Source organism: Numenius arquata, chromosome 32 (genome assembly GCF_964106895.1).
Source record: "Numenius arquata chromosome 32, bNumArq3.hap1.1, whole genome shotgun sequence".
Lineage (NCBI taxonomy): Eukaryota > Metazoa > Chordata > Aves > Charadriiformes > Scolopacidae > Numenius > Numenius arquata.
The window spans coordinates 13,357-83,450 of NC_133607.1; the positions used below are offsets into that span (position 1 = coordinate 13,357).

The 70,094-nt window shown below is 55.4% G+C and overlaps 1 protein-coding gene across 1 annotated transcript; it reads left to right on the forward strand.

Moving 5' to 3' along the window:
• The first annotated feature begins 19,886 nt into the window (after positions 1-19,886).
• LOC141476416 (uncharacterized) lies at positions 19,887-41,817 on the forward strand. Its single transcript, XM_074165094.1, is given in 10 exon segments — positions 19,887-20,321; positions 20,847-21,076; positions 21,078-21,198; positions 22,026-22,073; positions 37,346-37,370; positions 38,263-38,556; positions 39,193-39,231; positions 39,465-39,536; positions 41,318-41,349; positions 41,746-41,817. Coding segments are annotated over 10 exon segments (1,368 nt in total).
• The last annotated feature ends 28,277 nt before the right edge of the window (positions 41,818-70,094 follow it).

The window sequence follows — 70,094 nt, forward strand, 5'->3', positions numbered from 1 at the left end:
GGAGGTTGGGTTCAGAACATGGAACCTGGCCCTACATCTGTCAGACCATCCCTGCGTTTCCCTTCCTGATGTTCCTGCAGAGATTGTGCCTGTCTGTGGGTCATCTCTCTCCTGACCCAACCCACCTCTGTGCTCTCCATCCATCTGCCCGCCCATCCCTCCATCCAGAGGGGACGCATTTTGCTGATAAAACCTGGTGTAGCTGGAACACCTCCAGCCGAGCACTGGGAGCACTGGGACAGATCTCTTCCTTTTGCTCTGCTTTCCTTCCCATGTGGCGAAGGAGAAAACAGCTCTGGTGGCCTTCACGTGCCACGTTATCTGATGAGAGGTTGGTGGTCACCATGAGCTGTGTCACGCCGGTGTCTGGGCTTGATGTTTCCTGCCAGTGAACAGATTTTGGGGGGGAACTTTATTTTTTTTAATAATTTTATTTTTGGTTTGCAGTTGGAAGTGTCGGCAGCAGCCAAAGCTGGAGGCAAGAAGGAATGTGGTGGGGCAGCAGAGGTGGATGGGGCCTCCCTGGGGCTGTGGTTTGGTGGTGAGGGCAGGATGAGGTCTGCTGGGCTTTGTGGGGAAGAAGGGTGTGAGGGAGCTCTGAAATGCAAATCAAAGCCTTTTTGGTGACTGGCTGAGGAGTTAGAGGCAGCTGAGAGGTGGGAACGGGCAAAGCCATGCAGAGATGTCTCCATCAGCGCTCTCCAACACCTCCCATCCCCTCGGCCTCCCTCCCTGCAGACAGGGAGTGGGTGACACCAGCCCCAAACCCACCTTTCCCTTTTCCCTTCACCCCTTAGTCCATCTCAAAGGTCTGGTGGATCAGATGGGACCTTTGGTGGACCTTCCTGATGAGAAGGCCCTCCAGATGTATCCTCTCCCATGCTTGGGTGCTGCTGGCAACAGGTCCCGGTGCTGGACGTGCCTTTGGGCAAGGTCTTGTTGGGCTCCAACCGTATGAGGCGAGGTCTCCAGCCAAGACTTGGGAGGGACTCCGGCTCCTACCTCCATGTGGTGGAGGATTAAGCACCTACGAGGCCCTCAGAGACCCACGCAAAGGGCTGACAATCAGAGGCAAAACAGATTTTCAACTAATGGACCTTTTTAATTTCATTTATGCCCAAGAAATGCCGCTATGATGTTGACAGCTGGAGCCAACTCTTCTCCTGCAAGTGGCTCGGGCAGCGGGTTTTGGCCAAGGGCTGTGTCTCTGAGGCTGCAGATGAAGCAATTGGGTGCCCAGGGCGCTGGAGAGGTGCTTGTGGAGGTTGGAGATGCAGTGCAGGTGGCTTTGAGCCAAGGGATGCCATCTTGGGCCAAGTTCCCCCAGCCAGGGCCTGCGGGAACTGGCAGTTCAGCGTGGTCCTTGCCAGGGATTGCCCAGAGAATTTCTCTGGCCTCACCACAGGGAGGGAGCAACAAGCTTGTGGGGGAAGCCCAGGGGATCTCCAGAGTTCTAAGGAGCCTTTGTCTGCTCCAAACCAGCCTGGGAGCTCCACTGCATTTGCTCGATTAAACCAAGCGTGGAGCTCCACTGGCAGGAGCTCAGAGAGGTGGCGAGCGTGGAGCTGAGGCTTGTAGAACCCCCATCTGCCCCAGGAGCAGTGGGAGACGGCTCTTCAGTCCAGTCTCCTCTGAGCTTCCATGGATGGAGAGGGGTCTCCGTGGTCCCGTGCGCATCCTCCCCTGCTCCAGACCCTCCCAGACCCGTGTATCCTCCCCGGTTGCTGCACAATCACTGGGCTCAGTCCCTGCGCTCCGTCCCCAGGGGGGCTGGATTCACCTGGTTGGGATCCCTCATTCCCTGGTGGGTCTTTAAACCCCCTCTGTGGGGCAGGCGTGGAGATGATGTCCTCCAGGGAGAAGCACCTTTGCCTCTGAAGGCAAAGGAGTGCGCCCGCCAGAAGATCCTCAGAGAGAGACCTCTGTCTGCCCTTTCTCTCCCCTCCTGCACGTTTCTATTGTGGGCCGCTCGCTTTTGGTTTCCTTTTCAAATCTCCAGTTGTATTTCCTGCTCTGGGATGTTTCTCTTCTCTGGTACCCCAAGGGTAGAACGTGACTTGGGGGGGGCTGAGGCTTGATGTTGGGGAGAACGTGGAGGGACCAGAGCTTCTCCAGCGCTCTGCATCTTCTCTAGCCATGAGGAAGCTTTGGAAAATTGGGGAGAACATGAAGCTGACAAGCTTTGAAGAGCAGAAAACAGCTCCAGTTAATCCCAGAGCCCAGACAGCCTGGGAAATTCCCAGTGTTGAAGGGAAAATGCAACCACCAGTGAGGCAGAGGCCTTTTGCAGATGCTTTTCCCCAGCTGCACCCAAGCTGGTTCAAGAGAGGGTGTTTGAGGGGAGCAGAGCTGCCCCCTCAAACGCTGCATTATGAAGGGAGGGCTTGTTTCCTACCACAAGGCTTTTTTTTTCTAAGCCCGTCAAAGCCCTGAAGAAAGGCCAGGGCTTGTGTGTCTTCTCGAAATAGCCTCAGGGTGGGGTTTGCTGGTGAGTCCCGCACCTCCAGCATGTCAGGGCTTGGGGGGGTTTAGCAATGCGACTTGCAAGCCCCTGTGCTCTGGTGGTGCTTGGAGGGGGGTGTCCCTCCTTCAGGGTTTGGGGGATGGCTGCAGCCTGGGGCTGAGCTGGGAAGGTGGCACCTGGTGGGGTGCAGGCACCCGAACTGCGCTTTGTTCTCCTCTGGCTCCATCCCTCTCTCCAGAGGATGCTGTTGACGCCATCAACCCTTGCCCTGCCTGGCAGGGGGGTGCGTGGTTTGGCTGGAGTGCCCTCCCCGTCAGGGATGCGGCATTTGTGAATGGGGATGAAGCTCCTTTGGGACAATTTGGGAGGAGGTCGGATCTCCCATCCCGACCTAATGTGGGTGCTGGCACTCCAGAGCCTCCCAGGCTGTGCTGAAAAGGCCTTCCTAAGGAGGGGGGAAAGCTGCAGCCTGTCTCCTTCCTCAGGCAGTGGGGAACACAGCCAGCTGGGCTCATGGCCATGGGAAGAGCTGGTCCAGTTGCCAGCCCTCCAGCCCCCTGCCCTCCCCCACCAATTTTTGGCCCCGCGCTTGGAGATTTGCAGCCGCTGCTGCTGCTGGTTTCAGTTCTGCTCCAAGGCCAGCTCAAGCCCAGCAAAGCCTGGGGGGGACACGGGTCTTTGTGAAGGAGGGATTGGGTTGATGTTGGGGAGCGGGAGGGAAATGTCCTTTCTCAAGAGAAGAGCCCCTGCTGCGCGCACAGAGGAGTGCTCTGGCCAAGCGGTCGCAGGGTCGACTTGTGAGGCTGCAGAGCGAGCAGGAGGCGAATACCTCGCTGCTGAGAGAGCTGAGGGGGGAAAGGGAGGGCTTTTTTTAGAGCCAGGTCAGCCGAGGCCCAGCAGCTGCAGCGAGGAGCAGTGGCTGGGCTGAGCTGAGATGGTGCAGAGCTCGGCTGAGACCATGCTGCATGGTGGAGGCCACTGTTGTCTAGCAGTAAGTCCCGAGAGCCTGGGATGCTGAAGATCCCTAGAGAAGTCATGAGCATCCTCCTGCCCTCATGTTTCTGCCTGGCATTTCCTTCCGGACCCATCACAATTGGAAGAGGGCTCCTAAATTTCCACCTCTTCTCCAGGGCAGACACACACGACCGTGTCCAAGGCACAGCTGAGAGCCTGGTTCCTCACAATCCCTTGTGACTTCTCAGATGCTGCTGTTCCTCTCCCTGGGCCAAGAGAGTCACTCCTGGTGGCAAAATCCCCCCCTCCTCCATGCAGAGAGACGGGCTGCCACCAGAGTCCTGCTCCACCACCTTGACCCGGTCATTACAGCTGCTCTCCAATGGCTCCACCTGCAAAAACCCTCTTGGAGATGCTGTTGCTCTGCTGCCCTCCCAATTCCCAGGCTCTCAGCACTGAAACGTGGGTCTTCCCAGACCCAGGAGTCTGCTCTGTTTGCAGGGTCAGATGTACGGGGCTGGGAGGGAGAGGACCCATGAGGAAATTTGACTTGGTAAGACCCACATCTGGGACCAAAGAGCAGGAGAGGTTGCTTGTTGAGAGCCCCTGACATCCCATGGCCAAAGACGAGCTCAGGAGACTCAGCCAGCCCACAGGCACGAGAAGGAGGCAGGAGAGGCAGGAAGAAAAGCCCCAGAGGATGCGCAGGGGTCAGCAGAGGACCGCCAAGAGACTTTGCGGCTCCTCTTTGTGGGGAAGCGCCTGCGGCCACACGTGGGTTGTTCCCAGGCGCAGCAACGCCCAGAGCGGACACCTCTTGTGCCGCTGCCTCAGCTGCTCAGAAAGCAGAGCCTGCCAGCTCCGGCCAGCCAGGGATGAGGAAGGGGCCATCGGGTAGGGCCAGTTGGGCGCCCATGGCCCATCTCCCCACCGTCGCCTTGCTGCTGTTGGGTGAGTGGGAGCTGGGCACGTGTTGGGGACGGGGCTGGGGCTGCCAGGCTTTGGGAGCGGGGCCTGGGGACTTGGCTTTGTGGAGAGCTGCCTTAAATCAGGAGAGAGGTTTCAAGACCATGGGTTGCACAGCGTTGGGCAAAGATCTGTGCACAGGCCTGTCTGACCTGGGATTTTATACCCAGGAGCTGGGCATGAAAGCCCTCTCGGGTACTTCACCAGCTTGAAGAGGCCACTGGCTCCATGGTCCCTTTTCGCAGACCCCAATCCCGTATTCCCGTCCCCGATGTTGCACCAGGAGAAGGGGGATGGACGGCTCTCTTCTTTCTCTTTTCTTTTTACGAATTACTGCTCGTGTTCTGTATTGAGCACCCAGAGAAAGGGTCTTGTGGGACGCGTGTGTGGGGAGGGGGAAGAGGCAGAGCTTTGTCATTTTTCTTGTGCTGAACTGAAATGAAAATCCCTTTCCTGGTGGTGATGGCAACTGTCATATTAGAAGCTTTGTGCCTGCAGTGATCCGTGAGTTGTGCCGAGAGCGAGGTGGCACTTGGGCTATTGGGTGGCTCTTCACTGGGAACCCTTCACTGTTGGCTTGTGGAGCTCTGAAGTGGATATGGTGGGTCACAGCATAAAGACAAATGAGCAAAGACCCTTCCTTCCAGTATTCATTGGGAAAAAGCAGAAGAGCTGCTCGTCCTGACACCGTGAGTCTGTGGGGCCATGGGTGAGACAGGGTCACCCACCTGGAAACATGAAACCCACCCAAAATTGGTTTGGGGAGACAACACGCAAAGAGGCAGAGGAGATGTGTCACAGACACTCAAGGGTGGGTTGGTTCTCACCCAGTAAGGGCTCAGCAGTGGGGACCAGGGTACGGTCACCTGGATGGGCCACGTCTTACCAACGCTGTCTTTCCCCCATGGTGCAGGTGCCAGTGTGACCACCCAGGACATCTGCAGCTCCCCAGGGGATGGTGAGCACAGGGATGGGCCAGACAAGGGAGGTGTGCGGGGGTGGATGTAGGACGAGAGAGGGGGATGATTCCCCTTGTGATCGCCTGGAGAAGACACTGCGGTAACGCTGGCACGTACCATCCCTGTGCCATCTCTCCAGGTGACCTCCCGGCTCCTGAGCTCTTCCTGAACACCTCCAACGCTCTGGAGGGGGAACAGGTTTTGTTTCGCTGCTCCATTGAATGCCAGGCTCCAGCCACAAGAATTGTCTTCTGCCAGGATGGGGTGGAGGAGCGCAGCCTGAAAGCCCAGCAGGGGCAGCTGACGTACAGCGTCAGCCCAGCAGGGGCAGCGCAGGGACGTACAGGTGTGGGTACCAGCACAGGAACGAGAGCAACTGGGTGAGGAGCTCAGCCCTCAGCACACCACGGCTCCTGGCTGTCACAGGTGAGACACAGCCCAGTGGTGGGAGCAGAAGGGACAGGGAATTGCCACCACGCGGCTCTGCTGAGGACGGAGCTGTGTTCTGGGACAAGCAGGGCATGGTGCTGGTGTCCTTCCCCATGTGAGTGTGTTGCTGCCACTGATGGATGCTCTAGAGAAAGATCTCCTCCCAAAGGGTCCCCTTCTCCCTCCATCCCACACCTCTGCTGCAGAACTGGGGCTCGGCAGTGCCCAGGATCACAAAGCCAGGGCTGGGGCTGCTGAAGGAGCCTGGGCTGTGCCAGGGATGCTCCAAGGTGTCCCCTCTACCTCTATGAGCTTGTGTCAGGGAAACAGGGGACATTTGCATGTGCTGGCTGGTTCCCCAGGAGTCTGGTGAAGCCAGAACATGAGCTTGGGGTCAGCTTGGTGTCTGGGATGGTCCCAGTGCAGGAGAATGAGACTCAAAAGGACTTCATTTCTCTGACAGTCTTCAGCCTCTCACCAAAACCAGTGATCCCACCCACAGGTGAGCCATTCTTTTTAACCTTTCCCACCGTCTCCTTCCACCTGGACACTCCTTGTCCACATTGTGATTCCTCTCTTCCAGCACCAGCCATACCCCTCTGGATCTGGATCCTGCGCTCTGCCCTCACCTTACTCCTCCTGACGTCTGCCCCCATCATCACCCTCGTCCTGGAGAGATGCAGCCCCTCTGCCTCTCCTGCTGGCCAGCCTGCAGACACCCCTGTCCCCATTGTCATCTGATGTCCTCACTGCCCTTGGCTCCCACTATCCCCACTGCAGCCTCAGACAGCCATGCCCTCCAGGTCCTGCATCCCTCCAGCACTTCCCAACACCGGTGTGATGCCAGCAGCCAAGAGCTGTTCCTTGGGAAGCGGCCGGCTGGTTGAAGGGCCCCTTTTGGGGTTCCTTTATCTGCAGAGGGTCTGTGGGAGGTGAGATATAAAAGATTTGTTCAGAATGGGCAGCTGATGTGTCTCCTCTGTCTGTGAGTGAAGCCTCTGAACGGAGCTGGGAGAGCTGCTTTCCTCCTGACTGGGATGGCGACGTGTCCTGGGGAGGGAGCTGCCGTCCCCTGCCCCTGGGATCGGAGGGTTTCCCTCCCGGATGCCATCGTGCTGGCAGATGTGTCCTGGCAAAGTGCTGATCTGAGGATGGCTGAGCCCATCATCCCAAAGTGCTGTCCAATGGGCGGTCGATCCTGGCCCTCTGCACCCCACATCCATCCATCCATCCATCCATCCATCCATCCATCCATCCATCCGTGGGGCAGGGGGACTGGGCTGAAATCCTCACCCGCAACAAAGGAATGGGGGTGTTCAGCTGTGGGAGAAATGGGGATGGGGTGTCAGCATCCCCTGATTTCCTCCCCAGGCACAACCTTCCCTCCCTCCAGGAGGGTCTCAAGCCTCCCACACCAGTGCTTCAGCTCACTGGCCCGGGACCCGAAAGGATTGGAGTCAGGCTGATGCTGTTTGCTGGTCCGGTGCGGAGCTGGGGATGTCCAGCCACGGGGCAGAGCCCAGAGCGTGAGCAGCTGGGGCAGCTCTGGCCCCGAGGATGCAAAGCCGGGTGGGGGAGAAGGGGCAGGAGGGCTTTGCCGGGAGGATGCTGCCCCCGAGGGACAGGCAAACACGGCTCGTGCTCCTGTCTCTGAGGGGAGGGAAATGAAGGCGGGGGCTCTGCAGGCGCAGCGTCCGCAGCGGGGGCTGAGCTCAGCAGGGCCCCCGCTCCTCAGAGCCTCTCGCTGTGGGAAAGGCACTGCTGGCCACAGACGTGCAGCAGCGGCCACCCCAGGCGCGCTGCAAGCCACGGGCCAGGCAGCTCTTGACCCGCTGTCCCCAGCCCAGAGGAAAGCAGAGGCTTCAAGGAGAGGCTGTTGCCGCAGCACCCCAAGAAATGCTGGGGCGGGTGGGATGTGCCAGGCTGTCTCCTTCTGGCCCTGCCTTCCTCCTGCTGCTGCTGGGTGAGTTGGGGGATTCCTTTGCCTTGGGGCTGAGGGCGGGAGGGGTGCTGAGCGGGGCAGGAGAGGGCCCGTCCTGGGCAGAGGGGAGGATGGGGACAGGCTGTGGGGAGCAGCCGTGCAGCACTGAGGGGCAGAGCTGCTGGGCTGAGGGGAGGGAGACCATTGCTTCCTCCAGCTACGGGGCAGCTCTTGGCAAAGGGCACCTTTCTCCAACACCTCTGAGGGTGTCTGGGTCACAACGTGAGACTGGGAACAGGCTGGAGTGTTTCAGGGACTCTGGGGCATCCACCTGCAACAGCAAACCACCCAAATTGGGCTTTCGGTTGTGTCAATTGAGGAGACTGAGGAGATCCAGGATGGAGGTTCATGGGTGGGAAGCTGCTTGAGCAGGAAGGATTCTGCAGTGGAGACCTGGGCAGGTGGGTGAGCCGGGTCACAGCCCCTCTAACCAACACCCTCTCTGCCCCTCGCTGTAGGATCCAGTGTGACCACCCAGGACATCTGCAGCTCCCCAGGGGATGGTGAGCACGTTATGGGTACAGAAAAAGGAGTGGTGCAGGGGATGGAGCTGGGAAAAAAAGAGGAGTTTTGTTCCCTGGGTACAAGTCCCTGAGGAGAGATTCTTCCCTCCCTGATCTACAGCATTTTACAGCCCCACCATCACAGACACTTCCCTGTAGCATCCCTGAATCACTGCTTTCCTTCCAGGTGACCTCCCGGCTCCTCATCTCACCCTCGACTTACTTTCGGCTCATCCTGGTGACACCGTTCTGGCTGGATGCTCCATGCTGATGGTGTCCCCTGCCACCCGAATTGTCTTCTGCAAGGATGGGGTGGAGGAGCACAGCCTGAAAGCCCAGCAGGGGCAGATGAGCTACTTCGTGGAACTAAAAATCACCCTGAGGAGCGCAGGGATGTACAGGTGTGGGTACCAGCACAGGAACGAGAGCAACTGGGTGAGGAGCTCTGCCCTCAGCAAACCACGGCTCCTGGCTGTCACAGGTGAGACGTGGCACTGGGAAACGGGGAGGTGCAACTCTGGGGTCCCACAAACCCCAGCTGAGGGTGGGGATTCTAATCAAATCTCCCATTTTTCAGTTTAAAACCATTCTCACTCATCCTATCACTACACTCTCTGATGAATAGTTGCATTCAGCCCTGTGACTTACCACCAGGGCAACTCCTCCCAGTCCCGGGGGAGCATCCTGCTCCTCTCCTGCCCCAGCATCACGCAAAGGGCACAGTGGTGGTGCCAGATCGAACCCAGAGCCAGAGCTGTGCAATGCAGGGATGGGTTGATCCCCAGGGTTGAGAGATGGTGGGTGAGGGGGTCCCCACAGGTGCTTGGTCTGTGCAGTACCTGGGAGAGCTGGAGACTCTCACCCTGGCCCTTTCTCCTCCCAGGCAGCGGGTCCAGCTCCCAGGCAGAGCCGTCCACCACAGGTGAGTGATTCCCTCCCCGCACACCCAGTGTCCCCCAGCATCGCGACCAGGGATGCTGGGCTGCTGGCACCAGGGTGTGGGGAAGATCATCAACTGGGATTTGGTCTGTCTCTAAGGGAAACTCATGCTCTGCTTCTCTAACAGCTGTCACCTCCCCAACGCCTAGTACCCTGAAAGTCTATCCCTTCCCCACAGCCATCGTTCTGGGAGTGGTGGCCGTCTCCCTCCTCCTCCTGGCTGCAGCCACCTACTGTGCCGTGAAGAGAGGTGAGTGATTTGGGGACACTGAGGGGAAACAACGAGGTGAAACCCAGAGGGGAGGTTAAATCACCCATCCTGGTTGAGCATTGCCGGTTCGTTACCCCATATCACGGGAAGGGGAAGGAACCTTTCCTTTATCACCTGTGGGGAGGAAAGTTTGCTGTGATGGGGAAGACCAAGTTTCTCCATACAGGTGGGAAATATTTTCTCCCAGCCCTCTGGGCACAAGAAGGGAGTCTCCGAGCTGGCCTGAGAGGGGCAAACACGGCTCCTCGACACTTGGGCTGTCCACAGCTGTTGAGAGCTTGGCAGAAGCCCGTCTGGAGTCATGGTTGCCCAGGCTGGGCTGGAAAATTCTCTCCCTGAGTGAGGTGTGGAGGTTCAGCCCATCATGTTCATGGGGCAGCCCAGAGCATGGAGAGCCAGGGCTGGGCAGTAACTCTGGCTCCCTGCCTCTCCCTTCCTTTTCCTTGCAGGGCCCTGCAGAGAGAGATGCCAAAGGTGAGCAGCAATCCCTCCTGGCTGTGGGACTGGAGGGGGGATGGACCCTGGGGTGGTCTTTGGCCAAGGTCAGCATGGTCTGTGTCCGTGGGTGGCTTCCCCTAGGTAGAGGCCGGGAGCAGTGGGTCTTCCCTGGGCTTGACTCCAGCCGTGGGCCCGATGTAAGAAAGCACCATCCACGGGAATGTCCCCAGTGACCCCATCGCAGCCAGGGCACGGACCACAAAACCCTTTCTCCACTTTTCTCCAGGCAGCAGCATCAGCTTCCCAGCCACGAGACTGAAGTGACCGTCGACAATGAAATACAATGTGAGTACCACCTCCTCCCCGCGGGTGAGCCATGGACCCCTCTCTCCTTGGGGACCCCCTTTGTGTGGTTGGACTGCCCTCCAGCACCGCCAGCAGCCCCGAGCCCATCAACCAGCCGTGTGCTGGTCTCAGAATCTGCACACAATTCCAGGGATGTGACCCGCTTTCCACCATCTCTGTGTCCACCCCTCCTTGTGCGGCTACATAGGACCTTTCCCAATGCCACCTACAGTCCCTGCAATTAATTTCCCAGCGGGATATGCAAAAAACAACTGCCCGGTGAACAAGGGCAGATTTCTCCCGGCTGCGTTGCACCTCGCATCTTCCCCGCAGGCACAGCCCAGCTTCTGCCTGCAGGAGAAAGGTGACAGCAGCCCAGCCATCAAGGTGACCAACACCTTTTGAGGGCAGGGACTTCCCCCCACACTCGGGCCCCAGGCTGCAACCCAGCCCCTTGGGGCTTGGTGTTTTCCCCCTCTGCATTTTGACTTCACCCTGATTTGTGCTTCAAAGCAGAGCGCAGCAGCTGAGGATGTGGGTCCATTGATGGGCGCCGGTGGGGAAAACATCTCCTTGCAAACTCTGACACCCCCGGCTGCAGCAAAGGGGGTGCTGTGGGTGGGGGAAGGAAGGGGGAGATCTCCCCACCCTCCCTCTGCTTCCGTCTGTTTTCAGGGTGACTTTGGTTTCAGAGGCGGGCGCAGAGCGGCAGAGAAAGGTCTGCTGGTTGGGCAAAGAGAGAAAATGCCGCGGGTTGGGGGAAACGCAGGCAAAGCCCCACATCCCTGCTCCACCTCCCCAGCTGGAAGGGCAGCTCGCTCTGCTGCCCAGAGCGGGGTGAAATGAGGGGGAAACAGGGCAGGGGATTCAGTCCTGACCCCAGGGGAGCTGCTGTTCCAAGGCAGCTGGGTCTCACCCAACCCACAACAGGAAGCAAGAGCTGACAATGTGGTTTTCGTCCCCAACAGACGCCACCATCGCCCACGTTGGACATAACAGGGTGAGTGGTGACAGAGCTTTGGTGCCAAAGCAGGGAGCGGGGCCCCCAGGGACGGGATGTGCTGGTCGGGGTCTGCGACGGTGGCTTGGGCTGGGGAGTCCCACTGGGTTGTTCCCACCATGAACCCGACTGATGCCCTTGGAGAAGATGATATATTTCTGTGTCCAGCTGCCCATATCTTGCCTCACCTGATTCCTCTCCATGGGTGACACTTCTCCAACAACAAAATATTTTTCCACCAAGAAAATGTTTTTTTTTTCTTCATATCTTCAAAAATCATTTTCCTGCTTACCTGAAGTTCACAGCTCCCTCCACCGCTCCAATAGCCCAGGGAAGATGCTTGTGCAGGGCTCGGAGCCAGCAGGGGAACTAACAGGGTTTCATGTTCCCTCCACAGCCTGGCGTGCAGGAGATGAAGCCCACCACAACGTATGCCACGGTGAGCCGCTCCCACAGCCAGCCCTGATAGCGCTCCAGCACGGCGAGGGCACAGGGAGCCTTGCCCACCTTGGCCTTTTCTCTCGGGCAGAGAGCTCCCGCGCTGGGAAAATGGGGCTGCTGTGCCCAGGTTGGCCTTTCTTGGGCTTTGCTGTCCCAAGGAAAGCGCTGTGTGTTGGGAGCCTTGGGGATGCTCCTCACCTCATATTCTGGAGGTCTTTCTCCAAATGTAGATCTATGATGTGCACAGATATTTACCATGTGTGTAATGTGTGTGAACATAAACTGCGTGACACAGCTACGGGTGTGCTCTGATATCTCCCCGCACCCACGCACGTCTGTAGATACGGGGACACAGGGACACGGGCACTGATGTGCTCACACCTCTCTCTCAAGAGCTCTGTGCAAGGATGAGGGGGTTTGGCTCAAATGAACAAGAAACCTCCAGGGATTTCTCTCAGCGCTGTCACCTCTCTCTGATCCCGTCCCTTAAGGAATGGGCTTGAGCTGCCCAGAGACAGCCGTAGAGATACAAAGGGGGGGCTGTCGAGATATGAAGGGACACACGGGGATGGAAAGGGGAGCTCTCTCTTGTCGGAGCTCACCTGAGACATCTACCACACCCTAAGCCCTTCATCTTCACACTCTGCTGCCGCCTCTCCTTTCCCATCCTGGCCATGCTCTCCTTCCCAAGCCCAAAGCCCAGCCACAAGGCATTTCCTGCCCTCACCGTACCCAAAACAGCCCATACAATTGGCGTGCTGAGAGGCCAGGAGAGGTCCTGGGGACACCTGGGCTCTCTCAGACCATGGTCTTGCATCAAAATTATCATCAGGTGGTGACTACGGGTTTGCATTCATGCTGAGGCTGCAGCTGGAAAGAGCTTTGCAGATTCCCACGCTGGCTGGGTTTTGATGTCCCCATGTCAGCCCCGTGCACCAGGTTTTGGTCACAGCCCCTGGAGACAGACAGACACCGCTCTTGGGGGGCATTTCCCCTGAGACCTCTCCTGGGATAAGGCAAACAAGAGAAGCTCTTTGTGTTTTGGGGTGAAACTTCATGATTTTATTTACAGCTTGCAGATCTTCCATGTTTTCCACGTTTGTCTCTGCCTTTCCCAGAGAACTTGTGGGGACACCTCCCTTCGGGCTCATCATCATCTTCACACAGCTGGGCGTGGGGTGTTTTAGCTGAGGGGCTCCTGGGGTCTTCTGAGATCTCTCAAATCAAATGTTTCCTCCAGAAGGTCTAAAGCCCTGACTTGTCGGGGAACAGGAGAATTACAGCTCATGAAGTTACATTGCTGATCCCCTCCAGAAATGTCCAGCAAATGTCCAGAGGTCCTCATGGAGGGGAGAGAGAGTCAGCAAGGATCCACGTGATCCGTGTCTTGGGTGGGATAACTCAGAAACTGGCTGCATCACCTCTCGCTGTCTCATAAGTTGGCGTACAGTGAAGCATCAGAGCAATTTGGTCTGGAGACCTTTAATATAGAAGAGACAGCAGCCTCACTCTCCTGGTGCCCATCATGGTTACAGACCCCCTGGCGAGCCTGGCACAGGGGATGGAGGACAAAGAGTGCCACAGTAGAGGTATAAGAAAATCCCTGCCTCAAGGGGGTTGTCCTCCCGTGAAAAAAGGGGACATCTTGGAGCCAAGGAAGAGCTTGCCCAGCCTGAAAGCCTCTGCAGGAGCTGAACTCACCTCAACTGTGACAAGTTCATCAATGTAGACATCTGCAGGGAGAACGTGAGTTAGTGTCCCATCATCAGCAGGACATTGGAGACATAAAAAAGAAACAGGTTTGGAAAAAAAGGAGCCCCGGGTTTAAGGAGTCGGTATTGGGACGGAATGGGGACTTTTATTATAAAGATGATCTATTGAGATTGAATTTATTTGGTATACAAACATATTTATGAAGAACATTGAATACGGGATGAGCTCTTTATTGCAAGTGAGCGCCCTGAAGCAGAAGAACATTGTGCCCAGTGCCAGGAGGAGGAGGAGGGTGCAGGGGGAATTGTCACTTACAGTAATTCCTGTTGTCGGCATAAGAGTCTTCAGCACTGCCGTCATCATGAGCGGTGTGGAGAGAGCGAGGAGAAAAGCTGTTGAGGGTCTGTGGCCCCACTGCCATCCCACAGCAATGGGGCCATAGGGTCATTCCCAGGGATGGTGCTTTCTTGCATCAGGTCCACGGCTGGAGTCAAGCCCAGGGCAAGCCCCGCTCCTCCCTGCCTCCACCGTGGGAGAAGCCACCCACGGACACAGACCATGCTGCCCCTGGCCAAGGACCACCCCAGGGCATCCGGGAGGGACTCCCCCGTCCCCATCCCCCCCAGCCCCGCAGCCAGGAGGGATTGCTGCTCACCTTTGGCATCTCTCTCTGCAGGGCCCTGCAAGGAAAAGGAAGGGAGAGGCAGGGAGGCAGAGTTACTGCCCAGCCCTGGCTCTCCATGCTCTGGGCTGCCCCATGAACACGATGGGCTGAACCTCCACACCTCACTCAGGGAGGGATTTTTCCAGCCCAGCCTGGGCAACCACACATCCCATTTCCCAGAGTGGTTTCTCCAAAGCACTCAGCAGCTGTGGACAGCCCAAATGTTGAGGAGCTGTGTTTGCTCTGCACAGGCCAGCTCGGAGACTCCCTTCTGTTTTTAGAGGGCTGGGAGCAAATGTCTGCCCAGCGTAGGGAAGTGTTAACTCTCGTGCTCTCCACATTGGTATTCAAGCTCAATCATCCTGGAGGAGAAGTCTTCCCATCTCAGAACCTTTGCTTTCCCCAGGTGATAAAGGAAAGGCCTGAGTGGTTGAGCTTTCTGAGAATTGGGGTTTGGAGATGGCTATCCTAAACCAGCATGGGTCAGACAGTAGCAGTTCAGAATCAGGGTGTAATTTCAGCATCATGGTTTATCCTCGGTTTCCCCCATTCACTCACCTCTCTTCACGCCACAGTAGGTGGCTGCAGCCAGGAGGAGGAGGAGGGAGACGGCCGCTGCTCCCAGAACGATGGCTGTGGGGAAGGGGTGGACGAGCCGGTGATGGGGAACTGGGAGAGACAGAAGGTTTTGGGGAAGAGTGAGCATCATGGGGAGAATCAGAGAGCAGGAGGTGCCCTTAGAGCCAGACCAGATCCCACCTAAAGAATCTCTCTATGTCCTGGTAATGGCAGCCCAACATCCCTCAGCCCCACACTGCCACGGCCCTGCCTGGGAGCTGGACCCGCTGCCTGGGAGGAGAAAGGGACAGGGTGAGAGTCTCCAGCTCTCCCAGGTACTGCACAGACCAAGCACCTGTGGGGACCCCCTCACCCACCATCTCTCAACCCTGGGGATCAATCCATCCCTGCATTGCACAGCTCTGGCTCTGGGTTCGATCTGGCACCACCACTGTGCCCTTTGCGTGATGCTGGGGCAGGAGAGGAGCAGGATGCTCCCCCGGGACTGGGAGGAGTTGCCCCGGTGGCAAAGGCTGGGCTGAACTGCATCCTGACCCCCAGCATCCCAACTGCCCAGGGACACGCCATGGGGCACAGTAGGGTCTTCATAGTCATGTTGATTCTGTGGAGCCCTGGGGTAGAGCCTGTCTGTACCCCAGCTCCACGTCCCACCTGTGACAGTCAGGTTCCAGGGAGTACTGAGGGCAGAGCTCCCCACCAAGTTGCTCTCCTTCCTGCTCAGGTACCCACACGTGTATCTTCCCACGGTCCCTACTGTCATGGTCAGGACCAGAGAGTAGATCAGCTCTCCCTGTTGGGCTTCCAGGCTGAACCTCTCATCCCCATCCTGGCAGAAGACAATTCGTGTAGCAAAAGATTGCCCGTCAACGGAGCAGCGAAAGAAAACCCGTTCTCCCTCCTGAGCGTTGGAGGTGTTCAGGAAGAGTTCAGGAGCTGGGAGGTCACCTGGAGAGATGGCACAGGGATGCTCAGAACCAGAGTTACTTTGAGGGGGCTGAAAAGTACTTTGGACGGGGAGAGGAAGTGTCTCCTCTCCAGCGGTTCACAGGTGGGGAACAAAACCCCTCTCCCCTCCCATCTCCACCCCCCACACACCTCCCTTGTCTGGCCCATCCCTGTGCTCACCATCCCCTGGGGAGCTGCAGATGTCCTGGGTGGTCACACTGGCACCTGCAGCGTGGGGCAGAGAGGGCTTTGGTTGGAGGCACAGCGACCCAGCTCACCCATGTGCCCCTGCCCAGGTTCCCACCGCTGAGTCCTTGCTGGGGGAGCCCCTTCCCACCCAGGTATCTCCATCCTGCACCTCCTCCATCTCCTCCCTTGACACAACCCGGAGCCTGTCCTGTGTGGTTTTGCTGTTCCAGGTGGATGCCCCTGGCTCTCTAAAGCACTCCAGCATCCGCTCAGTCTCACCCTGCGATCCAAACACTCCCTAGACGTGTTGGAGAAAGGTGCCCTTTGCCGAGAGCTGCCCCGTAGCTGGAGGAAGCAATGGTCTCCCTCCCCTCAGCCCAGCAGCTCTGCCCCTCAGTGCTGCACGGCTGCTCCCCACAGCCTGTCCCCATCCTCCCCTCTGCCCAGGACGGGCCCTCTCCTGCCCCGCTCAGCACCCCTCCCGCCCTCAGCCCCAAGGCAAAGGAATCCCCCAACTCACCCAGCAGCAGCAGGAGGAAGGCAGGGCCAGAAGGAGACAGCCCGGCACATCCCACCCGCCCCAGCATTTCTTGGGGTGCTGCGGCAACAGCCTCTCCTTGAAGCCTCTGCTTTCCTCTGGGCTGGGGACAGCGGGTCAAGAGCTGCCTGGCCCGTGGCTTGCAGCGCGCCTGGGGTGGCCACTGCTGCACGTCTGTGGCCAGCAGTGCCTTTCCCACAGCGAGAGGCTCTGAGGAGCGGGGGCCCTGCTGAGCTCAGCCCCCGCTGCGGACGCTGCGCCTGCAGAGCCCCCGCCTTCATTTCCCTCCCCTCAGAGACAGGAGCACGAGCCATGTTTGCCTGTCCCTCGGGGGCAGCATCCTCCCGGCAAAGCCCTCCTGCCCCTTCTCCCCGACTCTCCTTCACCCTTTGCTGACTGCTCCTCCCGGCTCTTCTTCAATGGGGATGGAAGTGATTCTGCCGGGGGAAACCGGGCAGGGTCAGACCTTGCTACAGGACTCTGGGGGTGGTCGTCAAGGGCATGGGGTCCCAGGTGGGCAGAGGTCTCCTAGAGAGGACACGAAGTTTGCAGAGATGTTCGGAGATGTCCACAAGTCTGAAAATCCTGGATGAGCCCTATTTTTTCCAGATGAGCCCCGACTCAGCATTGCGAGCATTGAAAGGTGACATCACCAGCAGCGCGTCCTTGTGGCCAAGAAGGTCAATGGTCTCCTGGGGCGCATTCAAAAGAGTGTGACCAGCAGGTTGAGGGAGGTCATCCTCCCCCTCTGCTCTGCCCTGGTGAGGCCGCATCTGGAGCGCTGTGTCCAGTTCTGGGCCCCCCGGTTCAAGAAGGACAGGGAACTGTTGGAGAGAGTCCAGCGGAAGCTACAAAGATGATCAGGGACTGGAGCATCTCTTTGATGAGGAAAGGCTGAGAGCCCTGGGGATCCCCTGAGAGGGGATCTTATCAATGCTTATAAATATCTGAAGGATGGGAGTAAAGAGGACGGGGCCAGGCTCTTCTCAGCGATGCCCAGTGATAGGACAAGGGGCAACGGGCACAAGCTGGAACACAGGAAGGTCCACCTCAACACAAAGAAAAAGATTCTTTCCTGTGAGGGTGGGAGAGCCCTGGAACAGGCTGCCCAGAGAGGGTGTGGAGTCTCCTTCTCTGGAGTTATTCCAAACCCGCTTGGATGTGTTCCATTTAACCTGCTCTGGGTGACCCTGCTTTGGCAGGGGTGGTTGGACTGGGCGATCTCCAGAGGCCCCTTCCAATCTCTGCCCTTCTGTGGTTCTGGGGAAACCTTCAGCCCCTCTGGAGACCCTTCAGGTTGGGGTTGGAGTGCAGGTCTGGAGACTGCCAATGCTGAGACCCCATCCCCATCTGCCCCTCAGATGGACAGCCCTGAGGGGTGGCTGTGGGGTGCAGAGGGCCAGGCACAGCCACCCCTTAGGCCTGACTATGGGCAGGTGGGCTCAGCCATCCTCAGGTCGGCACTTTTCCAGGACATATCTGCTGGTGTGATGGCAACAGAGAAGGAAACCCTCAGATCAGCAGGCACTGGGGCTGAAAGCTCCCTCCCAGGACACGTGGCCCCACCAGTCAGGAGTAAAGCAGCTCTCCCGGCTCTGCTCAGAGGGTTCACTCAAAGACAGAGGAGCAACATCAGCCTCCCTCTTCTGAGGAAAGCCTTTATAACTCGCCTCCCAGGGACCCTCAGCTGACCCAGGTACCTCTACAAGGGGACTGTGATCAGCCCTCTGGTGCCCAGGGACCTACCCTTGGCTGCCGGCATATCAAGCTGACAATATTTTATGACTAACAACTTTCTCTTCCAAGTCCCCCAGCTGCCCACCTGGACCTCCAAGATGAAGGCAGGAGGCTGGTTATTGAGGAGAGGAGGCTCTGTAGTGTCACCCTGGTGAGTGGTTTAGTGCACGTAAGCGGAGACATGGCTTTGCTGCAGATCTCGCACAGCCTGGAGCTGCAGATCATGCACACACGTGTCACAGAGGGGCCACGAGAGTCCAGGTCTGCAGGGGCACCCTGTGGCTGTTGCACTGGGAGAAGAAAGCCAGACTTGGTGCAGTCTGTGTCCATCCTTGGAGCACGAAACGGAGAGGGGTCAGGGCCCAGTTGCAAATGAGTTATTGCCCGGCAGAGATGAACAGAGAGCAAAAGCGGTGGTGTAAACCAGAGCGCAGACAGTGTTCAAAACAACTACCGTCAAAACTTGAAAACAATTCCGGGAGCTTTCACCAGAAACAGCCTTGACTTTGTGTGTCTTCAGCAAGTGCAGAGATCTCCCATCTGATAACTAATGTTACGCGGCCGGTTTAGAGCACTTCCTCATGTGTTGTGATATCGTACATCCTTTGTCTCAAGGTAAAATTGCTGCTTATTAATTGTCTGAGTTGGGAGGTCAAGATTATTCACAATTAGTAATTGTTACTGTGATGTTTAACAACTAAATTAACATTAGAGCAGGCTTCCCTAATCTGTCTACAAGGCATCTCAAGCTGGAAGAGCAAACCCTTTTTACATCCTGGGTATATGAGCACACCATGACTTTATTTTCCTTTCTCTTCGGCATCTCTCATTGCATCCCACTCAGTTTCCCATTTTATTGAAAAGCTTAGATTTCACAATTGAGCTCTATCTGCACCCCTCTTCTAATTTGTTTAATTGTATACCTCTCTATTTTGGGGTCTCTGTACAAGTACAGCTGGCACTCGGCTTCAGCTCTCATCATCTTGAGAAACTTTATGACTTGACACTGATTTTGGCAATAATGCAATGGCAAGAGTCAATGGCTTCTCATTTTTATTTGCCTTCTTTTACCTTGTATCAGTAAGGAAAAAAAAAAAACAAACCAACCCAAGGAAACACAAAATAATTTAGGTTGGAAGGGACCTCTGGAGGTCATCTACTCCAATGCTCTGATCAAAGCAGGTCTAGTAAGATGAGGATGCTTGAGCCTTGAACTCCTCCAAGGGTGGAATTCCCTCAGCTTGTTTTAATATATGATCATCTTCATGGTAAAAAGCAACCAAAACAAATTTCCTTAAGTTTTATTGGAATTTCTCATGTTGCAGCTTGTATCTCTTGCCTCTTACCCAACCAAGGTGAATCTCCAAGAAGATGTCATATGCACAGAAAAATACAGGAAGGACATTGAGCTCCAAACTGAATTTGAGCTCCCTGAGTCTTACAGACTGTTACCCAGGGAGGTGGTGGAGTCTCCATCCCTGAAAATATTCAAAAGCCAAGGTCCGGGGAATGGGCTCCAGGTGGCCCTGCTTGAGCAGGAGGGGTGGATCAGATGACATCTGGAGATCCTTTCCAGCCTCCGTTAGTCTCTGCTTTTATGACTCTGTACAGAGTACGTGACATCTGAAACCACAGGTTTCAAAATCTAGAAAGTCAGATTGTAGCTGTGTATGCAGCCAATTACCCCGTGTGTTTTAATTTCCAGTTCCTCTCTGCTGTTTAATCACTTGCAAACATAGCAATAGTGTTTAAGAAGACGAGCTGTGTGATATAGAGGAGCAGAAGACTTTCTTAGTCCTCTGAGTTGGTGAAGTATTGACCACCGAACAAGATGTTTGTCAGAAATCAATTCTTGGGTTTTTGGAAAAGTCATTATAATGTCTTGTCTGTATCACTTTATTCCATAATTCTGATTGTAGTTGAAGAAATAATGGAGATTGAATTTAAATGTCCTCAGAAGGTGTCATTAAAGCATTGGTACGTTGTTTCCTACTTTTTCTTTCGAGCGTTCATTGTATTTTTCCTGACCTTGACCTCCAATCCTTCATTCATGACCTGCATTTGCTGCGCTGGGAAATGCTCGTGCTGCCGGACGATTAAGATAATGTTTAGGATACTTCTGCCTCCTCTGATCTGGTGTGTGATCCTGCTGTGCGATGGCAGATACATAGACTGTGTGGCTTCAAGAAGCCAAGGAAACAGAGATCAAAGTGCAAACCAAAGCAGTGCAGCAGAATTACCCAGTGAAACCTCCACAATATCTCAGGTAAGAGCCCTGGGAATCTAGGACTTTAGGTATTTTAATATCGCTTATTTTGTGTGTGTGAATAACCTGGAATGTGTAGCAATATGGAAACCATTTCATCTGGAGAATGAAGTGTAAAGTTGCAATTCTGATTTTTATTTGATATGTTTCCTACATTTGCATTACCTTTTTTTATCAGTCCAAGTTTATAATACACATGTTCTTCTGAGGCTAAAACCTGAGCTTTGAACATCTGACTCCATGGTTATTCTGGAAGTTTACACATGTGCTTTGCATCTGGTTCTTAAAGCAAGTTCTATGAAAATCCGAAATAAGATTATTTACTATTTGAGAGAGAGACCCCAACATTCCTTGTTTCAGTGAGTTTCTCTCTTACCATCAGTCGTCATTTAGCAATGGCAGGAGCAAGGAATGTCTTTTACAAGAAGAACTGTGTGGCTTAATAATAGTGCAAGGCTTTAATATGGTAAAGTTCTCCTCTCAGGTGCAAAACATTTTTAGGAACATAAAGTCCTTTGACACAAGTGGATTTACTGTTTTCTCCTCCAAATTGCAGGGATTGCTGTTTTTACTGTTGTCAGCTTGCTTTATGGCCTGTACCACATGTTCCTCTTCTGGTTCTGCTGTAACGATGAGGAAGAACATTGGAAAGACAAGCTGGAGAGTTTATTAGAGGAAGAAGTAAGGAAACACATTGAAGAAATGAAGAAAGAGCGTGCAGAGCAGATAATGGAACGGAAAGTGAAACCTTCTCTCTCAAGTTAATACTAATTTCTGGGAAAATGTAGATTTCAGAAACACAGTGAAAAAAATAAAGGAAGCTGTAGAGTGTGTTGTTACAGAGACATGGGGGAGACAACAAGCAGTTAAACAAAGTGTGCTTCTCATCTCTGCAATTATGAAATAAGAAATTATACCCTCTCAACAAGGTCACCTATGGCCACACTTATGCTGATGACCCCCAGTTTTCCGTAGATCTCATCCCTCTTACACCTTTTGGACTCCTAGGTCTACTGCCAGTTTGATATCTTCTCTTTCGTACTCTACTCTCAGGTGATATTAAAAAGCTTTATTAAAGGTTGTCTGGTAGTCTTTGTTTATATGTATTTCTTATCTCACCTTTATTGCTCACTAGATTGCTCACACCAGAACAGACTTCAGAAACCAGCACTTAGTTCTGAAGAGGTGGGCAGCTACTCCTGACGAAGGGGCCAGAGCAGGTGCTGATGCACCAACACCAGGAGGCTCGATCTGTCTGTCCTGGGCTTGCTGGGGAAAGCACCCGCCTTGTTCCCATCTCAGTCCTCCTTCTACACCGGAGCAGGTCTTGTCGGCACTGGTCACCTTATTATCCCTCTTCCTATCTCTTTGCCCTCATTTTGTTGCTCTTTCACCTGTCTTTTTCCACTCCAGTATCAGTTTCTGATCCTAGTTTTGCTATATCTGTACAAACTGGTACTTCTAATCCTGTTGCCTGGACAATCTCGGCCACTCAGGCTTTGTCTTTGCATAAAGCAGGGAAGAAATAAGCAAAGAAGGAGGAAACATCTTCAGGTCTTAAAGGGCAGGCGAAATGTGAGCTGGTCCTTCCTGAACATTGTGCTGGTTTTCACTGTTCCTGCTTGCAAGGAATCAATTAGTCCTTAATTGCAATAAAACTTTCTAAGCACAAGTCAAGTGTCGGTGTCTGTATCACCATCAAAGGGGGACCACGTGCTCCGTTCATCCTCAAGTGAACCGGCCTCCTGGGAGGTAGGGCAGCCAGCTTTCTTGAAGGAACAAAGCAGGTCTGACCTGTTGCTCAAAAGAGGGGAAATAGGGGATGAGCGTTGACCAGCAGCGTGCACACCTGGCCTCTGGGTTCAGAATCTGAAACTCAGTGCCACTGTGTTTTTTCTGCCTCAGCGGAGCTCTGCTCCCTCCATTGCACACCAAGAATTTGGAGGCTGCTGCTGTTCTTTCAAAATGTATTCATGTTTATGAAGTTCTACAGGACGGTGGGGGGACGATGAGCTTCCCCACCTGTTTTCACAAAGAAGGTCCATGGGTAAGGATCAATGAAATCCATGGCCATGGCTATAACGGAGCTTAAGACAAAACCACCTATAATGTACCTCAGACAGGGACCCAAGGCCCAAGCCTGAGCTTAAATGGAACTCCTGGAACCTAAATGGAGCTCCTGAAGCTTAAATGGAGTTCCAAGGTATGTGGATTGAAGCCCCACCCTGGGAAAGTTGCCCACTGCTCAGCTGTCAATCACCCCTCAATCCTGTGGGATCAGAGACCCCAGACTGTCCAGTGAAAACATTTTCGAGAGAGCCAGCAGAGCCCAAGCTCAAGCTTTACTTTCATTTGCCCAAGCACTTCTAGTTCCATCACATTTACCAGAATGACCAAAATCTGGAACCTGGCACAGAAACGAGGAACACTGATTGAACAGCAAAGATCAGGGCACACTTTTTACCTAAATCCCAAATGGAGAGAGAGGCTCCTGTAGGACACAGATATTTCCCTTGAGGGAAGAGCTGATGCTTGCACGTCTCTGGCTGGGGCCCATCCCCACTTCTGTAGTCTGGCTTTCTTGAACATGCAAAGCTACTTAGGCCCTTTTTGGGGGCAGAAATTTGCCAACAAGACAAAAGCAGAGCAGACAGGGTTTGTTACCTGCTGTTGGAGAACAAGGTGGACCGGGGAGTGTTACTACTTCTCTTGCACTTTGCGCTGCTGAGGATGCTGAGGCCAGAACTGCCCAACTGAGACCTGCTTCTCAGGGTGAGCCCCCAGAAGACCTGGGATCATTTGTTCTTACCCTTTTAGAGAATGTCCTAACTCTGCCATCAGACCTTCTCCGGGACAGAAAAGGGCCGAACGGTGTATAACTCACAGAAACTATGAGAAGAAAACGGGGAGCCAAGAGAGGAAAAGAGAAGGTGTGAAGATTGAGATCTCAGGCATGGATCAAGAGTACACTGGAGAGAGAAGAAGATCAGAGGATGCCCAGCAGCACTCACAGATGTCCGGGAGACCAGAACTGCTCTCCTTGGAGTTGTCTGAGATGTAACTTTGTCCTCTTGGTGATGTGGGTGGACAACTTGACCAGGGCTGAAGACTTCCTGCAACCGGTTGTGTCATGGACGGGGACACACAGAAGGAAGCAGGAGCTGGAAGTGAGGAGAGGGTACTCAGAGAGTATTGAGAGGGCACAGGAAGGTTCAGAGGTAAGATCCACACCAGAGCTCGTGGAAGCTGAGGGAGTCACAGGGCACTTGCTTAGGTATGTTTTGCGTGGAGATATTTTGGCTTTACCTGATCTAGCTGATGCACCATTTCTAATAATAAAGAGACTTTCCAGGCTGTCTCTCGGACAGCCAGCTCACCCACTGTGCCTGCTTGTCGCAGGAAGAGAAGTCCCAAGGACTCCTGATCCTGGTGCCACGTCCTGGTTCTCACCCAGCACCACATCCCTGTTCTCATCAACTGTTCTCATTCCTCTCTTCCTCCACAGCCTGCGAGGTGCCTGCAGAGCTACCACTTGCTCTGTTAGTAAGACTAATGGTGGATGGCCAAGAGCACTGTCCACTGGGTGCAAAAGGAGACAGCAGAGAAGGAGGGACAATTGCCCCCGCTCATTTTTTCACCCCAGGGAAATATTTCAAAATAGCAGCCTTTGGGCAATACCTAAACACTGCTCCTTGTCATCTTCTTCATCAGAGCAGAGTCTCCTGGACATGGTGAGCAGCAAAGGTTTCTTTTCTCCCCTGCTCTGCTCCCGCCATCTGAACCCACAGACTCAGAAACCGGTCTCGCACCAGAACGAACCCAGTAAGGGCACTTTGGCTTTCTCTGAAAGCAGTCTGCCGGCTGTTGGCTACAGGCATTTGCTGCGGTTTCATTCTTTCTCTCACTGGCAGGAACTACTGGGGCATGACCCTCAGGACGGTGAGCTACGCCACAGAGAGACTGCCAGGGTCAGAGGAAGACCCTGCAGAAATACTCTGTCACTTCATGCAGCCTGTGATACCTTGCTCGGCCTCCAAAGGCCAACCTGGAGATGCCCAGGTCAGCATTAGGATGCGTGTTGTATCTGCTTGACCTGCACTGGTGTCTAAATTCAGATGCCAGGAGTCCTGGTTTGAGGTCAAACCAATTTTCTTTTCAGTAATTTTACTTTTCAGCTAAGTCTCTTCTAACTCTCTGAAATTAACGGCACGGTTTTCAGTGCCTGCTTCTCGCAGAGGAGGTCTGACGTTTACAGCGAATGCCCAGGGATGGTGTGCAGAGAGGCTCCTGCTTACACTTACTGCTGTAACAGCCGAGGTCCACTCACTTTGATATGTACCAAGGTGGAGGGTTGGAAGCAGAAGAGCGGAGAAGGGTGGCACCTGCAGGGAGGAGGGGACGGGAGAGGTGACCCAAAGCTGCCCAAGGGGGTGTTCCATCCCACCTGCCTCGTGCTCAGTATAAAAGCCGAGGGATCAAAAGGCTCAGCTTCTTTCTGCAGCCGCCAGCGTCCAGGGAGGACTCTGTCTGTTCATCTGCCTTTGATCCAACCTGTGTGTTCCTGAACCCAGTTCTTGAATCCAGTTCCCGTCTGTCACCGAGCCCAGTCTGGGACTTTCCCAGTACCTGCCAGTGTCGTGATTGTCATCCTGGGAGTGCAATATGGCTTTATATATATTGTACAAATTTTCGTTATTTTCTTATTAATGGTATTATATTTTCTTTTTATTATTCTATTCTTAATATTTCATTAGTTTAGTTTCTTTTCAGCTCATAAGTCTCTCTCCCTCTCATTTTCTCTCTTCTCCTCTGAAGGGAGATGCTCTCCCTTCTCTGAAGGGGACACAGGTTAAAGGCAGCATCTGCTGTTCATGGTAGTGGCCAGCCCAGCCCAAACCATGACATCACCACGAGGCAACACGCAGGCAACTTTATCACGTACTGTACCCCTGACTAAACTGGAGCTGAAAAACCTGGCTTCAAGGTAGGCAGCCTCCCCTAAACCACCCAGTCCTGTGCAAGGAGGTTTCTAGTGGCACTTGGGTTGTCCGTGGGCATCCACGAGACCTGCCTGGATCTGACAGGCACGACACAAAGCTTACAGAAGACATGCGGTTTTCTGCAGCAGCTGAACATTGTCCTTGAAGCAGGAAAAGCTCTAAAGCAAGGACGGGGGGTGAAAAGATCTCGGCCAAGCCAAACACCAGGGGATTTTTCAGCTTCGTATTAACAAAGGAAAGGGAGTGGATGTCCACTGCCGGCAGTAAGGAGTGCCTCTGCTGTATCGACCTGGGGAGCCCTCTGCTCTGCAAAGCACCGGTGACGTTGGTCTTGGGGAACTGGAAGGAATCACTGTTCCAGTTGCCCCTCTTCTTCTGGCTTTTTAGGGGAGGTGTGAGATGTGAGGCTTTGAGAAAGGAGGGGCAGTTTTACGTGGGTCACCTGTAACACTAGAGGATCTGGTGCTTTCTTAGCCGAGGACATCGTGTTGGGGGGCATCAAGGACCAAGGACATCTCTGGGGGCAGAGAAGAGGAGGAGAGCAGCCTTTGTTGCTCACCATGGCCAGGAAGCTCTGCTCCGAGACAGGAGATGGCAAGGAAGAGTGTTTACCACCTGAAGGCTGATGTCTTGGAGGATTTCCCTTTCACGTACTCATGCCCCTGGTTCAGTAAATTCCAGCAAGCCCTTCCGCTGTTTTCCTTTGATAAGCATGAGGACTGACAAGGAGAGCAAGGCTGAGCAGAGTTCTTACCAAATGGAGCTGCGTTCCTTGAGGATCCTTGCCATAGGGACCTGAGACTGCCTGTCCCTCTGTCCTGACACCACTGAGAACAAAATGGGGCCAGCAGCTGGAGTTTCAGGTACACACAATTGAACAGGGAGATTTCTAGAGGAGAGAAAGGCAGAAGACAAGCTGATAACTGATGCAGGGTCGAGATGTGAGGGTGGTGCCCAAAGAAGGAACCACCCAGAGCGATGGTGCAAGTACTTGGGGTGGCCGTGGCAGAGCTCCAGGAGTGCCTGTGTGCACAATGCTCTGCACTTCTTTAGTCATGTCTTCATCTTCCATAATATTTTGGAAAAAATTTTGGAGTTGAGAAGCCAGTTCTCCCTGCAGCTTCTCCTGCACTATCTCATCCTTCTCCCTTTTAATAAAGTTCCCATGAGAATACGACTATAAGTCAATGATCTCACTCTATAAATAGTGGACAGTCCCAGAGCCCTTGGAGCTCTCCTGCAGGGCAGCGGCTGCACGCCAGGATCTCCCCTTTGGTGAGGACGCTCGCTTAAGGTTCTACTCCTCGAGGCTGAGAGATTCCTTGCCGCAACAGATTCTCGGTAAGTGACTAATAGCATGCTAAACTTTGAAATCTTAGCTAAGTAATAGGAAGGGTTGATTGCGCAGATATAATCCTTTGGACATAATCCATTGACCAAGTCTGGGACTAGGACTGGATCCAGCCGCACTCAGAGTCCTCCCTGAGACGGAGTTTGGAAAGCAAGGGGGTCCTTTCTGAACCTCGTGACTCAACGGAAGGGTCTCCCTGACAGCTTGTCTGACCATGTCCTCTATGCAATAAATAATAGAGTGTACCTTGACATCGAATCTCGTAAAACACTATCGCATTTACTACTGGTTTTATCGCATTTATTACTGATTTTGTTAAATCACTGTTTCCCCTTAATAAATATTTCACTACTTCTCTCTTACGAGTGAAGGTAATCACTCCGCCCGCGACAGACTGAGATCTATTTCCAAACTTAGATGTACTCAGTAATCTTTGTTATGATGGGATTTTGTAATGATAATGTAAGTCCATCTTTAACATATGAGCCACTCGGCCATTTTCTCTGATATTGACCTACAAATACTTTTTGGCAACTCTTTTTTCAGAGTAAATCTCAAGATTTCACAGCTGAAGCAGGAGAGGTTCTGGCTGCATTGAAGGAAGAATTTTATGAGGACAATCAAGCCGGACCAGAACTCTGGGAACTGTTTCGCCAGTGAAACTGTGCAGTCGCTGCCAGGGACAGAGGCAGAAGAAAAGTCACATCTTGGCCACTTGACCATGTCTTTCCATTCTGTGGGTTTGTTGTTTGTGACCACAAGACTAAAAAAACTTGCCATTGACAAAACTTTGCCAAAACTTGCCCTTGACAGGGCTCTGTGAGGTATGTTTTGCTCAAAGCCAAACCAGAGACAAGGTCGTTCCCTTCCAGGAAGCCCTGCTTGCGAGCTGCTGAGCAGAGCACACTGTGGCTTCTGTGGTTTTCCTCCCCCTCGCACACCGTCTGCACAAACACAGCAAAGAGGACAGGAAACATCTGCAAGGTGCTCCCCCACCAGCCTCCCTCTGCCCCAAGGCAGTTACTGCCATGGGAGACTGTTTCACAGACTGGTTCAGGTTGGAGGCCATCTGCTCCAACCCCACGGCCCAGGTAGGGCCAATTGGAGCCGGTTGCCCGGGATCATGGAAACCCAATAGAGCTACCTACACGAAAACTAGTTTTGGGTACGCATCTGTCAATGCGAGATGCTGGAAGAGATCAGCAAATCCCCATCATCCCTAGGAGCTTGGTCTGCTCTCACCTCAGAAAGGTGAGGGTGAAAGTGATGAACTGACTGGACGTGGGTCTGCTTGGACCTGAGGAGCTTTGGCTCGTACATTTCACAAAGTCATCATAGCAAGAAATTCCTGTGACCATAAAGCCCCTATGCCTCAATTTGCTGCTGAACCTCTCACCTTCCTGGAAATCTACCCAGTAAGGCCTGGAGCGTGGTCTTAGAGGGGCCAGAGCACAGTTTGGAAGAGAAATGTAATTTCATTGGAATGTGCTTATCCCCAGGGAAGTTTCCAAAGGCTTGATGTGTCTGATTGCTCTAAATGGGCCTTGGGCCACTCACCTGGACCACAGTTTCTGCTCCAAAATGCCTGCAGGGCAATTAAGCACCTGAAAGACATGTCCTGGCTAATTAACATGAAAATGGCCTCATGTGGAGGAGACCTGGACCCTTCTGAGGGTGCATGGAGTGACAGCCCAGGACATCTCTACCGTCACTAGAGGTCTGCATGTGAGCAGCTGAGTCAAGCGCCCCATGTCCAACAGAAAGAGTTATATAGGGTTGTATATATAAGAGTTATATAGGGCTATATAAAAAGAGTTATAACAGGGTTGTGATTAAAACATCTTAACTTTTTCACTTTTAGGGTAAACCACAGTTACTCAGATATCTTTTTTGGTCGTTCTCCTCTCCCATGGTGTCCCCCGTACCAGCTGTGACTGGGACAGAGGAAAGACTCTGGTTATTGCTAATTGCAGCAGAATGACTTTTCCCTTGAAACAGAAAATTGATTCCAGCTGGGCTATGGTCAGAGCTGTTTGGCACCCTGTGATGTTCAGTCCTCTCCGTTGAGAGAGGGATCTGATCTCACAGTCTGGAGAAGTTACACCAATGACAAAATAAGCCACGCAAACCACAACTCTTCCAACGATACAAGCTCATAAAGCTGTGCTTAATTGTCACAGCCCTATAACCCCCCCCTCTGAGACACTGGCTGTAAAACCTGTGAGAACAGAGCAGGATGTTCATTGACGGCCAGAGCAGCCAGAAAGGTCCACCAGCCCTCTCAAACCTCCCACAGAGCGGGACCCTGGTTTGACCTAATGCCTGCACGTCCCCCAGGAGTGTACAGCCAGAACGACCCAAGGGGTCTGTCCATCTTCCCACGTGTCCCCAGATGTGCCATGTTGCACAGCAGGGTGGGAAGGACAGTTCAGAGACGTGGGACAGGGAAAAATCCAAATAATCTCCCTAGGAGACTGCTCTGCGGTGGCTTTATTTTTGTCAGCATTTGCTCTTGTGTCTGCATCGTGCTGGGCAGAACTGGGGTTGGCTCCTGCTATGGGGACCTGCACTTGCATTTGTGCTGCAGAGAAATAGAAACTTCTTTTTCTTTTTTTTCTGCTCCTCCAGGCACCTCATGGGAGGAACTGCCATGGGAGGCTGCCCAGGGAGGGTGTGGAGTCCCCTTCTCTGGAGATTTTCAAGACCCGCCTGGATGCAGCCCTGAGTAACGTGCTCTGACATGCTCTGGGCAATCCTGCTTCAGTAGGGGAGTGGGACTAGATGATCTCAATGGTCCCTTCCAACTCTAAAACTTCAGTGAAATTCAGTGAACAGGAACCCTCAGAGGGAGAACCTCAGGGGGAAAAAGCAAGCACCCTATTTTTGGGGACCAGGGATCTCTAGTAAGACTGGCTGATACATCAAACAGCAACAAATAAATGCAGCCAAAGGCCATGGGGAGCCCCAAACACCTGCATTTCCCTTTCAGGGAAACTTTGGAATATGGGGTCTAAGACAGTCAGAGCAGGAAAGATTTGGGTCACCCTTCATCAGCACTTTAAATGTCACCCACAGGTCCCAGAGGTCAAAGTCAGCACAACATCCCAGCACTCGGCACCACAAGAAAACCATTGTTTCCAATTTTATTGTCAATTTAGTGAAGGGAAACATGGAGTAGAAACTTGTGGGAATGGTGAAACCAAGGAAATGGTCGCTGCAGAAGCTGTGGGTGCATCCCCTTGTCCCAGGTTGATCGCTCCTGATGGGTCCGCTGGGGAGGGGACGGAGAACATGGCACTGCAAACGTCATGCCCAGGTGGGGTTCTCGGTCTTGGTGGATTTCCCAGTCCAGACTCGTCTGACTCTCATGGTCAGGGTTTGCATGGAGCAAAGCAGGGCTTTTCCCTGACCAGCCCTGCTGCTCTGCTACCCTCTCCCTTCTCCCTCTTCATGGAATCCATGAGGTTTACTGCACCTCAGGTCAGTTTTTCCTGTATTATTTTGGAGCCAGACTGCTTGGGAAGTCCCAGTCTGTGTTGTGGTTGATGGTGAGGGGTTTCCCCTCCTCTCCTGCCTCACCAAGGCCTGGCCTGAGGAAGGGGCACAGCTTTGTTGAGCCTTCGATGCCTTTGATGGGGATTTCCCGGATGCAGTCTGAAGTCCAAACAACGTAGAAGGAGAGTGTGCTCAGCTCCGAGTCCAAGTTGTTGCCTTAAGAGGCAAAATAGTTCTGGCAGAAAACAAACCCCCTTGCGTTCTAACGCTCCTCACCGAGGCGGGAGGCTGGGTGCAGCTGGGTTTAAATTCTGAGCGATGCCCCATTCACCACTATCAGCCCAGTCGAGTTTAATATATTAAACTGCCACGATTCCGGATACACTGACAGTGGACTGCACCTTCAGTCTAGTCGTGCTCACGAACCAGCACGGCCGCGCTCCAGCATCTGGTCGCGTTCAGCGAGAAACCCAAACGGCTAGCTACTTAAGCGTGCGGTTTATTTAAGCAACAGAGAGAAAAGTTCTTATGGTTTGCCGGTGATAAATACACTGTCTGCAAAGCGCGTGCGAGTAAAAATATTGTTAATGGTACAAAGCGCGCGACAAAGTTCCAAACAATACAGCCTGGCTCTAAATGTCACAGGTAACCCTCTGGAGAGATTTCTAAGTTCCCCGAGGAAGCACTCGGCACAGTCTAAGCCTTACCCACAGGCGTCCCTATGGGGGGAAGAAAGGCTCAGCCCCTCGACTGGTCCCGGGAGTCAGAGGCAGTCCCTGATGGGGTCCTCCCTGACTTGTTCATGATAGTGGCTTCCCCAGCATCCCCCCTTTCTCGGGCTATTTTTATCCTGTTTTTACCTTCCAGGTGGAGTTTGAGCGACTCTAGTCATACATACCTTTATTATGATTGGTGTAAAATTCTCTCGCCTTGCATTTAAAGGTAGAGTTTACGAAAAATTCAGGGCGCAGGCTCGAGGAGGAGTGGTCGCACCTTGGAGGCGGGTAGCCTTCGGGCTGGAGGTGTGTTTTGGTGTTAGAATGACATTGTAATGAGCAAAGTTTGCACAAAGGGCAGCATTTCACCAAAATTTGACAGACGGCTGGCTCAGGGTAGCAAAGATGCCGCTTGTCAGTTCCACAGGACCATCTCGTTCCCACATCTGCTGTGTGATCACAGAGCTTGGCCGTGGGATCTTCACTCCACTCCATCCTCCGTGGTGCTTGGACAGCAATAGTGTTCAGGGAATCGTAGCTGTAGCGGATTCCTCGCACACCAGCTGCTGCCGTGTTCCACCCTGGAAACGTTTCGATCTTATACCTTTCCTTAATGTGTGAACAATGCCATATATTTCTAATAAAAATGATATTTTAGGAATTATTCGACACCCCTGCCCGGATGCAGAGGAAAAAGTGGTTTCTTTTCACCAACGGTGAAAAACGGCCCTGCGGTTGGGACGCCAGGGACATGTTTGGGGGAGGGGGACAAAACTGGTTTGAGGGCTTCTGGGGTGGGAGGTCCGGGTTGGGGGACTCGGGGGGAGGGTGGGGAAAGGCCAGTTTAGGGGGAATCGGGGGGGTCTGGGCCAGGGAGAGGTGGCCTGTTCCTCCCCAGGAACCAGGCACTGGTTGACCTTCAGGAGGTTCCTGCTGGCCCCTTTCTCCAGCCCAGCCAGCTCCCCAGGCCCCAGCACACCCACTGGGCTACCAGCCACCACCACCCCCCAGTTTGCTGGGGGCCGGCGGTGCCAGCCCGTCCCGCTGGGGTCGGGCACTGAGGGGGTGGCAGCCCCGGCCGGGGGACGGGAGGATGAACCACAGCAGCAGGGACGGGTTCCAAAACCCTTTATTTTTGGCAGGTGTGCGAGGAGGGTGCAGGAGCTCGTCTCCATCTCCCAGTCGCTCTCCTTTGTCTCTCTTCTTGCCCTCCCTCCAGCAAAAGCATCTGTGTCCCCGGCCCAAAGCAGGCCATGTCCCTCCGCAGCCTTGTCCCTGTCCCTGCCGGCTCCTCTCCCTCCCATCCAGCCTGGCACCTCTGCTCTGTCTTCCTTGGGAGAGCACGCCTGGCCCTGGCCATGGCTCAGGGGTGGCAGGGGGGGCCAGGAGTCCAGGGGCTCCCGAAGGGACAGGAGAGACAGGCTGTCATCACGGGACAGTTGGTGGCTCTGGGGCTGGGGGGGCTGGCTTTCTGGGGGGTGCAGGGACGACAGGGAGCTGCCAGTGCTGAGGGGTGGCAACGATGGGAGGGAGGGCCGGGGGCCTTGGAGGTCTGGGGGGGACAAGGGGCACATGAAGCTCTCCCTGCTGGGATGGGCTGTTGTTGGCAGGGAGGGCAGGGAGCTCTCCCAGTCACCAGCACAGGCCCGCCATGCAGGGAAAAATGGCCCCGCCGGTGGGTCGGTGTCGGTGCCCGGGGCCTTTCAAACATCCCGGGGGGGATGGAGCCTCATCGGGGTGTTTCCCGTCGGGATCTTCTCAAATACTCTGGAAATGAGAGAAAAAAAGGGATTTTTAAGTCCTTTCTCCAGAAATCCATTAGACTCAGATTCGTTATTTCCTACTTGTGTGAATTCCTGGTCTTTTTGGCCCGAAATGATACCGTTCTGGACGTCGGTGGTTAAACAAGATGGATCGTTGGGGGTTATAATGTGACAATTAATTGGGCAATCACTTCAAATGAGGTCAAATTAAAACTGGAGGCATTTTGCTGGCTGTGAGGGACTGGAGTGTGCAAGCCTCGGGCCACAAAACTCAATGGAACTTGAGTTTGTCCTGGGCAAAAAGGGGAAACCTGAGGCTTTTGCACAAGGAGGGGCCGCTCTGAACCTCACGGCTCCGGGGAAGGTCTCCCCGACTCCAAAAAGACAGAATTTTTGGGTTGAAAGTCAAATGAAACCACCAAGAGGCACCTGGGCAAGGGCAATCCTCCAGCTGCCCTTCCCTTCTGCGCCCACCGGACCCCCCCCCCGCCCAGGGTGCTTTTCTGAACCCAAAGGAGGCATTTGGGGAAGAAAAAGGGAGGGCTGACCTTCCGCACTCACCTCAGGGCAAGTCCCAGCACAGGGAGGTCCCGGGATCCCCGGAGGAGCCGCAGGCGCTGTGGGGCTGCGGGTGGTGACACCCCGGCGTGGGCTTGTCTTTGGGTGTCACACGTGGCCTCTTCTTCTGGTGGCAAAGGGCCTGCAAACCAGGGACAAAATAACTTGAAATGTCTCAAAAAGGCAGAAAAATAAGATTTTTTTTGCCATGGATTTCACGCGTTTTATCAGCCCAGGTAAAGTCTAAGCACTAAACAGCCAAAAAACCAATGGGAAAATGAGGTGCAAAGCCACAACGGGGTGCAAGAAAAAAAGTATTATTTCTACTGTCCCAAGTGGAAAAGCACTTTCCTGTGACTGGCTGAGGAGTTAGAGGTAGCTGAGAGGTGGGAACGGGCAAAGCCATGCAGAGATGTCTCCATCAGCCCTCTCCAACACCTCCCATCCCCTCGGCCTCCCTCCCTGCAGACAGGGAGTGGGTGACACCAGCCCAAAACCCACCTTTCCCTTTTCCCTTCACCCCTTAGTCCTTCTCAAATGTCTGGCGGATCAGATGGGGCCTTTGGTGGACTTTTCTGATGAGAAGACCCTCCAGATATATCCTCTCCCATGCTTGGGTGCTGCTGGAAACAGGTCCCGGTGCTGGACGTGCCTTTGGGCAAGGTCTTGTTGGGCTCCAACCGTATGAGGCGAGGTCCCCAGCCAAGACTTGGGAGGGACTCCGGCTCCTACCTCCATGTGGTGGAGGATTAAGCACCTACGAGGCCCTCAGAGACCCACGCAAAGGGCTGACAATCAGAGGCAAAACAGATTTTCAATTAATGGACCTTTTTAATTTCATTTATGCCCAAGAAATGCCGCTATGATGTTGACAGCTGGAGCCAACTCTTCTCCTGCAAGTGGCTCGGGCAGCGGGTTTTGGCCAAGGGCTGTGTCTCTGAGGCTGCAGATGAAGCAATTGGGTGCCCAGGGCTCTGGAGAGGTGCTTGTGGAGGTTGGAGATGCAGTGCAGGTGGCTTTGAGCCAAGGGATGCCATCTTGGGCCAAGTTCCCCCAGCCAGGGCCTGCGGGAACTGGCAGTTCAGCGTGGTCCTTGCCAGGGATTGCCCAGAGCATTTCTCTGGTCTCACCACAGGGAGGGAGCAACAAGCTTGTGGGGGAAGCCCAGGGGATCTCCGGAGTTCTAAGGAGCCTTTGCCTGCTCCAAACCAGCCTGGGAGCTCCACTGCATTTGCTCGATTAAACCAAGCGTGGAGCTCCACTGGCAGGAGCTCAGAGAGGTGACGAGCGTGGAGCTGAGGCTTGTAGAACCCCCGTCTGTCCCAGGAGCAGTGGGAGACGGCTCTTCAGTCCAGTCTCCTCTGAGCTTCCATGGGTGGAGAGGGGTCTCCGTGGTCCCGTGCGCATCCTCCCCTGCTCCAGACCCTCCCAGACCCGTGTATCCTCCCCGGTTGCTGCACAATCACTGGGCTCAGTCCCTGCGCTCCGTCCCCAGGGGGGCTGGATTCACCTGGTTGGGATCCCTCATTCCCTGGTGGGTCTTTAAACCCCCTCTGTGGGGCAGGCGTGGAGATGATGTCCTCCAGGGAGAAGCACCTTTGCCTCTGAAGCCAAAGGAGTGCGCCTGCCAGAAGATCCTCAGAGAGAGACCTCTGTCTGCCCTTTCTCTCCCCTCCTGCACCTTTCTATTGTGGGCCGCTCGCTTTTGGTTTCCTTTTCAAATCTCCAGTTGTATTTCCTGCTCTGGGATGTTTCTCTTCTCTGGTACCCCAAGGGTAGAATGTGACTTGGGGGGGGCTGAGGCTTGATGTTGGGGAGAACGTGGAGGGACCAGAGCTTCTCCAGTGCTCTGCATCTTCTCTAGCCGTGAGGAAGCTTTGGAAAATCGGGGAGAACATGAAGCTGAAAAGCTTTGAAGAGCAGAAAACAGCTCCAGTTAATCCCAGAGCCCAGACAGCCTGGGAAATTCCCAGTGTTGAAGGGAAAATGCAACCACCAATGAGGCAGAGACCTTTTGCAGATGCTTTTCCCCAGCTGCACCCAAGCTGGTTCAAGAGAGGGTGTTTGAGGGGAGCAGAGCCGCCCCCTCAAACGCTGCATTATGAAGGGAGGGCTTGTTTCCTACCACAAGGCTTTTTTTTTCTAAGCCCGTCAAAGCTCTGAAGAAAGGCCAGGGCTTGTGTGTCTTCTCGAAATAGCCTCAGGGTGGGGTTTGCTGGTGAGTCCCGCACCTCCAGCATGTCAGGGCTTGGGGGGGTTTAGCAATGCGACTTGCAAGCCCCTGTGCTCTGGTGGTGCTTGGAGGGGGGTGTCCCTCCTTCAGGGTTTGGGGGATGGCTGCAGCTTGGGGCTGAGCTGGGAAGGTGGCACCTGGTGGGGTGCAGGCACCCAAACTGCGCTTTGTTCTCCTCTGGCTCCATCCCTCTCTCCAGTGGATGCTGTTGACGCCATCAACCCTTGCCCTGCCTGGCAGGGGGGTGCGTGGTTTGGCTGGAGTGCCCTCCCCGTCAGGGATGCGGCATTTGTGAATGGGGATGAAGCTCCTTTGGGACAATTTGGGAGGAGGTCGGATCTCCCATCCCGACCTAATGTGGGTGCTGGCACTGCAGAGCCTCCCAGGCTGTGCTGAAAAGGCCTTCCTAAGGAGGGGGGAAAGCTGCAGCCTGTCTCCTTCCTCAGGCAGTGGGGAACACAGCCAGCTGGGCTCATGGCCATGGGAAGAGCTGGTCCAGTTGCCAGCCCTCCAGCCCCCTGCCCTCCCCCACCAATTTTTGGCCCCGCGCTTGGAGATTTGCAGCCGCTGCTGCTGCTGGTTTCAGTTCTGCTCCAAGGCCAGCTCAAGCCCAGCAAAGCCTGGGGGGGACACGGGTCTTTGTGAAGGAGGGGTTGGGTTGATGTTGGGGAGCGGGAGGGAAATGTCCTTTCTCAAGAGAAGAGCCCCTGCTGCGCGCACAGAGGAGTGCTCTGGCCAAGCGGTCGCGGGGTCGACTTGTGAGGCTGCAGAGCGAGCAGGAGGCGAATACCTCGCTGCTGAGAGAGCTGAGGGGGGAAAGGGAGGGCTTTTTTTAGAGCCAGGTCAGCCGAGGCCCAGCAGCTGCAGCGAGGAGCAGTGGCTGGGCTGAGCTGAGATGGTGCAGAGCTCGGCTGAGACCATGCTGCATGGTGGGATCCACTGTTGTCTAGCGGTAAGTCCCGAGAGTCTGGGATGCTGAAGATCCCTGGAGAAGTCATGAGCATCCTCCTGCACTCATGTTTCTGCCTGGCATTTCCTCCTTGACTACTCTATATTGGAAGAGTCCTTCCATATTTCCCCCTGTCTTCTCCAGGGCAGACACACACGACCGTGTCCAAGGCACAGCTGAGAGCCTGGTTCCTCACAATCCCTTGTGACTTCTCAGATGCTGCTGTTCTTCTCCCTGGGCCAAGAGAGTCACTCCTGGTGGCAAAATCCCCCCCTCCTCCATGCAGAGAGACAGGCTGCCACCAGAGTCCTGCTCCACCAACTCAGCCAGATGTTCAGGGCTGACTGGACAGGATCCCTGGGGCAAGTGTTCCCAGATGTGGGTCTTGCCAAGGCAGAAAGAGCAGGAGAGGCTGCTTGTTGAGAGCCCCTGACATCCCATGGCCAAAGACGAGCTCAGGAGACTCAGCCAGCCCACAGGCATGAGAAGGAGGCAGGGGAGGCAGGAAGAAAAGCCCCAGAGGATGCGCAGGGGTCAGCAGAGGACCGCCAAGAGACTTTGCGGCTCCTCTTTGTGGGGAAGCGCCTGCGGCCACACGTGGGTTATTCCCAGGCGCAGCAATGCCCAGAGCGGACACCTCTTGTGCCGCTGCCTCAGCTGCTCAGAAAGCAGCGCCTGCCAGCTCCGGCCAGCCAGGGATGGGGAAGGGGCCATCGGGTAGGGCCAGTTGGGCGCCCATGGCCCATCTCCCCACCGTCGCCTTGCTGCTGTTGGGTGAGTGGGAGCTGGGCACGTGTTGGGGACGGGGCTGGGGCTGCCAGGCTTTGGGAGCGGGGCCTGGGGACTTGGCTTTGTGGAGAGCTGCCTTAAATCAGGAGAGAGGTTTCAAGACCATGGGTTGCACAGCGTTGGGCAAAGATCTGTGCACAGGCCTGTCTGACCTGGGATTTTATACCCAGGAGCTGGGCATGAAAGCCCTCTCGGGTACTTCACCAGCTTGAAGAGGCCACTGGCTCCATGGTCCCTTTTCGCAGACCCCAATCCCGTATTCCCGTCCCCGATGTTGCACCAGGAGAAGGGGGATGGACGGCTCTCTTCTTTCTCTTTTCTTTTTACGAATTACTGCTCGTGTTCTGTATTGAGCACCCAGAGAAAGGGTCTTGTGGGACACGTACAGGGGCAGGAATGAGGGATAGAGCTTTTTCGGTTTTCTTGTGCTGAATTGAAATGGAAACTTATTTCCTCAGGGCAATGGGAACTGTCATGTTGGGCACAAAGAAGCTTTGTGCTTGCGGTGCTCTGTGCGCGGTGCAGAAAGTGACCTTTTGGGTGGTTCTTCGTTGTGGGACCTTCAGTTCTGGGGTGCAGAGCTCTGAAAAGGGTAAGGTGAGGCAGAGGTGGAGGCAAAGGGGCAAACACTCCTGGTGAATGTGGGGAGACTTCAGAAGATCTGCCCTTCCTGACACCGTGAGGCTGTGGGGCCGTGGGTGAGACAGGGTCACCCACCTGGAAACATGAAACCCACCCAAAATTGGTTTGGGGAGTCGACACACAAGGAGGCAGAGGAGATGTGTCGCAGACACTCAAGGGTGGGTTGGTTCTCACCCAGTAAGGGCTCAGCAGTGGGGACCAGGGTACGGTCACCTGGATGGGCCACGTCTTACCAACGCTGTCTTTCCCCCATGGTGCAGGTGCCAGTGTGACCACCCAGGACATCTGCAGCTGCCCAGGGGATGGTGAGCACAGGGATGGGCCAGACAAGGGATGGGTGCGGGGGTGGATGTAGGACGAGAGAGGGGGATGATTCCCCGTTTGTGATCCCGTAGAGAAGACACTGGTAACGCTGGCACGTACCACCCCTGTGCCATCTCTCCAGGTGACCTCCTGGCTCCTGAGCTCTTCCTGAACACCTTCCGTGCTCAGGAAGGGGAACAGTTTTTGTTTCGCTGCTCAATTGAACGCCAGGCTCCAGCCACGAGAATTGTCTTCTGCAAGGATGGGGTGGAGGAGCGCAGCCTGAAAGCCCAGCAGGGGCAGCTGAGCTACTTCGTGCTCCTAAAAATCACCCTGAGGAGCGCAGGGATGTACAGGTGTGGGTACCAGCACAGGAACAAGAACAACTGGGTGAGGAGCTCTGCCCTCAGTGCTTCCCAGCTCCTGGCTGTCACAGGTGAGACGTGACACTGGGAAACGGGGAGGTGCCACTCTGGGGCCCCACAAACCCCAGTTGAGGGTAGGAACCCTGCTGTGCTCCATGGCGTGTCCATGGGCAGTTGGGATGCTGGGGGTCGAGGTTCATAGAATCATAGAATGGTTAGAGGTTGAAAGGATCTTCAAGATCAGTGAGTTCCAACCCCCCTGCCACGGGCAGGGACACCTCTTACCAGACCAGGTTGCTCAAAGCCCAATCCATCATGGCCTTGGACACTTCCAGGGATGGGGCATCAATCACATCTCTGGAATTTATTCCTAGTATTTAATAAAATCTCCCATTTTTCAGTTTAAAACCATTCTCACTCATCCTATCACTACACTCTCTGATGAATAGTTGCATTCAGCCCTGTGACTTACCACCGGGGCAACTCCTCCCAGTCCCGGGGGAGCATCCTGCTCCTCTCCTGCCCCAGCATCACGCAAAGGGCACAGTGGTGGTGCCAGATCGAACCCAGAGCCAGAGCTGTGCAATGCAGGGATGGATTGATCCCCAGGGTTGAGAGATGGTGGGTGAGGGGGTCCCCACCGGTGCTTGGTCTGTGCAGTACCTGGGAGAGCTGGAGACTCTCACCCTGTCCCTTTCTCCTCCCAGGCAGCGGGTCCAGCTCCCAGGCAGAGCCGTCCACCACAGGTGAGTGATTCCCTCCCCGCACACCCAGTGTCCCCCAGCATCGGGACCAGGGATGCTGGGCTGCTGGCACCAGGGTGTGGGGAGGATCATCAGCCAGTAACTGGTTCTAACTGGCCAGTAACTGGCTCCAAGGGAAACTCCAGATCTGCATTTCCTCATTTCATCCCCTCTTCTCCAAAACGTTCTCTCCTCCCCAGATCCCCATCCCCCGATTGTCCACACCTTCCCCACAGGCATCGTTCTGGGAGTGGTGGCCGTCTCTCTCCTCCTCCTGGCTGCAGCCACCCACTGTGCCGTGAAGAGAGGTGAGTGATTTGGGGACACTGAGGGGAAACAACGAGGTGAAACCCAGAGGGGAGGTTAAATCACCCATCCTGGTTGAGCATTGCCGGTTCGTTACCCCATATCACAGGAAGGGGAAGGAACCTTTCCTTTATCACCTGTGGGGAGGAAAGTTTGCTGTGATGGAGAAGACCAAATGCCTCCCAGCCCCTGGGAAATATTTTCTCCCAGCCCTCTGGGCACAAGAAGGGAGTCTCCGAGCTGGCCTGAGAGGGGCAAACACGGCTCCTCGACACTTGGGCTGTCCACAGCTGTTGAGAGCTTGGCAGAAGCCCGTCTGGAGTCATGGTTGCACAGACAGGAGTAGAAAAATCCCTCCCTGAGTGAGGTGTGGAGGTTCAGCCCATCATGTTCATGGGGCAGCCCAGAGCATAGAGAGCCAGGGCTGGGCAGTAACTCTGGCTCCCTGCCTCTCCCTTCCTTTTCCTTGCAGGGCCCTGCAGAGAGAGATGCCAAAGGTGAGCAGCAATCCCTCCTGGCTGCGGGGCTGGGGGGGATTGAGATGATAGCATCCCGGGTGCCCTGGGGTGGTCCTTGGCCATGGGGAGGATGGTCTGTGTCCGTGGGTGGCTTCCCCCACGGTGGAGGCAGGAAGGAGCAGGACTTGCCCTGGGATTGACTTCAGCCATGGACCCGATGCAGGAAAGTGCCATTCATGGGAATGAACCCAATGGCTCTTAAAATCCAGGACACAGACCACAAAATCCTTTCCCGCTCCTCTCCAGGCAGCCGCAGCTTCCCAGCCACGAGACTGAAGTGACCGTCGACAATGAAATACAATGTGAGTACCACCTCCTCCCCCCGGGTGAGCCATGGACCCCTCTCTCCTTGGGGACCCCCTTTGTGTGGTTGGACTGCCCTCCAGCACCGCCAGCAGCCCCGAGCCCATCAACCAGCCGTGTGCTGGTCTCAGAATCTGCACACAATTCCAGGGATGTGACCCGCTTTCCACCATCTCTGTGTCCACCCCTCCTTATGCGGGCCCGCAGGACCTTTCCCAATGCCACCTACAGTCCCTGCAATTAATTTCCCAGCGGGAAAAAACAACTGCCTGGTGAGCAAGGGCAGATTTCTCCCGGCTGCGTTGCACCCCGCTTCTTCCCCGCAGGCACAGCCCAGCTTCTGCCTGCAGGAGAGAGGTGACAGCAGCCCAGCCATCAAGGTGACCAACACCTTTTGAGGGCAGGGACTTCCCCCCACACTCGGGCCCCAGGCTGCAACCCAGCCCCTTGGGGCTTGGTGTTTTCCCCCTCTGCATTTTGACTTCACCCTGATTTGTGCTTCAAAGCAGAGCGCAGCAGCTGAGGATGTGGGTCCATTGATGGGCGCCGGTGGGGAAAACATCTCCTTGCAAACTCTGACACCCCCGGCTGCAGCAAAGGGGGTGCTGTGGGTGGGGGAAGGAAGGGGGAGATCTCCCCACCCTCCCTCTGCCTCCGCCTGTTTTCAGGGTGACTTTGGTTTCAGAGGCGGGCGCAGAGCGGCAGAGAAAGGTCTGCTGGTTGGGCAAAGAGAGAAAATGCCGCGGGTTGGGGGAAACGCAGGCAAAGCCCCACATCCCTGCTCCACCTCCCCAGCTGGAAGGGCAGCTCGCTCTGCTGCCCAGAGCGGGGTGAAATGAGGGGGAAACAGGGCAGGGGATTCAGTCCTGACCCCAGGGGAGCTGCTGTTCCAAGGCAGCTGGGTCTCACCCAACCCACAACGGGAAGCAAGAGCTGACAATGTGGTTTTTGTCCCCCAACAGATGCCACCATCACCCACGTTGGACATGACAGGGTGAGTCGTGGTAGAGCTTTTGTGCCAAAGCAGGGAGCGGGGCCCCCAGGGATGGGATGTGCTGGTCGGGGTCTGCGACGGTGGCTTGGGCTGGGGAGTCCCACTGGGTTGTTCCCACCATGAACCCAACCAATGCCCTTGGAGAAGATGGTATATTTCTGCGTCCACCTGCCCATATCTTGCCTCACCTGATTCCTCTCCATGGGTGACACTTCTCCAACAACAAAATAATTTTCCACCAAGAAAATGCTTTTTTTTCTTCATATCTTCAAAAATCATTTTCCTGCTTATCTGAAGTTCACAGCTCCCTCCACTGCTCCAATAGCCCAGAGAAGATGCTTGTGCAGGGCTCGGAGCCAGCAGGGGAACTAACAGGGTTTCATGTTCCCTCCACAGCCTGGCGTGCAGGAGATGAAGCCCACCACAACGTATGCCACGGTGAGCCGCTCCCGCAGCCAGCCCAGATAGCGCTCCAGCACGGCAAGGGCACAGGGAGCCTTGCCCACCTTGGCCTTTTCTCTCGGGCAGAGAGCTCCCGCGCTGGGAAAATGGGGCTGCTGTGCCCAGGTTGGCCTTTCTTGGGCTTTGCTGTCCCAAGGAAAGCGCTGTGTGTTGGGAGCCTTGGGGATGCTCCTCACCTCACCACCTTCTCCACCTTGCCCTTCCCAAACCCACCGCCACCCACCAGCCAGGTCGGGGCTGACAGGCAGCCTTGGGAGCTGCCCGCGGCTTTGTCCCCATCACCAGGACCTTGCCGTGTCCCAACCCCTTCCCTTCCCTTCTCCAGTTCTTGCTGGGGAATGGCCGGCGCTCGGCTGGGAAGGGCAATGCCCACCCACAAGCCCTGTCCGTGCCAACACATCCACCGCCAACCCTTCCACCGTGCCCAGCCCTTGCCACACGCATCATCAATGGATTCTGGAGGACTTTCACCAACAGTGTCTCTGTGATGTGCACAGATATGTACAATGTGTGATATCTCAATGCATATAAAATACATGCCATCTATTGTGGACGTACAGGTGAGCGCCTGGAGTGCAGACATCTCCTTCCCACCCTGTAAAGTGTAACGTGTGTGTACATGAGCTGCGTGACACAGCTACGGGTGTGCTCTGGTATCTCCCCGCACCCACGTACGTCTGTAGATACGGGGACACAGGGACACGGGCACTGATGTGCTCACACCTCTCTCTCAAGAGCTCTGTGCAAGGATGAGGGGGTTTGGCTCAAATGAACAAGAAACCTCCAGGGATTTCTCTCAGCGCTGTCACCTCTCTCTGATCCCGTCCCTTAAGGAATGGGCTTGAGCTGCCCAGAGACAGCCGTAGAGATACAAAGGGGGGGCTGTCGAGATATGAAGGGACACACGGGGATGGAAAGGGGAGCTCTCTCTTGTCGGAGCTCACCTGAGACATCTACCACACCCTAAGCCCTTCATCTTCACACTCTGCTGCTGCCTCTCCTTTCCCATCCTGGCCATGCTTTCCTTCCCAAGCCCAAAGCCCAGCCACAAGGCATTTCCTGCCCTCACCGTACCCAAAACAGCCCATACAATTGGCGTGCTGAGAGGCCAGGAGAGGTCCTGGGGACACCTGGGCTCTCTCAGACCATGGTCTTGCATCAAAATTATCATCAGGTGGTGACTACGGGTTTGCATTCATGCTGAGGCTGCAGCTGGAAAGAGCTTTGCAGATTCCCACGCTGGCTGGGTTTTGATGTCCCCATGTCAGCCCCGTGCACCAGGTTTTGGTCACAGCCCCTGGAGACAGACAGACACTGCTCTTGGGGGGCATTTCCCCTGAGACCTCTCCTGGGATAAGGCAAACAAGAGAAGCTCCTTTGTGTTTTGGTCTGGAACTTCATGATTTTATTTACAGCTTGCAGATCTTCCATGTTTTCCACGTTTGTCTCTGCCTTTCCCAGAGAACTTGTGGGGAGACTTCCCCCATGTTCACACCATGATCTTCACAGAGCTGGGAGCAGGGTATTTTAATTGAGAGGCTCTTGGGGTCTTCTGAGGTCTCTCGAAGCAAACATTTCTTCTAGAATATCTGAAGTCCTAAATTGGTGGGAACAGGAGAATTACAGCTATTGAATCTCCATTCCAGAAGCTCTCCAGAAATGTCCAGGAAATGTCTAGAGGTCCTCATGGAGGGGAGACAGAGCCAGCAAGGATCCACATGAGCATCATGTCTCCGGTGGGATAACTCAGAAACTGGCTGCATCACCTCTCACTTTTTCATAAGTTGGCGTACAGTGAAGCTTCGGAGCAGTTTGGTCTGGAGACCTTCAAAATGCCAGAGACAGCAGCCTCACCCTCCTGGTGCCCATCACGGTTACAGACCCTTGGGCCAGCCTGGCACAGTGGAAGGAGGACAATGAGAGCCACAGCAGAGCCATGGGAAAATCCCAGCCTAAAGAAAGTGGTCTTTGTCCTCCCCCAGAAAAGGGGACATCTTGGAGCCCAAGAAGAGCTTGCCCAGCCTGAAAGCCTCTGCAGGAGCTGCACTCACCTCAACTCTGCCCGTTTTATCAATGTTGACATCTGCAGGGAGAACCTGAGTTAGTGTCACACCATCAGCAGGACATCGGAGACTAAAAGAAAAGCAGGTCTGGAAGGGAGGAGCCCCAGGTTTAAAGAGCTGATCTCAGGATGGAACAGGGACTTTTCTTATACAGACAGTTTACTGAGATTTATTGTGAATTTACTGAGAATATAAAGAATATTTATGAAGAACATTGAATATGGGACAAGCTCCGCATTGAGAGTGAGGACCCTGAAGCAGAAGAACCAGAAGTGCCCATTGCCAGGAGGAGGAGGGTGCGGGGGGAATTGTCACTTACAGAAACTCCCATTGTCAGCGGAAGAGTTCTCAGACCTTTAAGCAAGAGAGGTGTGGAGAGAGCGAGGAGAAAAGCTGTTGAGGGTCTGTGGCCCCACTGCCATCCCACAGCAATGGGGCCTTTTGGGTCATTCCCATGGATGGTGCTTTCTTGCATCAGGTCCACGGCTGGAGTCAAGCCCAGGGCAAGCCCCGCTCCTCCCTGCCTCTATCCAGGGGAAGCCACCCACAGACACAGACCATCCTCCCCATGGCCAAGGACCACCCCAGGGCACCCGGGAGGGACAACCCCGTCCCCATCCCCCCCAGCCCCGCAGCCAGGAGGGATTGCTGCTCACCTTTGGCATCTCTCTCTGCAGGGCCCTGCAAGGAAAAGGAAGGGAGAGGCAGGGAGCCAGAGTTACTGCCCAGCCCTGGCTCTCCATGCTCTGGGCTGCCCCATGAACACGATGGGCTGAACCTCCACACCTCACTCAGGGAGAGAATTTTCCAGCCCAGCCTGGGCAACCACACATCCCATTTCCCAGAGTGGTTTCTCCAAAGCACTCAGCAGCTGTGGACAGCCCAAGTGTTGAGGAGCCATGTTTGCCCCTCTCAAGCCAGCTCGGAGACTCCCTTCTTGTGCCCAGAGGGCTGGGAGAAAATATTTCCCACCTGTATGGAGAAAATTGGTCTTCCCCATCACAGCAAACTTTCCTCCCCACAGGTGATAAAGGAAAGGTTCCTTCCCCTTCCTGTGATATGGGGTAACGAACCGGCAGTGCTCAACCAGGATGGGTGATTTAACCTCCCCTCTGGGTTTCACCTCGTTGTTTCCCCTCAGTGTCCCCAAATCACTCACCTCTCTTCACGGCACAGTAGGTGGCTGCAGCCAGGAGGAGGAGAGAGACGGCCACCACTCCCAGAACGATGCCTGTGGGGAAGGAGTGGACAATCGGGGGATGGGGATCTGGGGAGGAGAGAACGTTTTGGAGAAGAGGGGATGAAATGAGGAAATGCAGATCTGGAGTTTCCCTTGGAGCCAGTTACTGGCCAGTTAGAACCAGTTACTGGTTGATGATCCTCCCCACACCCTGGTGCCAGAAGCCCAGCATCCCTGGTCCCAATGCTGGGGGACACTGGGTGTGCGGGGAGGGAATCACTCACCTGTGGTGGACGGCCCTGCCTGGGAGCTGGACCCGCTGCCTGGGAGGAGAAAGGGACAGGGTGAGAGTCTCCAGCTCTCCCAGGTACTGCACAGACCAAGCACCGGTGGGGACCCCCTCACCCACCATCTCTCAACCCTGGGGATCAATCCATCCCTGCATTGCACAGCTCTGGCTCTGGGTTCGATCTGGCACCACCACTGTGCCCTTTGCGTGATGCTGGGGCAGGAGAGGAGCAGGATGCTCCCCCGGGACTGGGAGGAGTTGCCCCGGTGGCAAAGGCTGGGCTGAACTGCATCCTGACCCCAACAATCTCAACTGCCCAGGGACACGCCATGGGGCACAGCAGGGTCCTCACTGCAATCTGGAGTCTGGGCACAGGCAGGCATTCACAGTGGTGCCTGCTCGTGCACCAGTGCCACGTCTCACCTGTGACCACCAGGTTCTGTGCTTTGCTGAGGGCAGAGTTCCTCACCCAATTGTTCTCGTTCCTGTGCTGGTACCCACACCTGTACGTCCCCACACTCCCATTCGTCATGATCAAATGCTTGGAGTAGGTCAACTGTCCCCATGTGGCTTTCAGGCTGTGCTCCTCCACCCCATCCTTGCAGAAGACAATTCGTGTAGCAGGAGAGTGTCCATCAATGGAGCAGCGAAGCAAAACCCGTTCTCCCTCCCGAGCCTTGGAGGTGTTCAGGAAGAGTTCAGGAGCCGGGAGGTCACCTGGAGAGATGGCACAGGGATGCCCTGGGGTGGAGTTACTTTTGTGCAAACAGAGTGGAAGAGTCTCCTCTTTCACAAATGGGATGTGAAGCCCCTCTCCCTTCCCATCTCCACTCCTTCACCCCTCTTTTCTGCCCCCATCCCTGTGCCCACCATCACCTGGGGAGCTGCAGATGTCCTGGGTGGTCACGCTGGCACCTGCACCATGGGGCAGAGAGGGCGTTGGTTAGAAGACAGTTGCCATCACCACCAGGAAAGAAATTTTCATTTCCATTCAGCACAAGAAAAATGACAAAGCTCTGTCCCTCATTCCTGCCCCTGTACGTGTCCCACAAGACCCTTTCTCTGGGTGCTCAATACAGAACACGAGCAGTAATTCGTAAAAAGAAAAGAGAAAGAAGAGAGCCGTCCATCCCCCTTCTCCTGGTGCAACATCGGGGACGGGAATACGGGATTGGGGTCTGCGAAAAGGGACCATGGAGCCAGTGGCCTCTTCAAGCTGGTGAAGTACCCGAGAGGGCTTTCATGCCCAGCTCCTGGGTATAAAATCCCAGGTCAGACAGGCCTGTGCACAGATCTTTGCCCAACGCTGTGCAACCCGTGGTCTTGAAACCTCTCTCCTGATTTAAGGCAGCTCTCCACAAAGCCAAGTCCCCAGGCCCCGCTCCCAAAGCCTGGCAGCCCCAGCCCCGTCCCCAACACGTGCCCAGCTCCCACTCACCCAACAGCAGCAAGGCGACGGTGGGGAGATGGGCCATGGGCGCCCAACTGGCCCTACCCGATGGCCCCTTCCCCATCCCTGGCTGGCCGGAGCTGGCAGGCGCTGCTTTCTGAGCAGCTGAGGCAGCGGCACAAGAGGTGTCCGCTCTGGGCGTTGCTGCGCCTGGGAACAACCCACGTGTGGCCGCAGGCGCTTCCCCACAAAGAGGAGCCGCAAAGTCTCTTGGCGGTCCTCTGCTGACCCCTGCGCATCCTCTGGGGCTTTTCTTCCTGCCTCCCCTGCCTCCTTCTCATGCCTGTGGGCTGGCTGAGTCTCCTGAGCTCGTCTTTGGCCATGGGATGTCAGGGGCTCTCAACAAGCAGCCTCTCCTGCTCTTTCTGCCTTGGCAAGACCCACATCTGGGAACACTTGCCACAGGGATCCTGTCCAGTCAGCCCTGAACATCTGGCTGAGTTGGTGGAGCAGGACTCTGGTGGCAGCCCGTCTCTCTGCATGGAGGAGGGGGGGATTTTGCCACCAGGAGTGACTCTCTTGGCCCAGGGAGAAGAACAGCAGCATCTGAGAAGTCACAAGGGATTGTGAGGAACCAGGCTCTCAGCTGTGCCTTGGACACGGTCGTGTGTGTCTGCCCTGGAGAAGACAGGGGGAAATATGGAAGGACTCTTCCAATATAGAGTAGTCAAGGAGGAAATGCCAGGCAGAAACATGAGTGCAGGAGGATGCTCATGACTTCTCCAGGGATCTTCAGCATCCCAGACTCTCGGGACTTACCGCTAGACAACAGTGGATCCCACCATGCAGCATGGTCTCAGCCGAGCTCTGCACCATCTCAGCTCAGCCCAGCCACTGCTCCTCGCTGCAGCTGCTGGGCCTCGGCTGACCTGGCTCTAAAAAAAGCCCTCCCTTTCCCCCCTCAGCTCTCTCAGCAGCGAGGTATTCGCCTCCTGCTCGCTCTGCAGCCTCACAAGTCGACCCCGCGACCGCTTGGCCAGAGCACTCCTCTGTGCGCGCAGCAGGGGCTCTTCTCTTGAGAAAGGACATTTCCCTCCCGCTCCCCAACATCAACCCAACCCCTCCTTCACAAAGACCCGTGTCCCCCCCAGGCTTTGCTGGGCTTGAGCTGGCCTTGGAGCAGAACTGAAACCAGCAGCAGCAGCGGCTGCAAATCTCCAAGCGCGGGGCCAAAAATTGGTGGGGGAGGGCAGGGGGCTGGAGGGCTGGCAACTGGACCAGCTCTTCCCATGGCCATGAGCCCAGCTGGCTGTGTTCCCCACTGCCTGAGGAAGGAGACAGGCTGCAGCTTTCCTCCCTCCTTAGGAAGGCCTTTTCAGCACAGCCTGGGAGGCTCTGCAGTGCCAGCACCCACATTAGGTCGGGATGGGAGATGCGACCTCCTCCCAAATTGTCCCAAAGGAGCTTCATCCCCATTCACAAATGCCGCATCCCTGACGGGGAGGGCACTCCAGCCAAACCACGCACCCCCCTGCCAGGCAGGGCAAGGGTTGATGGCGTCAACAGCATCCTCTGGAGAGAGGGATGGAGCCAGAGGAGAACAAAGCGCAGTTCGGGTGCCTGCACCCCACCAGGTCCCACCTTCCCAGCTCAGCCCCAGGCTGCAGCCATCCCCCAAACCCTGAAGGAGGGACACCCCCCTCCAAGCACCACCAGAGCACAGGGGCTTGCAAGTCGCATTGCTAAACCCCCCCAAGCCCTGACATGCTGGAGGTGTGGGACTCACCACCAAACCCCACCCCGAGGCTATTTCGAGAAGACACACAAGCCCTGGCCTTTCTTCAGAGCTTTGACGGGCTTAGAAAAAAAAAGCCTTGTGGTAGGAAACAAGCCCTCCCTTCATAATGCAGCGTTTGAGGGGGCGGCTCTGCTCCCCTCAAACACCCTCTCTTGAACCAGCTTGGGTGCAGCTGGGGAAAAGCATCTGCAAAAGGCCTCTGCCTCATTGGTGGTTGCATTTTCCCTTCAACACTGGGAATTTCCCAGGCTGTCTGGGCTCTGGGATTAACTGGAGCTGTTTTCTGCTCTTCAAAGCTTTTCAGCTTCATGTTCTCCCCAATTTTCCAAAGCTTCCTCACGGCTAGAGAAGATGCAGAGCGCTGGAGAAGCTCTGGTCCCTCCACGTTCTCCCCAACATCAAGGCTCAGCCCCCCCCAAGTCACGTTCTACCCTTGGGGTACCAGAGAAGAGAAACATCCCAGAGCAGGAAATACAACTGGAGATTTGAAAAGGAAACCAAAAGCGAGCGGCCCACAATAGAAAGGTGCAGGAGGGGAGAGAAAGGGCAGACAGAGGTCTCTCTCTGAGGATCTTCTGGCGGGCACACTCCTTTGGCTTCAGAGGCAAAGGTGCTTCTCCCTGGAGGACATCATCTCCACGCCTGCCCCACAGAGGGGGTTTAAAGACCCACCAGGGAATGAGGGATCCCAACCAGGTGAATCCAGCCCCCCTGGGGACGGAGCGCAGGGACTGAGCCCAGTGATTGTGCAGCAACCGGGGAGGATACACGGGTCTGGGAGGGTCTGGAGCAGGGGAGGATGCGCACGGGACCACGGAGACCCCTCTCCACCCATGGAAGCTCAGAGGAGACTGGACTGAAGAGCCGTCTCCCACTGCTCCTGGGGCAGACGGGGGTTCTACAAGCCTCAGCTCCATGCTCGCCACCTCTCTGAGCTCCTGCCAGTGGAGCTCCACGCTTGGTTTAATCGAGCAAATGCAGTGGAGCTCCCAGGCTGGTTTGGAGCAGGCAAAGGCTCCTTAGAACTCTGGAGATCCCCTGGGCTTCCCCCACAAGCTTGTTGCTCCCTCCCTGTGGTGAGACCAGAGAAATGCTCTGGGCAATCCCTGGCAAGGACCACGCTGAACTGCCAGTTCCCGCAGGCCCTGGCTGGGGGAACTTGGCCCAAGATGGCATCCCTTGGCTCAAAGCCACCTGCACTGCATCTCCAACCTCCACAAGCACCTCTCCAGAGCCCTGGGCACCCAATTGCTTCATCTGCAGCCTCAGAGACACAGCCCTTGGCCAAAACCCGCTGCCCGAGCCACTTGCAGGAGAAGAGTTGGCTCCAGCTGTCAACATCATACTGGTGTTTATTGATCATAAATTAATTAAAAAGGTCCATTAATTGAAAATCTGTTTTGCCTCTGATTGTCAGCCCTTTGCGTGGGTCTCTGAGGGCCTCGTAGGTGCTTAATCCTCCACCACATGGAGGTAGGAGCCGGAGTCCCTCCCAAGTCTTGGCTGGAGACCTCGCCTCATATTGTTGGAGCCCCACAAGACATTGCCCAAAGGCACGTCCAGCACTGGGACCTGTTTCCAGCAGCACCCAAGCATGGGAGAGGATACATCTGGAGGGCCTTCTCATCAGGAAGGTCCACCAAAGGTCCCATCTGATCCACCAGACCTTTGAGAAGGACTAAGGGGTGAAGGGAAAAGGGAAAGGTGGGTTTTGGGCTGGTGTCACCCACTCCCTGTCTGCAGGGAGGGAGGCCGAGGGGATGGGAGGTGTTGGAGAGGGCTGGTGGAGACATCTCTGCATGGCTTTGCCCGTTCCCACCTCTCAGCTGCCTCTAACTCTTCAGCCAGTCACCAAAAAGGCTTTGATTTGCATTTCAGAGCTCCCTCACACCCTTCTTCTCCACAAAGCCCAGCAGACCTCATCCTGCCCTCACCACCAAACCACAGCCCCAGGGAGGCCCCATCCACCTCTGCTGCCCCACCACATTCCTTCTTGTCTCCTGCTTTGGCTGCTGCTGACACTTCCAACCGCAAACCAAAAATAAAATTATTAAAAAACATAAAGTTCCCCCCCAAAATCTGATCACTGGCAGGAAACATCAAGGCCAAACACCGGCGTGACACAGCTCATGGTGACCACCAACCTCTCATCAGATAACATGGCACATGAAGGCGACCAGAGCTGTTTTCTCCTTCGCCACATTGGGAAGGAAAGCAGAGCAAAAGGAAGAGATCTGTCCCAGTGCTCCCAGTGCTCGTCTGGAGGTGCTCCAGCTACACCAGGTTTTATCAGCAAAATGTATCCCCTCTGGATGGAGGGATGGGCGGGCAGATGGATGGAGAGCACAGAGGTGGGTTGGGTTAGGAGAGAGATGTCCCACAGACAGGCACAATCTCTGCAGGAACATCAGGAAGGGAAACGCAGGGATGGTCTGACAGATGTAGGGCCAGGTTCCATGTTCTGAACCCAACCTCCACCTAGAAAATGGGGTTCAAGGGGCTGGAGAAGAGGATGGAGAACAGGAAGGTCTCTGCCCCCTACACCAGGACCCCCAGCTGGACAAACATCAAAACTAAACCCAAGCTGGAATTCACACCAAGAAGCACCTTCAGCAGAGCAGCTTTCCACCCGACCTGGCATCCAAGCAAGATCCCAAGCCCCAGACACAGCTCAACCCACCCACGGGACCTTCAAACCACACTCCCTCACCACTCAACAGGGAGTCAACAAAAAAGGGGATCAGGAGACAAAAGAACCATCTTCCATCCTACTTGGGGCTTCTTCCTCTCCTGTCTTAGGGCAACACAGCACAAGTTTGGATGCACAATTGCTTTGCTCAACCATTTATTGAGGGCAGCAGGTTCTGCCTGGTGTTTACAGCAACACGGACAAGGTACCTCCTCCACCCCTTGGTGTTGCTGCCACTTCTGGATTCCGAGGAGGAACTGCCTTGATTCTCCATGAGGACTTGGATGACCGACTTGGCAGCACTGGACACGGTGCCCGTGACCCTCACGTGGCCAGCAGAGACCACGGCACCTCCTGGCACACACTGAGCTTGACTTGGTGGAACACGGTGCCCTCGTCAGGGCTGGCGGGTTGACTATTCCTCATTAAGAGAGGGAAAAGCCTTTTTTTTTGGAGCGTGTCCGAGGAGGGTGCAGGAGCTCGTCTCCATCTCCCAGTCACTCTCCTTTGTCTCTCTTCTTGCCCTCCCTCCAGGAGAAGCATCTGTGTCCCCGGCCCAAAGCAGGCCATGTCCCTCCGCAGCCTTGTCCCTCCGCAGCCTTGTCCCTGTCCCTGCCGGCTCCTCTCCCTCCCATCCAGCCTGGCACCTCTGCTCTGTCTTCCTTGGGAGAGCACGCCTGGCCCTGGCCATGGCTCAGGGGTGGCAGGGGGGGCCAGGAGTCCAGGGGCTCCCGAAGGGACAGGAGAGACAGGCTGTCATCACGGGACAGTTGGTGGCTCTGGGGCTGGGGGGGCTGGCTTTCTGGGGGGTGCAGGGACGACAGGGAGCTGCCAGTGCTGAGGGGTGGCAACGATGGGAGGGAGGGCCGGGGGCCTTGGAGGTCTGGGGGGGACAAGGGGCACATGGAGCTCTCCCTGCTGGGATGGGCTGTTGTTGGCAGGGAGGGCAGGGAGCGCTCCCAGTCACCAGCACAGGCCCGCCATGCAGGGAAAAATGGCCCCGCCGGTGGGTCGGTGTCGGTGCCCGGGGCCTTTCAAACATCCCGGGGGGGATGGAGCCTCAGGTGGGACTTCCTGGGGGTCTGGTGGGACTTTTCCTCATGGGGGTGTTTCTCATGAGGATCTTCTCAAACAATCTGGAAATGAAGAAGAAAGGCATTTTTAAATCCTTTTTTTAGAAATCCTTTAGATCGAGCTTTGTTATTTCCTACTTGTGTGAATTCCTGGTCTGTTTGGCCGCAAAATGATACTGTTCTGGACATCGGTGGTTAAACAAGATGGATCGTTGGGGGTTATAATGTGACAATTAATTGGGCAATCACTTCAAATGAGGTCAAATTAAAACTGGAGGCATTTTGCTGGCTGTGAGGGACTGGAGTGTGGAAGCCTCGGGCCACAAAACTCAACGGAACTTGAGTTTGTCCTGGGCAAAAAGGGGAAACTTGAGGGTTTTGCACAAGGATGGGCCGCTCTGAACCTCACGGCTCCGGGGAAGGTCTCCCTGACTCCAAAAAGACAGAATTTTTGGGGTTGAAAATCAAATGAAACCACCAAGCAGCCCTGGGGCAAGGGCAATCCAGCAAGGGCAATCCTCCAGCTGCCCTTCCCCTCTGCCCCCTTCCCTGGGTGGTTTTCTGAACCCAAAGTAGGTGTTTTGGGAAGAAAAAGGGAGGGCTGACCTTCCGCACTCACCTCAGGGCAAGTCCCAGCACAGGGAGGTCCCGGGATCCCCGGAGGAGCCGCAGGCGCTGTGGGGATGAAGTTGGTGATGCCCTGGCGTGGGCTTGTCTTTGGGGGTCGCACGTGGCCTCTTCTTCTGGTGGCAGACGGCCTGCAAACCAGGGACAAAATAACTTGAAATGTCTCAAAAAGGCAAATAAATAAGATTTTTTGGCCATGGATTTCACGCGGTTTATCAGCCCAGGTAAAGTCTGAGCACTAAACAGCCAAAAAACCAATGGGAAAACAGGGTGCAAAGCCACAACTTGCAAGAAAAACTGTATTATTTTACTGTCCCAAGTCCCACTTTCCTCCACAAAATCTATCAAAGGGGCTGAAAAGGTGCAATTTTGACGCACTGAAGCCACACAGCCACCCTGTTCCCCGGCCAACCAAAAATTAAAATAATACATATTTCCGTGAAGCAAATCTCTTTTGTGCTCTGGGGAGACCCCCCTTGGCAGCGCTGCCTCCAGCGCTGGGGCCACCAACCTCAGAACGACAGGGAGCTGTTGGAGCAGGGCCAGAGGAGGCCACGGAGATGCTGGGAGGGCTGGAGCCCCTCTGCTGTGAGGACAGGCTAAGAGAGTTGGGGGGGTTCAGCCTGGAGAAGGGAAGGCTCCGGGGAGACCGTTGTGCCCCTTCCAGTCCCTAAAGGGGGGGGCTTCAGGAAAGCTGGGGAGGGACTCTGGATGAGGGAGGGGAGCCGTGGGAGGAGGGGGAAGGGTTTGCCACTGGAAGAGAGGAGATTGAGATGAGATGTGGGGAGGAAATGGGTTGCTGGGGGGGGTGGTGAGAGCCTGGCCCAGGTTGCCCCGAGAAGCTGTGGCTGCCCCATCCCTGGAGGGGTTCCAGGCCAGGTTGGACCGGGCTTGGAGCAGCCTGGTGTGGTGGGAGGTGTCCCTGCCCAGGGCAGGGGGTGGCACTGGAAGGGCTTTAAGGTGCCTTCCAACTGTGACCATTGTGTGGTTGTGTGATCTCAAGAGCGTGCTGGTGTGTTAATGCAGGACATCAAGGTCTCTTGAGAGGTACTTGTGTTCTGCAGGTCAGGTGCCCGGGTGGTTCCGAGTCCCCAGATGAGGCAGCTCCTGCCGACAGTTTTAGCTCCGAGGATGTGACAGAACGGAAACCAGCCTTGTGGTGGACCCCAACCCTCAGAGGTGCGGACGCGTTGGTGACATCCCCCTGGCCCAGAGACGCGGGGAGTTTTGCCACCAGCCTGGTAAGGATTCTCTTTTCTGCTGGAATGGGTGTCCCGATGGATTTCCCAAAGGATTGCCTTTCTGCTGGCTGTGTCTCTGTGCAGAGGGGTGCTCCTGACTCTGTGGCTTTAGCCCTGTGAGGGCTTTGGAGGAGAAGTGGCTAAAGCAGCTTTCTCTCCCTGGAGATGAGCAGCGTTTGGGTAGAAAAGCAGCGGTTGAGTCAGTAAAGCTTCTGGTTAGTGCTGCGCTCAGGCCGTGGAGCTCTGTCTCCTGGAGCTACATTTCCTTTGGAGCCATCATTTTCTCAGCTGAGCCTGTGCGAGTCTCACAGACTGGAGCCCGTTGGGGTGGTGATGCTGGACCTGCGGTCCATGGACCAAGTCTGATCAACCTTCTGATGATAATAGTAGTTGCCAATGGATATAATTAAGGGACATCTCCTTGGCTGGGCAGCCCCCGTGGACCAGCCAAGGAGAGCTCCCCGAGGTGGCTTTGGGGCGCCTTTGGATGGGATTGTGCCATCTCTGTGCGGTCTGACCGACCGGCTGACACGGACCTGTCCTTTCCGTACACAGCTGGACGTGTCTCCAAGGGTTGGTGGTCCACCAGCAGCTACAGGCGGTTGGTCACGGGTTTGCGTGTGCGAGTGGGTCCGTGCAGCGGAGTGAGCAGTGCCATCAGGCTGTCACTGTCCCATGCCATGCCCGAGGGCAGGAGCGTCTGGCACCCTGCCATGTCATGGAAGATGGTGTGACCCAGGGGTGGGTGACATCCTGGGAGTGTGACCCAGAGGAAGGTGACAGAGCCCAGACTGCCCCCAACCCATCCCCAGGGTGACCCCAGAGCCTCCTGCGAGGCCAGAGCAGGCTTTCCCTCGGGGATGGAGGCTCCTTCACCCCAAAACCTGGCCCTGGGGTGGTCCCACATGCTCCTGCCATGCTGGGAGCAGTGATTGCCCCATGGAGAACTCCCAAACTCCCCCAAAGCTCACTCCTGGGCAGCCTTTCCCTCCTTCTTCCTGCCCCTCGGCCTCTCCCAGGGTGGGGGAAACGCTTCTGCCCCTTCTCCTTCTGCATCTTTCCATGAAAAGACCCTCTTCCCTGCCCAGAGCCCGCCTGGGGGGGCCCGGCAGCTCCTGGCCTGGGGTTTTAACCAGAAATGGGGATTTCTTCTCCCATGAGGTACCTTTTATCTGGGGCTGGTTGTGGTAGGGCTTGGGGTTTGCTCAGCAGCGCCAAATCTTCCTTCCTTTCCCCTTTTTGACGTTTCCTTTCGGAGGCTCGTTGCCCTCCCGCCCTCCAGTTCTGCTCCAGGTCTAATTAAGCCCCGTTTCATTGGCTTTAATTGGTGATTGAGGGGCATGGAGCAGCTCCCCTCGGGCGCGGAGAGTGGAGCAATGGAGAAAGGATTCAGCAGGGATTTCAGAGAAGAATTTGCCAAGTTTGGATGTCTTTGACTTGGCTGATGGCAGAAAACCCCCTCCTGCCCTTGTTTGTGCCCAGAAACTGTGGCTGGAGGCAGCAGGAGATGGAAATTGTCCCTCAAAAGCCCGAGATGCTTTTGGGAGGCAGGTGAGGGTGGGTCCCGTCTCGGTCCCGGTGACGACAGCAGCCGGGAAGCAGGTGGGTGGTTATTTTTTGTGCTTTGAGTGTATTTAGGCAAAAGGCCTTTGTTTTGGTGAGACTTTGGCAAAGGTTGCAGGGGCCGTGGGAGGAATTGATTGGAAATACGTCCCCCGTTAATCACCTGGAGCTGCAGGAAAAGAGAAGGGGAAGTGGGAAGTGTCAAGGGGGATGGGAAAGCTGGGGAAATCCTTGGGCTTTGAAGAGGAGGTTTGAAGGATTTCAAGACGATTTGGGAAATGACTTTTATTCCTTTGAGCTCTGTCTCTGGCCACACAAAAGCTGGCGGGGGGGTTTCTTCTCCCCAGCTCTCGTTCTCAGGAGAACTGGAAAGGAATCCAGCCAGCTGTCCTTAAATGGAGCAACTCCACCCATTTGGAGGCATTTTCTGCCAGAGAATTCCTAAATTCAAACATTCTCCCCCTTCCTGGGGGATCATGACCACGGTGGAAACCCGGGCGTTGACAGGGAGCACATGGTTTTTATGCCACCACCTGGTTTTTATGGTACGAGTTTGGGGTTCAAAACTGAATCCATACATTATGGATTGGGGGAGAAGGGATGGAAACGGCCCCCGGGGTTTTGCTTTGCTACTTTTGCTTCTAGAAAAGCCCCAAATGGCTCAATCCCCGCCTTCTGCCCCGGGGCAGCCGCAGGGGTGAAGTTGTGCCTGGAGGGTCCATCTCCAGAGCCATGATTTCCCTGAGAAGAGGGAAATTTTGTGGGGGATGGAGTGGTGTGTGAGGAGGAGGAGGGCAAGGAAAGCTAAAGGACCGTCTTGGCAGAATGATTTTTATCCCCAGCGTAGTTTTGTTATATTTTTGGGCGCATAACAGCCAGGATTTTGGACGTTTTTAAATGGTGGATGAGGCAAAAATCCACATTCAGCCGTCAGAATGAGGGCAAACGCTGGGAAAACGGGAGGAGGGAACTGGGGATGGGGGTGGGTGTCACTTGGCCCCTTCTCCACAGCGTGTTTTTGGGTGGAGGGTACCCCATATTGGCCAGAAACCCCCCCAAACGCCCAGTGCTGTCCCAGTAAAGCACTGGTTTTGCTGACGTCACAGGCCATTGCCGGCCTCCCGCGTTCCACACAACATTCCGAGGCGGCGGTCGCTCGCTGGCCGTGGCTGTGGCAGCTTCCTACCACAGTGGAGAGTGATACTCACCAGTTGGACTGTTTTTTTGGGGAAACCCCCAAATTTTCCTGCCCGATGGGGCCCAAAAAGCCTTCAGTGGCCGAAGGGTAACGCTGGGGGTGGGAAGGGGCGGTGGAAGTTGGTGGCGGAAGACTGAGTGATGTTTTGCTGGGAAATAGGGATCGTTTTTGCCCCACCTCATCACGTTTTCCCTCTTTTGAAGCGTTTGTTGTGCCGTATCCATTCCCAACGTGCCTTCCTCCCACTCCTCTTCCTCTCCCTTTCAGCCGCATCCATGTTGGGGACCAGTTCCAGGCAGAGCTCCCTGCCCTGCGGGACAGATCATGCGTGGAAGAGGAAGAAGACCGAGCCTCCCTTGTCTGGAAGCCCTGGGGTGACATGGAAAGCAACCCCGAGACGCAGGAGAAAGGTTTCTCTTCAGGCTTTTTTTCTGGGAAATGGGAAAATTCCACCTTTTCAGAGTTACTTGATAGGGCGTTTGGGTTCTCTCCCGTCTTGTCTTGGCCCCGTAGCGTTCGAGGGAAGGAGATGGCTAATTTTTGGGAGGAAAGTGGCTAAATAAGAAGTGAGTGTGCTCTCGGGAGCATCTTCCATGAGAAAGGGGGGGTTTTGGCGGTCCCACCTCATCTGCAGCCAGGGAGGAGTTTCTCTCTGGAGATCCCGCTCCAAAAGCTGCTCTTCATGTGGAAATAGTTGGAATATGGGCCTTTTTTCTGGGCCTTTTCTGGTTTCCGGTCTGTTTTCTGCTCTTCTTCCATTTCCCATCCATCTCCTGTGGCATCTTTTCTCCTTCTTTGAGGAAAACCTGACTCGTTGGTGTTTTTTCTTGCCTTTGTAGTTTCAAACCTGCTGAAGATGGCCTCTTCCAGCGGCAGAGCCGGGGCAGGGCTGAACGCGGAGCTGGCTCTGCATTGCCTGCACGAGGCTCGGGGCAACGTTGCGGTAGGGAGCAGCGCTTCCCCCTGAAGAACCCGCTTTGTGACTGGTTTGAGCTGGGAGTTGCTCTGAGTTGGCTCTTCCAGGGGCCGGAATCTCTGTGCTCAAGGCTCCGGGTGCTGCCCGTGGCGGCGTTAAGGTCTGGTGGGGTGACAGAGCCTATCCCCGTGCATCCATTGGAGCTTGTTTGGATTCTGGGACAGTTGGGAGAATGGAATTTCCCTTTTTCCTTTTTTTGCCCTTTTTCCTCCTCTACCAGAGGAACTGAAGTCTTTTTTTCCCATTAAATCTGGCAGGAAGCTCTGGAAATGCTGCACTCTGGGCCCCCCCGGAGACCCGAATGCCACCCCTTGGCTGATTACCATTACGCAGGTAAATGGGAGGAGAACAGATCCCTTTGATATTGGAATTATTCTTTAAAACGTGGGGTTTGGGTGGGGAAAATAGTAGTTTTAATCCATTTGTGGGGCTTTTTGAGGCAGGGAAATGCCTCTTGTAATGATTTGCCTGTGGCTGTTTATCCCAAGGCTCAGACACTTGGACCCAGCGGGAACAGCAGATCTTTAAAGAGGCTTTTTACATATATAAGAAGAATTTTTGCCTCATCCAGAAGGAGGTATAGCCGTTGGACCGGGGCGGAGCTCGTTAGCGGGGACGATTTTAACCCAGAAAACCCTATTTTCAATCCCCCGTTGGAATCCTGTTCTTAGGACCCTTCTTCCTGCTAAAAACCCAGCGGGACAAGACATCGTTTGCCCTCATTTGTAATGACAAGGGAGTATTTAATATCCCTGGATTTCTCCCCTTAGATACAGACAAAAACCGTGGCCCAGTGCGTGGAATATTACTACAGCCAGAAGAAGAAGATCCGTTTTGGCTGCACCCGACCTCGCATCATGCAGAAAAGGGTCAAGAGAGGCCGGGATGAGGTGGAAAAAGCCAAAGGCGAGGTAAAAAAACTGCTGGGGGGGTTTGTTCCCTCGACGAATCCATCTGCTCAAACGTTCCTTGCCAGGAAACGGGGATTTGGTTCGCAGAAATAGATATTATTTTAATTTTTTGTGGGTGGGGGAGCAAGGTTGCTGTGTGGCTTCAGTGCGTGGGAATTGCACCTTTTCAGCCCCTTTGATAGATTTTGTGGAGGAAAGTGCTTTTCCACTTGGGACAGTAGAAATAATACAGTTTTTCTTGCAAATTGTGGCTTTGAACCCTGTTTTCCCATTGGTTTTTTGGCTGTTTAGTGCTTAGACTTTACCTGGGCTGATAAGCCGCGTAAAATCCATGACAAAAAAATCTTATTTATTTGCCTTTTTGAGACATTTCAAGTTAGTTTTTGCCCATTTTGCAGGCCATTTGCCACCAGAAGAAGAGGCCGCGTTTTATGACCAAAGACAAGCCCACGCCGGGGCATCACCAACTTCAGCCCCACAGCGCCTGCGGCTCCTCCGGGGATCCCGGGACCTCCCTGTGCTGGGACTTGCCCTGAGGTGAGTGCGGAAGGTCAGCCCTCCCTTTTTCTTCCCCAAAACACCTACTTTGGGTTCAGAAAACCACCCAGGGAAGGGGGCAGAGGGGAAGGGCAGCTGGAGGATTGCCCTTGCTGGATTGCCCTTGCCCCAGGGCTGCTTGGTGGTTTCATTTGATTTTCAACCCCAAAAATTCTGTCTTTTTGGAGTCAGGGAGACCTTCCCCGGAGCCGTGAGGTTCAGAGCGGCCCATCCTTGTGCAAAACCCTCAGGTTTCCCCTTTTTGCCCAGGACAAACTCAAGTTCCATTGAGTTTTGTGGCCCAAGGCTTGCACACTCCAGTCCCTCACAGCCAGCAAAATGCCTCCAGTTTTAATTTGACCTCATTTGAAGTGATTGCCCAATTAATTGTCACATTATAACCCCCAACGATCCATCTTGTTTAACCACCGATGTCCAGAACAGTATCATTTTGCGGCCAAACAGACCAGGAATTCACACAAGTAGGAAATAACAAAGCTCGATCTAAAGGATTTCTAAAAAAAGGATTTAAAAATGCCTTTCTTCTTCATTTCCAGATTGTTTGAGAAGATCCTCATGAGAAACACCCCCATGAGGAAAAGTCCCACCAGACCCCCAGGAAGTCCCACCTGAGGCTCCATCCCCCCCGGGATGTTTGAAAGGCCCCGGGCACCGACACCGACCCACCGGCAGGGCCATTTTTCCCTGCATGGCGGGCCTGTGCTGGTGACTGGGAGCGCTCCCTGCCCTCCCTGCCAACAACAGCCCATCCCAGCAGGGAGAGCTCCATGTGCCCCTTGTCCCCCCCAGACCTCCAAGGCCCCCGGCCCTCCCTCCCATCGTTGCCACCCCTCAGCACTGGCAGCTCCCTGTCATCCCTGCACCCCCCAGAAAGCCAGCCCCCCCAGCCCCAGAGCCACCAACTGTCCCGTGATGACAGCCTGTCTCTCCTGTCCCTTCGGGAGCCCCTGGACTCCTGGCCCCCCCTGCCACCCCTGAGCCATGGCCAGGGCCAGGCGTGCTCTCCCAAGGAAGACAGAGCAGAGGTGCCAGGCTGGATGGGAGGGAGAGGAGCCGGCAGGGACAGGGACAAGGCTGCGGAGGGACATGGCCTGCTTTGGGCCGGGGACACGGATGCTTCTCCTGGAGGGAGGACAAGAAGAGAGACAAAGGAGAGCGACTGGGAGATGGAGACGAGCTCCTGCACCCTCCTCGCACACCTGCCAAAAATAAAGGCTTTTCCCTCTCTTGATGAGGAATAGTCAACCCGCCAGCCCTGACGAGGGCACCGTGTTCCACCAAGTCAAGCTCAGTGTGTGCCAGGAGGTGCCGTGGTCTCTGCTGGCCACGTGAGGGTCACGGGCACCGTGTCCAGTGCTGCCAAGTCGGTCATCCAAGTCCTCATGAAGAATCAAGGCAGTTCCTCCTCGGAATCCAGAAGTGGCAGCAACACCAAGGAGTGGAGGAGGTACCTTGTCCGTGTTGCTGTAAACACCAGGCAGAACCTGCTGCCCTCAATAAATGGTTGAGCAAAGCAATTGTGCATCCAAACTTGTGCTGTGTTGCCCTAAGACAGGAGAGGAAGAAGCCCCAAGTAGGATGGAAGATGGTTCTTTTGTCTCCTGATCCCCTTTTTTGTTGACTCCCTGTTGAGTGGTGAGGGAGTGTGGTTTGAAGGTCCCGTGGGTGGGTTGAGCTGTGTCTGGGGCTTGGGATCTTGCTTGGATGCCAGGTTGGGTGGAAAGCTGCTCCCCTGAAGGTGCTTTTTGGTGTGAATTCCAGCTTGGGTTTAGTTTTGATGTTTGTCCAGCTGGGGGTCCTGGTGTAGGGGGCAGAGACCTTCCTGTTCTCCATCCTCTTCTCCAGCCCCTTGAACCCCATTTTCTAGGTGGAGGTTGGGTTCAGAACATGGAACCTGGCCCTACATCTGTCAGACCATCCCTGCGTTTCCCTTCCTGATGTTCCTGCAGAGATTGTGCCTGTCTGTGGGACATCTCTCTCCTAACCCAACCCACCTCTGTGCTCTCCATCCATCTGCCCGCCCATCCCTCCATCCAGAGGGGATACATTTTGCTGATAAAACCTGGTGTAGCTGGAGCACCTCCAGACGAGCACTGGGAGCACTGGGACAGATCTCTTCCTTTTGCTCTGCTTTCCTTCCCATGTGGCGAAGGAGAAAACAGCTCTGGTCGCCTTCATGTGCCATGTTATCTGATGAGAGGTTGGTGGTCACCATGAGCTGTGTCACGCCGGTGTCTGGGCCTGATGTTTCCTGCCAGTGAACAGATTTTGGGGGGGAACTTTATTTTTTTTTAATATTTTTATTTTGCGATTGGAAGTGTCAGCAGCAGCCAAAGCAGGAGACAAGAAGGAATGTGGTGGGGCAGCAGAGGTGGATGGGGCCTCCCTGGGGCTGTGGTTTGGTGGTGAGGGCAGGATGAGGTCTGCTGGGCTTTGTGGGGAAGAAGGGTGTGAGGGAGCTCTGAAATGCAAATCAAAGCCTTTTTGGTGACTGGCTGAGGAGTTAGAGGCAGCTGAGAGGTGGGAACGGGCAAAGCCATGCAGAGATGTCTCCATCAGCCCTCTCCAACACATCCCATCCCCTCGGCCTCCCTCCCTGCAGACAGGGAGTGGGTGACACCAGCCCAAAACCCACCTCTCCCTTTTCCCTTCACCCCTTAGTCCTTCTCAAAGGTCTGGTGGATCAGATGGGGCCTTTGGTGGACCTTCCTGATGAGAAGACCCTCCAGATGTATCCTCTCCCATGCTTGGGTGCTGCTGGAAACAGGTCCCGGTGCTGGACGTGCCTTTGGGCAATGTCTTGTTGGGCTCCAACCGTATGAGGCGAGGTCTCCAGCCAAGACTTGGGAGGGACTCCGGCTCCTACCTCCATGTGGTGGAGGATTAAGCACCTACGAGGCCCTCAGAGACCCACGCAAAGGGCTGACAATCAGAGGCAAAACAGATTTTCAATTAATGGACCTTTTTAATTAATTTATGATCAATAAACACCAGTATGATGTTGACAGCTGGAGCCAACTCTTCTCCTGCAAGTGGCTCGGGCAGCGGGTTTTGGCCAAGGGCTGTGTCTCTGAGGCTGCAGATGAAGCAATTGGGTGCCCAGGGCTCTGGAGAGGTGCTTGTGGAGGTTGGAGATGCAGTGCAGGTGGCTTTGAGCCAAGGGATGCCATCTTGGGCCAAGTTCCCCCAGCCAGGGCCTGCGGGAACTGGCAGTTCAGCGTGGTCCTTGCCAGGGATTGCCCAGAGCATTTCTCTGGTCTCACCACAGGGAGGGAGCAACAAGCTTGTGGGGGAAGCCCAGGGGATCTCCAGAGTTCTAAGGAGCCTTTGTCTGCTCCAAACCAGCCTGGGAGCTCCACTGCATTTGCTCGATTAAACCAAGCGTGGAGCTCCACTGGCAGGAGCTCAGAGAGGTGGCGAGCGTGGAGCTGAGGCTTGTAGAACCCCCGTCTGCCCCAGGAGCAGTGGGAGACGGCTCTTCAGTCCAGTCTCCTCTGAGCTTCCATGGGTGGAGAGGGGTCTCCGTGGTCCCGTGCGCATCCTCCCCTGCTCCAGACCCTCCCAGACCCGTGTATCCTCCCCGGTTGCTGCACAATCACTGGGCTCAGTCCCTGCGCTCCGTCCCCAGGGGGGCTGGATTCACCTGGTTGGGATCCCTCATTCCCTGGTGGGTCTTTAAACCCCCTCTGTGGGGCAGGCATGGAGATGATGTCCTCCAGGGAGAAGCACCTTTGCCTCTGAAGCCAAAGGAGTGTGCCCGCCAGAAGATCCTCAGAGAGAGACCTCTGTCTGCCCTTTCTCTCCTCTCCTGCACCTTTCTATTGTGGGCCGCTCGCTTTTGGTTTCCTTTTCAAATCTCCAGTTGTATTTCCTGCTCTGGGATGTTTCTCTTCTCTGGTACCCCAAGGGTAGAACGTGACTTGGGGGGGGCTGAGCCTTGATGTTGGGGAGAACGTGGAGGGACCAGAGCTTCTCCAGCGCTCTGCATCTTCTCTAGCCGTGAGGAAGCTTTGGAAAATTGGGGAGAACATGAAGCTGAAAAGCTTTGAAGAGCAGAAAACAGCTCCAGTTAATCCCAGAGCCCAGACAGCCTGGGAAATTCCCAGTGTTGAAGGGAAAATGCAACCACCAGTGAGGCAGAGGCCTTTTGCAGATGCTTTTCCCCAGCTGCACCCAAGCTGGTTCAAGAGAGGGTGTTTGAGGGGAGCAGAGCCGCCCCCTCAAACGCTGCATTATGAAGGGAGGGCTTGTTTCCTACCACAAGGCTTTTTTTTTCTAAGCCCGTCAAAGCTCTGAAGAAAGGCCAGGGCTTGTGTGTCTTCTCGAAATAGCCTCGGGGTGGGGTTTGGTGGTGAGTCCCACACCTCCAGCATGTCAGGGCTTGGGGGGGTTTAGCAATGCGACTTGCAAGCCCCTGTGCTCTGGTGGTGCTTGGAGGGGGGTGTCCCTCCTTCAGGGTTTGGGGGATGGCTGCAGCCTGGGGCTGAGCTGGGAAGGTGGGACCTGGTGGGGTGCAGGCACCCGAACTGCGCTTTGTTCTCCTCTGGCTCCATCCCTCTCTCCAGAGGATGCTGTTGACGCCGTCAACCCTTGCCCTGCCTGGCAGGGGGGTGCGTGGTTTGGCTGGAGTGCCCTCCCCGTCAGGGATGCGGCATTTGTGAATGGGGATGAAGCTCCTTTGGGACAATTTGGGAGGAGGTCGGATCTCCCATCCCGACCTAATGTGGGTGCTGGCACTGCAGAGCCTCCCAGGCTGTGCTGAAAAGGCCTTCCTAAGGAGGGAGGAAAGCTGCAGCCTGTCTCCTTCCTCAGGCAGTGGGGAACACAGCCAGCTGGGCTCATGGCCATGGGAAGAGCTGGTCCAGTTGCCAGCCCTCCAGCCCCCTGCCCTCCCCCACCAACTTTTGGCCCCGCGCTTGGAGATTTGCAGCCGCTGCTGCTGCTGGTTTCAGTTCTGCTCCAAGGCCAGCTCAAGCCCAGCAAAGCCTGGGGGGGACACGGGTCTTTGTGAAGGAGGGGTTGGGTTGATGTTGGGGAGCGGGAGGGAAATGTCCTTTCTCAAGAGAAGAGCCCCTGCTGCGCGCACAGAGGAGTGCTCTGGCCAAGCGGTCGCGGGGTCGACTTGTGAGGCTGCAGAGCGAGCAGGAGGCGAATACCTCGCTGCTGAGAGAGCTGAGGGGGGAAAGGGAGGGCTTTTTTTAGAGCCAGGTCAGCCGAGGCCCAGCAGCTGCAGCGAGGAGCAGTGGCTGGGCTGAGCTGAGATGGTGCAGAGCTCGGCTGAGACCATGCTGCATGGTGGGATCCACTGTTGTCTAGCGGTAAGTCCCGAGAGTCTGGGATGCTGAAGATCCCTGGAGAAGTCATGAGCATCCTCCTGCACTCATGTTTCTGCCTGGCATTTCCTCCTTGACTACTCTATATTGGAAGAGTCCTTCCATATTTCCCCCTGTCTTCTCCAGGGCAGACACACACGACCGTGTCCAAGGCACAGCTGAGAGCCTGGTTCCTCACAATCCCTTGTGACTTCTCAGATGCTGCTGTTCTTCTCCCTGGGCCAAGAGAGTCACTCCTGGTGGCAAAATCCCCCCCTCCTCCATGCAGAGAGACGGGCTGCCACCAGAGTCCTGCTCCACCAACTCAGCCAGATGTTCAGGGCTGACTGGACAGGATCCCTGTGGCAAGTGTTCCCAGATGTGGGTCTTGCCAAGGCAGAAAGAGCAGGAGAGGCTGCTTGTTGAGAGCCCCTGACATCCCATGGCCAAAGACGAGCTCAGGAGACTCAGCCAGCCCACAGGCATGAGAAGGAGGCAGGGGAGGCAGGAAGAAAAGCCCCAGAGGATGCGCAGGGGTCAGCAGAGGACCGCCAAGAGACTTTGCGGCTCCTCTTTGTGGGGAAGCGCCTGCAGCCACACGTGGGTTGTTCCCAGGCGCAGCAACGCCCAGAGCGGACACCTCTTGTGCCACTGCCTCAGCTGCTCAGAAAGCAGCTCCTGCCAGCTCCGGCCAGCCAGGGATGGGGAAGGGGCCGTCGGGCAGGGCCAGTTGGGCGCCCATGGCCCATCTCCCCACCGTCGCCTTGCTGCTGTTGGGTGAGTGGGAGCTGGGCACGTGTTGGGGACGGGGCTGGGGCTGCCAGGCTTTGGGAGCGGGGCCTGGGGACTTGGCTTTGTGGAGAGCTGCCTTAAATCAGGAGAGAGGTTTCAAGACCACGGGTTGCACAGCGTTGGGCAAAGATCTGTGCACAGGCCTGTCTGACCTGGGATTTTATACCCAGGAGCTGGGCATGAAAGCCCTCTCGGGTACTTCACCAGCTTGAAGAGGCCACTGGCTCCATGGTCCCTTTTCGCAGACCCCAATCCCGTATTCCCGTCCCCGATGTTGCACCAGGAGAAGGGGGATGGACGGCTCTCTTCTTTCTCTTTTCTTTTTACGAATTACTGCTCGTGTTCTGTATTGAGCACCCAGAGAAAGGGTCTTGTGGGACACGTACAGGGGCAGGAATGAGGGACAGAGCTTTGTCATTTTTCTTGTGCTGAATGGAAATGAAAATTTCTTTCCTGGTGGTGATGGCAACTGTCTTCTAACCAACGCCCTCTCTGCCCCATGGTGCAGGTGCCAGCGTGACCACCCAGGACATCTGCAGCTCCCCAGGTGATGGTGGGCACAGGGATGGGGGCAGAAAAGAGGGGTGAAGGAGTGGAGATGGGAAGGGAGAGGGGCTTCACATCCCATTTGTGAAAGAGGAGACTCTTCCACTCTGTTTGCACAAAAGTAACTCCACCCCAGGGCATCCCTGTGCCATCTCTCCAGGTGACCTCCCGGCTCCTGAACTCTTCCTGAACACCTCCAAGGCTCAGGAGGGAGAACGGGTTTTGCTTCGCTGCTCCATTGATGGACACTCTCCTGCTACACGAATTGTCTTCTGCAAGGATGGGGTGGAGGAGCACAGCCTGAAAGCCACATGGGGACAGTTGACCTACTCCAAGCATTTGATCATGACGAATGGGAGTGCGGGGACGTACAGGTGTGGGTACCAGCACAGGAACGAGAACAATTGGGTGAGGAACTCTGCCCTCAGCAAAGCACAGAACCTGGTGGTCACAGGTGAGACGTGGCACTGGTGCACGAGCAGGCACCACTGTGAATGCCTGCCTGTGCCCAGACTCCAGATTGCAGTGAGGACCCTGCTGTGCCCCATGGCGTGTCCCTGGGCAGTTGAGATTGTTGGGGTCAGGATGCAGTTCAGCCCAGCCTTTGCCACCGGGGCAACTCCTCCCAGTCCCGGGGGAGCATCCTGCTCCTCTCCTGCCCCAGCATCACGCAAAGGGCACAGTGGTGGTGCCAGATCGAACCCAGAGCCAGAGCTGTGCAATGCAGGGATGGATTGATCCCCAGGGTTGAGAGATGGTGGGTGAGGGGGTCCCCACCGGTGCTTGGTCTGTGCAGTACCTGGGAGAGCTGGAGACTCTCACCCTGTCCCTTTCTCCTCCCAGGCAGCGGGTCCAGCTCCCAGGCAGGGCCGTCCACCACAGGTGAGTGATTCCCTCCCCGCACACCCAGTGTCCCCCAGCATTGGGACCAGGGATGCTGGGCTTCTGGCACCAGGGTGTGGGGAGGATCATCAGCCAGGACTTGGTTTGAAACTCCAGCTCTGCTTCTCCTCATGACATCCCCTCTTCTCCAAAACCTTCTCTCCTCCCCACATCCCCATCCCCCGATTGTCCACCCCTTCCCCACAGGCATCGTTCTGGGAATGGTGGCCATCTCCCTCCTCCTCCTGGCTGCAGCCACCTACTGTGCCGTGAAGAGAGGTGAGTGATTTGGGGACACTGAGGGGAAACAACGAGGTGAAACCCAGAGGGGAGGTTAAATCACCCATCCTGGTTGAGCATTGCCAGTTCGTTACCCCGTATCACAGGAAGGGGAAGGAACCTTTCCTTTATCACCTGTGGGGAGGAAAGTTTGCTGTGATGGGGAAGACCAAGTTTCTCCATACAGGTGGGAAATATTTTCTCCCAGCCCTCTGGGCACAAGAAGGGAGTCTCCGAGCTGGCCTGAGAGGGGCAAACACGGCTCCTCGACACTTGGGCTGTCCACAGCTGCTGAGAGCTTGGGAGAAGCCCGTCTGGACTCACGGTTGCATAGGCTAAGCCTAAAATCATGCCCCCCTGAGTGAGGTGTGGAGGTTCAGCCCATCATGTTCATGGGGCAGCCCAGAGCATGGAGAGCCAGGGCTGGGCAGTAACTCTGGCTCCCTGCCTCTCCCTTCCTTTTCCTTGCAGGGCCCTGCAGAGAGAGATGCCAAAGGTGAGCAGCAATCCCTCCTGGCTGCGGGACTGGAGGGGGGATGGACCCTGGGGTGGTCTTTGGCCAAGGTCAGCATGGTCTGTGTCCGTGGATGGCTTCCCCTAGGTAGAGGCCGGGAGCAGTGGGTCTTCCCTGGGCTTGACTCCAGCCGTGGGCCCGATGTAAGAAAGCACCATCCACGGGAATGTCCCCAGTGACCCCATCGCAGCCAGGGCACAGATCACAAAACCCTTTCTCCACTTTTCTCCAGGCAGCAGCATCAGCTTCCCAGCCACGAGACTGAAGGGACCGTCGACAATGAAATACAATGTGAGTACCACCTCCTCCCCGCGGGTGAGCCATGGACCCCTCTCTCCTTGGGGACCCCCTTTGTGTGGTTGGACTGCCCTCCAGCACCGCCAGCAGCCCCGAGCCCATCAACCAGCCGTGTGCTGGTCTCAGAATCTGCACACAATTCCAGGGATGTGACCCACTTTCCACCATCTCTGTGCCCACCCCTCCTTGTGTGGCCCCGCAGGACCTTTCCCAATGCCACCTACAGTCCCTGCAATTAATTTCCCAGTGGGATATGCAAAACATCTGCCCGGTGAGCAAGGGCAGATTTCTCCCAGCTGCGTTGCACCCCGCTTCTTCCCCGCAGGCACAGCCCAGCTTCTGCCTGCAGGAGAAAGGTGACAGCAGCCCAGCCATCAAGGTGACCAACACCTTTTGAGGGCAGGGACTTCCCCCCACACTCGGGCCCCAGGCTGCAACCCAGCCCCTTGGGGCTTGGTGTTTTCCCCCTCTGCATTTTGACTTCACCCTGATTTGTGCTTCAAAGCAGAGCGCAGCAGCTGAGGATGTCGGCCCATTGATGGGCGCCGGTGGGGAAAACATCTCCTTGCAAACTCTGACACCCCCGGCTGCAGCAAAGGGGGTGCTGTGGGTGGGGGAAGGAAGGGGGAGATCTCCCCACCCTCCCTCTGCCTCCGCCTGTTTTCAGGGTGACTTTGGTTTCAGAGGCGGGCGCAGAGTGGCAGAGAAAGGTCTGCTGGTTGGGCAAAGAGAGAAAATGCCGCGGGTTGGGGGAAACGCAGGCAAAGCCCCACATCCCTGCTCCACCTCCCCAGCTGGAAGGGCAGCTCGCTCTGCTGCCCAGAGCGGGGTGAAATGAGGGGGAAACAGGGCAGGGGATTCAGTCCTGACCCCAGGGGAGCTGCTGTTCCAAGGCAGCTGGGTCTCACCCAACCCACAACAGGAAGCAAGAGCTGACAATGTGGTTTTTCTCCCCAACAGACGCCACCATCGCCCACGTTGGACATAACAGGGTGAGTCGTGGCAGAGCTTTGGTGCCAAAGCAGGGAGCGGGGCCCCCAGGGACGGGATGTGCTGGTCGGGGTCTGCGGCGGTGGCTTGGGCTGGGGAGTCCCACTGGGTTGTTCCCACCATGAACCCAACCAATGCCCTTGGAGAAGATGATATATTTCTGCGTCCACCTGCCCATATCTTGCCTCACCTGATTCCTCTCCATGGGTGACACTTCTCCAACAACAAAATATTTTTCCACCAAGAAAATGTTTTTTTTTCTTAGTATCTTCAAAAATCATTTTCCTGCTTATCTGAAGTTCACAGCTCCCTCCACCGCTCCAATAGCCCAGGGAAGATGCTTGTGCAGGGCTCGGAGCCAGCAGGGGAACTAACAGGGTTTCATGTTCCCTCCACAGCCTGGCGTGCAGGAGATGAAGCCCACCACAACGTATGCCACGGTGAGCCGCTCCCGCAGCCAGCCCAGATAGCGCTCCAGCACGGCAAGGGCACAGGGAGCCTTGCCCACCTTGGCCTTTTCTCTCGGGCAGAGAGCTCCCGCGCTGGGAAAATGGGGCTGCTGTGCCCAGGTTGGCCTTTCTTGGGCTTTGCTGTCCCAAGGAAAGGGCTGTGTGTTGGGAGCCTTGGGGATGCTCCCCCACCTCCTCACCTCACCACCGTCTCCACCTTGCCCTTCCCAAACCCACCGCCACCCACCAGCCAGGTCGGGGCTGACAGGCAGCCTTGGGGGCTGCCAGTGTCTTTGTCCCCATCACCAGGACCCTGCCGTGTCCCAACCCCTTCCCTTCCCTTCTCCAGTTCTTGCTGAGGAATGGCCAGCGCTCGGCTGGGGAGGGCAATGCCCACCCACAAGCCCTGTCCATGCCAACACATCCACAGCCAACCCTTCCACCGTGCCCAGCCCTTGCCACACGCATCATCAATGGATTCGGGAGGAGTTTCACCAACAGTGTCTCTGTGATGTGCACAGATATGTACAATGTGTGATATCTCAATGCATATAAAATACATGCCATCTATTGTGGACGTACAGGTGAGCGCCTGGAGTGCAGACATCTCCTTCCCACCCTGTAAAGTGTAACGTGTGTGTACATGAGCTGTGTGACACAGCTACG